This window comes from Oncorhynchus clarkii, chromosome 2 (assembly GCF_045791955.1).
Source record: "Oncorhynchus clarkii lewisi isolate Uvic-CL-2024 chromosome 2, UVic_Ocla_1.0, whole genome shotgun sequence".
In the NCBI taxonomy this organism is placed as follows: Eukaryota; Metazoa; Chordata; class Actinopteri; order Salmoniformes; family Salmonidae; genus Oncorhynchus; species Oncorhynchus clarkii.
The window spans coordinates 69,414,884-69,471,928 of record NC_092148.1 but is presented as its reverse complement, the minus strand read 5'-3'; the positions used below and the strand labels follow the sequence as shown (position 1 = coordinate 69,471,928).

The following is a 57,045-nucleotide window of genomic DNA, read 5'->3' as shown; positions in this document are numbered from 1 at the left end:
TTTACGAAGAAGACAGTGAATGTTCCTGAGTGGCCGAGTTACAGTTTTGACTTACAGTAAATGTGCTTGAAAATCTCTGGCAAGACCTGAAAATGGTTGTCTAGCAATGATCAAATACAGAGCTTGAAGAATGTTGAAAATTATAATGGGAAAATAATCCATGTATGCAAAGCTCATAGAGACTTACCTAGAAAGACTTACATCTGTAGTCGCTGCCAAAGGTTATTCTAGCATGAATTGACGCAGGGCTGTGAATACTTACGTAAATGTAATATGTCTGTATTTCATTTTCAATAAATTTGCAAACATTTCTAAAAACATGTTTTCACTGTCATTATGGGGTAGTATCTGTAGAGGAGTGAGAAAAACATATATATAGGGGTACGAATACTTTCTGAAGGTACTGCATTTAAATGGGAACCATCACTTTTTGGATTGAATGAAATGGTCATTACCAAAACATAAAGCAGTTACACAACTATTTTGAATAAATTGCTACTGAAGGGCCATTAGCCACAGTTCTAGAGTAAAAAGGAGCCATGCAGGATTCTATCCTTGCACCTTACACTTTTGAATTGTATCTGACCATTATTTTTGTTGTTGGATGAACTACCACACACTAAGATACTGACAGAACGGCAAAACCTCCAATGACATGATATGTGTCGGTCACAAAGACCTTTCTCAAGGCCATGACCAAAATGTTGGATGTTAGCAAATGTTACACAACTGTTTTGAATACTGTGCTACTAAAGGACCATTAGCCAGGGAATTCGATTGGCTAAAACCCTGACTCCTCATAAAAGGAACAGTCAAATAAGGAGGGGGCAGGTTTCCAATAAGTAAATAACTCTCCATCCATTATAAAAGCAGCCACAACTCCTTCATCCTCCTCAGAGCATCCAGTGAATATTGAGGATCACTTCTTGTCGTGAAGCCATCGCGATGAAGTGGAGTCCAGTTTGCCTCATGGCAGTGGCCATGCTTATCGGTCTATGTGACGCTCAATCCGTGAAAGGACAGAATTCACTACCGACGTGGCCTTCCCAACCGCTTCCTCCGGAGCCTGCTCAACTCCTTCCTCAGACGCCTGCCCAACCCCTTCTTCAGAAGCCTACCCAACCCCTTCCTCAGCGGACTACCCAACCCCTTCCTCAGTGGCCTGCCCAATCCCTTCCTCAGAGGCCTACCCAACCCCTTCCTCAGAGGCCTACCCAACCCATTCCTCAGAGGCCTACCCAACCCCTTCCTCTGTGGCCTGCCCAACCCATTCCTCCGTGGCCTACCCAACCCCTTCCTCAGAAGCCTGCCCAACCCCTTCCTCCGTGGCCTAACCAACCTCTTCCTCAGTGGACTACTCAACCCCTTCCTCAGCGGACTACCCAACCCCTTCCTCAGTGGCCTTCCCAACCCCTTCCTCAGAGGCCTACCCAACCCATTCCTCAGAGGCCTACCCAACCCATTCCTCCGTGGCATGCCCAACCCCTTCCTCCTTGGCCTGCCCAACCCCTTCCTCAGCGGACTACCCAACCCCTTCCTCAGCGAACTACCCAACCCCTTCCTCAGTGGCCTGCCCAACCCCTTCCTCAGAGGCCTACCCAACCCCTTCCTCCATGGCCTGCCCATCCCCTTCCTCAGCAGACTACCCAACCCCTTCCTCAGCGGCCTGCCCAACCCCTTCCTCAGTGGCCTTCCCAACCCCTTCCTCAGAGGCCTACCCAACCCCTTCCTCAGTGGACTGCCCAACCCCTTCCTCAGTGGCCTGCCCAACCCCTTCCTCCATGGCCTGCCCAACCCCTTACTCAGATGCCTGCCCAACCCCTTCCTCAGAGGCCTACCCAACCCCTTCCTCAGTGGTCTGTCCAACCCCTTCCTCAGAAGCCTACCCAACCCCTTCCTCAGAGGCCTACCCAACCCCTTCCTCAGTGGCCTGCCCAACCCCTTCCTCAGAAGCCTACCCAACCCCTTCCTCAGAGGCCTACCCAACCCCTTCCTCCGTGGCCTGCCCAACCCATTCCTCAGAGGCCTGCCCAAACCCTTCCTCCGTGGCCTGCCCAACCTCTTCCTCAGAGGCCTGCCCAAACCCTTCCTCAGAGGCCTGCCCAAACCCTTCCTCAGAGGCCTACTCAACCCCTTCCTCAGAGGCCTACCCAACCCCTTCCTCAGAGGCCTACCCAACCCCTTCCTCTGTGGCCTGCCCAACCCATTCCTCCGTGGCCTACCCAACCTCTTCCTCAGAGGCCTGCCCAAACCCTTCCTCAGATGCCTGCCCAACCCCTTCCTCAGCAGACTACCCAACCCCTTCCTCAGAGGCCTACCCAACCCCTTCCTCCGTGGCCTGCCCAACCCATTCCTCAGAGGCCTGCCCAAACCCTTTCTCCGTGGCCTGCCCAACCTCTTCCTCAGTTGTCTGTCCAACCCCTTCCTCAGTGGAATGTCCAACCCCTTCCCCAGAGGCCTGCCCAAACACTCCCCGAGAGGCCAGCACAACCCCTTTCTCAGAAGCCTGACAAACCCCTTCCTCAGAAGCCTGACCAACCCCTTCCTCAGAAACCTGACCAACCCCTTCCTCAGAGGCCCACCCAAACCCTTCCTCAGTGGCCAGACCATCCCCTTCCTCAGAGGCCCGCCCAACCCCTTCCTCACTGGTCAACCCAACCCTTTCCTCAGTGGCCCACTCAAACTCTTCCTCAGTGGCCCGCCCAGCCCCTTCCTCAGAGGCCCACCCAACCCTTTCCTCAGTGGCCTGCCCAACCCTTTCCTCAGTGGCCTGCCCAGCCTCTTCCTCAGTGGCCGGCCCAACCCCGTCCTCAGACGCCTGCCCAACTCCTTCCTCAGAAGCCTGCCCAACCACCTCAGGCGCCTAAGTTACCCACTGGCCCGATACACCAAGGCCCAAAGCAGACCTGTGATGTTGAGGGCAATGACAAGGTGCAATGTGGACTTCCTGACATCACTGGTGCCAAATGTGAGGCCATAAACTGCTGTTTCGATGGGCGTATGTGCTTCTATGGGAAAGCAGGTAGGTGTTGGACCATGCTCATTTTAATCTAGAACTCTATGTTGTAACAGTGTGATTTCAAAGTTTATAGCCAGCTGGGCACATTCCATTTGGATGCAGATGACAAATGATGTAAAAGGAATAATAACGCCATCTGCTAGCCGGTTGGGCTATACTGGTAGCAAAGAGAAGCCAGCAGCCATGTGGATGAATGGAGACCAGGCTAAAAGTGTGTTTGTCAACAGAGCAGTTTAGAACACGTTGTGACGTATTCCCAAAAAGATAATACATTGATTTTGGCTAATATGTTAGTTGCCACTAATGTAACCTCTAAGCTGAGCGCCCACCGAGAGAAGTACGAGATTGAACTTCACTAAACGTTCTAGAGCAGTGGTCACCAAATGGTCGATCTACAAGGCCTTACCTGTCAATCGGCAAACATTTCTGTAAAAACCCCAACGATAAAGCCTTGTGGCCATTTGATAATTGTTCAGCAGTCTTATGGCTTGCCGGTAGAAGATGTTAAGGAGTCTTTTGGTCCTAGACTTTGGTACCGCTTGCCGTGCAGTAGTTGAGAGAACAGTCTATGACTTGGGTGACTGGATTCTTTGACAATTTTTGGGGCCTTCCTCTGACACCGCCTAGTATATAGGTCCTGGATGGCAGGAAGTTTGGCCCCATTGATGTACTGGACCATAAGCACAACCCTCTGTCGCGCCCTACGGTCAGAAGATGCAGAGAGTTTTCATACCAGGCCGTGATGCAATTGTTATGAGTTCAACCAGGCAGAGCTACTGTTTTTATGAGTTAATGTTTAAGTTCTTACTCAGCACTGTCAGCACATTTTAATAAGCCTTAAAAGGCGCGTTCTTCCTATTTCCACTCAGCGCTACAACTAGCACAGCAGCAGTAATGAATAAGTAGGAAAGCATATCGACAGACTATTTCAGTTTCTCTGTTCATAGGAGTAACAACATGAATTTGTGCACGAGGCAGAAATAAGCGTAAGTTGATTTTGACATTCATGCGCTTCACTCCAAAATGGCCAGCATGCATCTTGGTCAGCATGGTCTCCTTCTTCTCCTTGGTAAAATACTCAAGTCTAAGTATATTTGCACTGCTGTGTTTCTCTCTCCATCTCTCTGTCTTCCACTTCCCACCTTTCTCTCCCTCTCTCACAATTTGATGGATCAGGTTTAACTGGAAAACACTCCGTTTGTAATTTTGTATTAAATTAACCGCTATTCATTATATACCAAAACAGAACTTGTTTTTGCGTGGATTCCTCAACTCGGTTAGCTTTAACAGCTAGGATCGCTATTTCTTGTCCCGGATTCGCGCTTAACAGAAAGGTTGAATTCTGCTTGACAGAGACGCTAAGCTGCTAGCCATCAAGCTAATGAAGTTAGTAACAGATTACTTTTGCAATGGAGCCCTCTTTGTCTGGAGAAATAAATTAACGGTTCCAGCGCTGTATCTATTATGCTTTGTTTCGGGACAAACTGGATAACTTGGAGTACCAATGCAATTGCCAAGGATTATAGGCTTGGCTTGAGATGGCATCCTTGATCATGCAGGTCGCCAGCCAACGTAAGAAACTGAGGAAAACGCAGAAAGGAATGTTTACATTTTCGACACCGGTGGCTGGACGGCATTTGCGCTTGTTCGATGTACTGTATCTCCACTTTGTAGTTCGTCATTAAAAAGGCAGTCAACGATGGTCGCATGTTACGAGCAGTGGAAGCCGAAGACAGCGACCTCCCCGCAAAGCCGTCAACACTCCCAACGAGAGGCCTGGAGGGGATACAAATTAATACTTTCGCTGTCCTGGAGCCTGATCTTCCTGCACCTTCATCGCTGCGGGGTGCATGTGTCTGCGGCCGCAGTGCCTACTACTACATTTTCAAAGTTGGATCGAGCAGGGCTTTTCCATCTGTCGAAGGCCTGAATCCTGTGAAGCGTGGGGGTGGGTGGATTTCCTCGTTCTTCTCGCCAGCCGTGATTTTGGGCAGCTCCATGATAATAATTGTGACCGTTCCTGATGCAAAAACAATGTCCTATCCAGGAGCGAGCGTAAATGACATTGCTAAGCTGCTCCCGAATGTACTACGCCAGGACATGGAAATCGATTCTATCATAGTCCATGTGGTTTTAATGACATTATGAAGAGCAGCTCTGAACAGTTGAAACTGGATTTTAAAGAGCTGATTGACTCACTGCTTGACACTAACAAAAGACCCATCATATCTGGCTCTGTGCCCTCTGAATCATGGCATTGAACGCTTTAGCAGAATTCTTTCTCTTCACAACTGGCTACGTGATTATTGCAGCTCAATGGAGGTAACTTTTGTTTACAATTTCGATACCTTTTGAAAAAAAAACACATTTTATAAGGATGGGATCCACAAATTTTTGTGATTCCTGGATCCTGTCACAGCATTATAAGACTGCGTTGAGACAATGACTTACCAATTACCCAAGCCCAGCTCAGCTAATCACTAGCAATGTGACGCAGAGTTGTCATAATGCTTCAGCAAATGTACATTACACCAGGGGTGTTGGTAGAAACAATATAAGTAACAATTTGTCTCTCTAACTGCTCTGAATGCCTCTGTTGATCCTACTGCAGTAATCATGTGCCTACTGTTAGGTTCTAATTATCAGAGAAAGAACTCGACAGATACTATGAAAGCTTAAACCGAGTTTATTCTTCCCAAAGGATTGAACAGCTGAATTGACAAAAACTTGTTCACAATAGTGGTGGTATATGTACCCCACTTTGGGTGGAGTCTCCTTTTCGCTAAACATCTTTACTGCTAGGCAGGAAACTAAATGATATGGGCAATAAACGGTTCCTCGTTCCTTAACGTGACCTCGGCTCTCTCCCCTTATCAGTACTGCCACATGTAATCGTTTTCCCTGCACTCAGCACATTCCAAGCTTAATTACACCCACGATAACCCTTCCTCCTACAGAACCATTAACTCCTGGTGTAGACCCTCGACTACAGCACCCCTCATATCTCTAGCGTAACTAATGATTAATATTCAAAGTTTAGAAATCTGAACTCATCAGTCCCTCTTTGAACATTTGATATCATACTGTTGGGTTCGACATTTTGAACATTGAGAAATTAAATAAATGATAGAGAAGAAGCATAGAATCAAAGGAGAAAGTTAAGGGTTCCCTTAAGGGAGTAATCAGGGTTTCTGTTGAAGTATCTGGTTACCTTCTTCCTGTTGGGCATCAACTGTACGGATTGGAGAGAGGGAGTGTCTTAAGTGGGATATAAATATCTGTATGTGATAAATGTTGGGTTGTCCGATTACAGTTGTACAGAACCTTTAGGAAGAATTCAACTTGGTTAAAACCTCTTACTTCTACCCCCTCCTTTTTTGAAAATTCTGTTAAAAATCGCGCAACTTTTCAGCGTCCTGCTACTCATGCCAGGAATATAGTATATGCATATGATTAGTATGTGTGGATAGAAAACACTCTGAAGTTTATAAAACTGGTTAAATCACGGCTGTGACTATAACAGATTGTGTGTTTCATTGAAAAACGCAAGAAAAACTGCTCTCTGAAAGCAAAAAATAATTTCCATAAGTCACTTCCACCAGTTGTTAAAAGAGAACAGAATTTAATGGGAATCTGCCTGCAATTCATACAAATTCCGCACGATGGCGCCATTGTCCTAATTTTCAATTGAATTAATTGTTGGAAAATCCATCCATCTGACCTCCATTTTCCCAGTTTTCACCCGGATGCAGTTGTGGGAGATATCAGATGGCATTGTTTTTGCAAGTGAAGACCTATTGAAGAGACATCGCCCTGTAATCATTTTGATAGATTATAAACGTTTACTAATACCTAAAGTTGGATTACAAAAGGATTTCGAAGTGTTTTGTGAAAGTTTATCGTCGACTTTTTTAATTTAAAAAAATTACGCAGCGTTTAAAAACGATGATTTTTTCTGAATTACACAACTTCCATACAAAGCTATTTTGGGTATATATGGACCGATTTAAACGAAAAAAAGACCCAATAGTGATGTTTATGGGGCATATAGGAGTGCCAAGAAAGAAGCTCGTCTAAGGTAATGAATGTTTTATATTTTATTTCTGCGTTTTGGGTAGCGCCGGCTACCGCAAAATCTGTTGTTTACGTGTCGTGCTGGCATTTTGGGGGGTGCATGCTATCAGATAATAGCTTCTGATGCTTTCGCCGAAAAGCATTTTAAAAATCTGACTTGCTGGCTAGGTTCACAACGAGTGTAGCTTTAATTCAATACCCTGCTTGTGAATTTTGATCAAAGATTGAGTTGTAACGAGTACATTTAGCATTTAGCGTAGCGCATTTGCATTTCCAGGGGCATACTTGGGACGTCTGCGTGTCAAGTATTCTCAAGAAGTTAAAGCTTCTCTAGTGTCCGTGGGTTATTTACTTTGAAAAATAAGAACCTAACAGATGGTGAGCTTGCCAGGAGTTCACCATAGAGAAAATCACTAACTATAGTTTCAATGGCCAGGATAAAATGTAGAAATGTTGCGAAAAAACATCAAAGCATAAGGAGATAGACTCACATCTAAAACAGGGAGCTATCGGGCATTGGAAGAATGAGTGTAAGGTGATACTGGAACCTAGTGCATTAGCAGGAAATGCAGCTATACAAGAGTTTGCATCTTTTTCAAAAGATCAACAAATACTCGTTTTGAGGTTAGCATGAATGGAACTTTCAACTGGCGGTGTATAGTCTCTGTTCAATCGATAGGTGGTACATAGATATTACAGTTTCTATGTGAAGGAAGACTTATGAGATAATGTTTTACTTAACTGTTTAGGAAAGATCAGTAAAGTACTGGAGTAAATCGCTAGACTCAGTGGCAAAAAGAATGACACCGTGCCTTAGGGCAGTAAAGGCGACAGAAATGGTGTTGCATCACATGGCTTCCATTATAATGGGTAAAAAACAAAATAGATGTGTATGTTCCACACGCAGTAGTAACCATAGTGGACAGCACGAGAGCACAACATGTTACTCGTGCAAGATGGACAAATATTAAATGGGGAAAATCTACAATTTCATAAGATTGGTGCTTTGAATCCTGCGTTGTTAATGCTGTTGCATGGGGAGGGTGAATCGCATACATGTGACCCAGATCAGGTTACTCCAAAACTTAGGCCTGATTTGCAATAGACAGCATTGGCATCGGGAAAAATATTGTATACAGGCTCTAGTTATATGAACAAAGAAGGGAATAGAGCAACGTGGTATGCATTTGGAGTAGTTCATGATTTCGGTACATTGTGGTCACCACCGGGCAGGTTAACCTCTCTGGGATATGTACTGTTAGGGAAAATGCACTCAGGGAAAATGCAGAGCGCCAAATAAATTACTTTAAAAATCAAACTTTCATTAAATCACACATGCAAGATAGCAAATTAAAGCTCCACTTGTTGTGAATCCAGCCACCATGTCAGATTTCAAAAAGGCTTTTCGGCAAAAGCAAACGATGCTATTATCTGAGGATAGCACCTCCGTAAACAAAGAGAGAAAAGCATATTTCAACCCTGCAGGCGCAACACAAAACGCAGAATAAAAATATAATTCATGCCTTACCTTTGACAAGCTCCTTTTGTTGGCACTCCAATATGTCCCATGAACATCACAAATGGTCCTTTTGTTCGATTAATTCCATCGATATATATCCAAAATGTCCATTTATTTGGAGCGTTTGATCCAGAAAAACACCGGTTCCAACTTGCAAAATACAAAATATCTCAAAAGTTACCTGTAAACTTTGCCAAAACATTTCAAACTACTTTTGTAATACAACATTAGGTATTTTTTTACGTAAATAGTCAATAAAATTGAAGACGGGATGATCTGTGTTCAATACAGGAGCAAAACAAACTGTAGCTAGCTTTCTGGTCACGCCCCTCTATCTAACAGTACACTTCAAGTGACCCTCATTCAAGATGACCGTACTTCTTCATTACACAAAGGAAAAACCTCAACCAATTTCTAAAGACTGTTGACATCCAGTGGAAGCGATAGAAACTACAAGAAGGTCCCTTAGAAATCTGGATTCCCAATGAATACACATTGAAAAGAGAGTGACCCCCCCCCAAAAAAAATCTGAATGGTTTGTCCTCGGTGTTTCGCCTGCTAAATAAGTTCTGTTAAACTCATAGACATGATTCAAACAGTTTTAGAACCTTCAGAGTGTTTTCTATCCAAATTTATAGAAAACACTCTGATAATATGCATATCTTATCTTCTGGGGATGTGTAGCAGGCAGTTGAATTTGGGCATGCATTTCATCCGGACGTGAAAATACTGCCCCCTGTCACCAAGAAGTTAACAGCAACAGGAACACCAATAAAAAGGGTCTGGAGGTAGAGGTAATTATTAGAATAATGTCAGTTACCCAGTAAATTAACAGTGGTGAAATGTGAAGCTCATATTAGTCGAACAGATAAAATCGTCATAGGTAATCGTAAAGCAGACGAAATGGCTAAGGCGGCTGCCTTGGTGAGAGAAAGTGTTATGGAACCACATGTATATATTGTGGATTCCTTACGATGAGACATTGGCTAAATTTGCCACAGGAAAATGTATTATGGGTTGAAGATTCTAGGCGAAATGCCAGGGAATGGATTCTAAAGACAACACCTTTACATTTTATGACCGAACACTCATTGCAAATGCAGAAGGCCTTAGGGTTTGTTTAAATAATTAGACATTTATGTGGTTTTATTTTTAAATACATTTACATTTGATTTTGATTTTGTCTTATTCTGGAATGGGATTCTAGAATGGTCGAAAGGGTGGAAGGGTCACGAGGAATTAGCATTGGGGTTACCAAACCAAAAATGAACTTTACATTTGGTGATGGTTGGTGATGGTTACAGAGAAGAGGATGATAAACCCCAGATTAAGATGGAATGGCATTTTGTTGTGTGATCATAGTTCGGAGGCCATAAGTCTCTGAATTTGTAAACTTCGCAGTGACTGTCTGTTCATTGTTTGTTCATTTGTTTGTTTGTTTAATTAATGTTTTATAATCATTTCTTAGTTTGTTTTATTCATGTTTTATTATCATTGTTCTACATTTATTAGTAATTTCCAAGTTTATATGAATTGAACATTAGGATGCTATTGTTCAAGAGGAGGGACTGTTGGGTTTGACATTTTGAACATTGAGATATTAAATAAATGATAGAGAAGAAGCATAGAATCAAAGGAGAAAGTTAAGGGTCCTCTGTAGAAAGCCAGAAGGCTTTGGAATGTGTTTGATGGAGGAGAGGAGAGCGACGTGTTGATATAGGGAAGACAGGTGGATATCTGTGGATTAGGTGAAGGTGGGGTTGAGGTCAGCAAATGAAGGGTGAGGTTAGTTCCCCTTAACCTGTCTGGGAACGGGGTTCTGCTAGTGGAACACCTCGCCAACAGCCAATGAAATTGCAGGGCGCCAAATACAAATCAACAGAAACCTCATAAATCAAATTTCTCAAACATACAAGTATTAGGCACCCTTTTAAAGATGAAATTGTCATTTTTCCAGCCACAGTGTCTGATTTAAAAAATGTTTTACAGCGAAAGCTCCACAAACGATTATGTTAGGTCACCACCAAGTCACAGGAAAACCCAGCCATTTTTCCAGCCAAAGAGAGGAGTCACAAAAAGCACAAATAGAGATAAAATTAATCACTAACCTTTGATGATCTTCATTAGATGACACTCATAGGACTTCATGTTACACAATACATGTATGTTTTGTTCGATATTTATATCCAAAAATCTCATTTTACATTGGCGTGTTATGTTCAGTAGTTCAGTAGTTCCAAAACATGTGGTGATTTTGCAGAGAGCCACCTCAATTTACAGAAATACTCATTATAAATGTTGTGAAAACACAAGTGTTATGCATGGAGCTTTAGATACACTTCTCCTTAATGCAACCGCTGTGTCAGATTTCAAAAAAACTTTACGAAAAAAGCAAACCATGCAATAATCTGAGTACGGAGCTCAGAGCCCAAACCAGCCAAAATAAATATCCGCCATGTTGCGCAGTCAACATTAGTCAGAAATAGCATTAAAAGTATTCACTTACCTTTGATGTTCGTCATCAGAATGCACTCCCAGTAATCCCAGTTCCACATTAAATGTTTGATTTGTTCAATAAAGTTAATCATTTATGTCCATTTACCTCCTTTTGTTAGGGCGTTTGGTTAACAAATCAAAACGCGCGTGCAACTTCCAGCGGAAAGGTCGGATGAAAATTCCAAAAAGTTAGATTACTGGTCGTAGAAACATATCAAACGTTGTATAGAATCAATCTTTAGGATGTTTTTATAATAAATGTTCAGTAATGTTCCAACAGGAGAATTCCATTGTCTGTAGAAAAGCCATGGAACGAGAGCTAACTCTCTCGTGGCCGTGCGTCACGAGCCTGTGACACTCTGCCAGACCACTGACTCAAAGAGCCCTCATTCCCCTCTCCTTTATAGTAGAGGCCTCAAACAAGTTTCTAAAGATGGTTGACATCTAGAGGAAGATTTAGGAAGTGCAATTTCACCCCATAGACACTGTATTCGATAGGCCAAGCTTTGAAAATCTATAAACCTCAGATTTCCCACTTCCTGGTTGGATTTTACTCAGGTTTTCGCCTGCCATATGAGTTCTGTTATACCAACAGACATCATTCAAACAGTTTTAGAAACGTTAGAGTGTTGTCTATCCAAATATACTAATAGTATGCATATATTAGCATCTGGGACTGAGTAGGAGGCAGTTTACTCTGGGCACACTTTTCAAGTGGGATATAAATATCTGGACGGGACAAATGTTGGGTTGTCTGATTACAGTTGTACAGAACCTTTGGGAAGAATTCAACTTGGTTAAGGGACGTAGACAGATCTCCCACCAGGCAAAAAAACACTATTACATGCGTGTGTCCTGTATATGTGTATTTGAGTGTGTGCATATGCATGTGCACAAACACCTGCATGGCATCAGCCTCAGGCAAACCAGCATTAGCTGTTAAAACACTGCCTCTCAGTGTCATTCAAACATACTTTTTATTGTGTTTATTTTTACTTCATTTTTTACCGTCATTCTATCTCCAGCACAGTAACTACACTCCCTCTTGTCACCAATTCCACATCCCAACCCTCAGCTTCCCTCAGCCCTTCCCACCTATCTCTGCTGGCCAACCTCTTCGGAATTCTACGCATATATCTTTCAACTATGCTGTGATCTTCAACGTAAAACTACAATCTATCTAATCGAATAGAATCCACAGATTGCGAATTGAAGATGAATAGTTTTACTAAGAGTATTAGTATATTAGTAATTGACTGACCCGGTCTTTCCATATCTCCTAACAGTACTATTTCCAGGGTCAATTTTAGATCAATGCTATGCATTTTCAGCCATTCCTGAACCTGAGACCAGAAACAGGCTAACAGAGGGCAATAACAAAATAAATGGTCTATTGATTCTGTATCCTCACAACAAAATCTGAAGAGCTTCGATGAGTTTATGCCCCAAATATTCAACATTTTGTTGGTGGCAAGCATTCTATATAATAATTTTAGCTGAAAAGCACGAAGTCTTTAATCTTGCGTCGTTTTACATATCAACTCATACACCCTGTATCATGGAATCAATGTATCATGAATCATGAATTCATGAATCATGTATCATGAATATCATGAATCAAAAATCTCAAACTATTTTGCAATCTGTGTGGCACAGTAGTCAACATCCTGGTCTTCAAATGAAACTCGTATACTTTGCTATTTATGCTCTTTTTATTCCTCCACCAGTTTTGATCCTTCATATTGGGCAGACAGACCAGTTCCCTACCTCCTCCCGCTGCCACCTGCCTCCTCCATTTTGGGGGTAATGCTGTAATCAGTTGGTTGTACTCTTGGATTGAGCAGACCTTCACGCACAATTCTGGTAACTCCATGAAGGACTTAACTCCACCATTCCAATTTACAATATAATTTATGAACAAAATACCCTTTTCAAACATCTTTCCCATAAATACAGGTATTTTATCAACCAGCACATTTGATTTCAGCCATAATAATATATATATATTTTCAGGGGGATGAAATTGTAGCCAGCTCTGCAATGCTTGTTTGAAAAAGAGAGATATGTTGAAAAAAGTATAATTTTCAATTAATCGAAAATGAGACATGGCAATCTGCACAAGAGCAAAAAGGCAATTTTTATACAATGGATGAGCTTTTCTTAGTAATCTACTTGAGAACCATTTAGAGTTCAAGGTAAGCTTTTGAATAAGTGAAGCTTTTAGAGAGAGTACTTGTATATTTAATAATCCCAACCCACCCAATTCATATTCATTATATAGATAGCTTATATAGCTTTATTTTGCCTGGTTTAGCATCCCAGATGAAGCAAAATATTTATTGCTCATATGATTTGAAAAATTAATCAACAGCAGAAGGCAGCACCATTAATGAATAAACTGAGATATGACTAAGGAGTAAAATCAGGGAAATTTTCCATAAAGAGGCAAAAAAACACTATTACATGCGTATGTCCTGTATGTGTGTATTTGAGTGTGTGTACACACAAAATCTACAATGGAATGGTTCAAAAATAAACATATCCAGGTGTTAGAATGGCCAAGTCAAAGTCCAGACCTGAATCTAATCGAGAATCTGTGGAAAGAACTGAAAACTGCTGTTCACTAATGCTCTCCATCCAACCTCACTGAGCTCGAGCTGTTTTACAAGGAGGAATGGGAAAAAATGTCAGTCTCTCGATGTGCAAAACTGATAGAGACATACCCCAAGCGACTTACAGCTGTAATCGCAGCAAAAGGTGGCGCTACAAAGTATTAACTTAAGGGGGCTGAATAATTTTGCACGCCCAATTTTTCAGTTTTTGATTTGTTAAAAAAGTTTGAAATATCCAATAAATGTCGTTCCACTTCATGATTGTGTCCCACTTGTTGTTGATTCTTCACAAAAAAATACAGTTTTATATCTTTATGTTTGAAGCCTGAAATGTGGCAAAAGGTCGCAAAGTTCAAGGGGGCCGAATACTTTCGCAAGGCACTGTATTTACCTCTCCATGGTTGCAGGATCTTGTCTATTTTTACAATCTTTCTATTGAAATTCATTGTGATATGAATACAGAGTATGTCTACTTCACCATCAGCCTGTTTTATAGGGAAACTGCAGGATAATGTAAAAGTTGTATTTTTTTAAAGATCCAATACGTAATATTGTGCACAATTAGGTTTTAGTCCAGAGAGTACAGAAAAGTTATCTAAATCTACAATGAGACATTGCAGGGATCTAGCTTGCGGACTTAATATAAAACTTGAGTCATCGGCATACATGGATTTGTTATTAAGCCTTGGATTTCTAATCCTCTAATGTTGTTATTGGATCTGATTTTAATAGCAAGTATTTCGTTGGCCCTAACGAATAGATATGGTGACAGCGGACACCCTTTTTAACTCCTCTTGACAATTCAAAACTCGGAGAAAGACGTTATTTACTATTTTACACCCGGGGTTGCTATACATTACTTTTACCCATTTTATAAAGAGACTCACCAAAATTGAATAAAATCCAGGCATTTATAAATAAAGTCCAGTCTTGTTTTATCAAATGCCTTTTCAAAATCCATTATAAATTCCAGGCCTGGCTTCTTAGATGTTTCATGATAGTTCTATTATTTCTAGTAGTGTTTGTATATTATCTTCAATATATCGCCCTAGTATTTTTGCATCACAACATTGAAGTGTAAGGGGCCTCCAGTTTTTTATATAGACTATATTTGCCATCTGGGTCTTGTTGTAAAAGATACATTATTGTTGGGGCAGGATGGCGACGGTCCGTCTGCCTTGGGCCCGGGGCCTGAGGAGGCGGCATGAATCATCTCAGGGTCTCCCAGTCCCTACGAACCTTATTGGTCTGCTCCAGAATGTCATCAACCCCTAGGCCAAGCGTCAGCCCTGGGGTGATGGGGAGAGTGGTAAATGTGCTCTGGAGATCAGCTGGCAGACGTAATTGGGCCAGCCAGAGATGGCACCGGGGGGTAACCACCTGCACCATGGCCCATTCGTTGGCTCGGGCCACATCCCTCTGGAGCATGGAAAGCAGGCGAGACACCTCCATCGCTTGCCGGATGACCTCCTCTGTACCCTCCTGCAGCCGGGGCAACAGAGTCTGCAGGAAGGCCTGCAGCAGCATGGCCACATTGGTAAAGTGGCCAAGAGAGCAGAGGGACCCATATGTGGCGTTCAAGTACGCATCAAAGACTCTTGGGGGTCCCGGGTTTAGTCGCAGATTACACCCTATAAATCAGAACTATGGCAGCTATCATGATGTCCATGGTCGGGTACTCCCGGAGGCACAGACTCTGCACCTACAACATAACTCGATGGTCTAGTCTCTTCTTTGAGTCGGAAGGGCCCCTTCGCAGAGGCCCATCTCTCCTGCAAGGCCTCGTGGAACTCAGCGGAGATGGGGACAGATGACAGGAGAGTCATCACTGTCTACCAGTATGATGTCCAGTGCAGTGGTTACCTGAGTAAGTCGGCTCCTCATAGCCTCTCGGGCCGCTGGGGGCAATGAAGCCCCGCTGCCGGTTTCTGATGGCCTGTTAGCCCCGCTCATGGTGGTGAACAGTGCCAGCATCATCCCCCAAGAACAGCCCATCACTGGCCAACAGAGAACAGCTGTCGTCGCCATCGAAGCTATCAACCTCCTGATGAAGGGCATGCGCCCTCCGTTCAAGGTGGCCCCAGCAATCCGACTCCTGCCCCTGTCCAGGACTAGCAGCAGATGGGCTCTGCTTGCGGTGGCTCCGGCCACGCTTCCAGTGTGGGGTACTGGGCCCAGTAGAGGGACTAACAGCTCACTGGCGCACCACTCCTGAAGGAGGGAGCTCATCCCAAGCCTGGCCAACCCACTCGCACAAAGCCTCCAATCGCACCAGGCGCAGGCGTTCTGAGTACACCACACAAAACAGGCATTCAGCACCGCCCTCTCTGCATGGCTCAAACCCAGATGGTGCATACACGAGGTATGCAGATCCCCAGGGGGATGCCACCATCACATCTGTCACAAAGGGAAGCCATAATCTCAGCCAAGCCAACAAGACCAAGCCCTGGGAGTGCTTATGTCGTGACCCGCTTGGAGGAATAGCAACCCTGTGAGGCATAAATGACCCAGTACCCCTGCAATAAACAGGGAAGACCCGTGTAGGAAAAGCAAGCAGACAAAAAAACAGCAACCAGGTAATGGATTTTATTTGTTTTTTGTTTTACGCCAACTGCAATCTTACCTAGCCGGTTTAATATCCAAGCAGTAAAAGCAGCACCATATGATGGAGTAACTACAAAGAAACTACAAAGTTAGTCTCAACGTAGTGGAAAGCCCACCACGATACTATTACACACTGCAGGGGAAAAAACATGAAAAAAAACCTGCAGGGTAATTAGCAGAGAATAGCATGTTAAAGCAATTCACAACACACACATCGAAAAAGCCAGTCGGCAAGAAGTGTAAGGAAAATTACAGTTTGTGGCAGCAAGAACCACCACACAAATGGATGCACACGGAGTCGTAGTGTAATGCTAACGAAACAAGTATGACAAACCACAGGCGGAAGATACAGATCAACCGCATGCAGAGAGTAGATCACTCAAGAGGGGCAGGCCATACCTTTTGCCCATGGAACGCTGAGCTCCCCCCATTGTTTTCCTATGGAGAGACATACTGGTATATTTCGCCAAATATCTCACAATGTGTATATTTAGATTTTTTCAAGTTGGACACCATTTTAATCAGGATAATATCCTCTTTCTAATTACATAAAGGTGGGCAGCGAACTCTGCTGTCATCAATCGCTAGACCAGAAATAGTCAGAAGTTGCCATTTTTTTCCTATTTCCTCATTATGCAGACATAAGCAAACTTGGCACCATCGAGGTGCGGATTTTTACTTTCTACACAAGTTGTTATTTTTTAGTTTTGTCCTAAAAACATATTGTAGTGGTAAAATGAAAGGGGATACATTTTTTGGTGCCATTTAGGAGAAATGGAATTCTAAGAGTCACTCCAATCAAAACAGGCTCTGCAAACATTCGATTCCATTCATCTGCTATGAGCTCACACTAGTGTTCCTGCTTAGCCAACGTTCTTTCGCCATTTTTTTGACAGAAAGCTGCAATAACAGTTATTCAGTAGCTTATTTTCTTCCTAAATACAACTGTCCGGCTTGCTAACTAGGCAGGCTGAGGTACAGTTGAAGTCAGAAGTTTACATACACTTAGAATGTAGTCATTAATACTCGTTTTTCAACCACTCCACAAATGTCTTGTTAACAAACTATAATGTTTGCAAGTCGGTTAGGACATCTACTTTGTGCATGACACAAGTAATTTTTCCAACAATTGTTTACAGACAGATTATTTCACTTATAACTCATTGTATCAAAATGCCAGTGGGTCAGAAGTTTACAAACACTGAGTTGACTAACTTTAAACAGCTTGGAAAATTCCTGAAAATTATGTCATGCCTTTAGAAGCTTCTGATAGGCTAATTGACATAATTTGAGTCAGTTTGAGGTGTACCTGTGGATGTATTTCAAGGTCTACCTTCAAACTCAAGGCCTCTTTGCTTGACATCATGGGAAAATCAAAAGAAATATGGCAAGACAAAATAATTGTAGGCCTCTATAAGCCTGGTTCATCCTTGGGAGCAATTTCCAAACGCCTGAAGGTACCACGTTCATCTGTACAAACAATAGTACATGTCTCCTAGAGATGAACGTACTTTGGTGCGAAAAGTGCAAATCAATTCCAGAACAACAGCAATGGACCTTGTGAAGAAGCTGGAGGAAACAGGTAGAAAAGTATCTATATCCACAGTAAAAACGAGTCCTATATCGACATAACCTGAAAAGCCGCTTGGCAAGGAAGAAGCAACTGCTCCAAAACCGCCATAAAAAAAGCCAGACTACGGGTTGCAACTGCAGATGGGGACAAATATTGTACTTTTTGGAGAAATGTCCTCTGGTCTGATGAAACAAAAATAGAACTGTTTGGCTATAATGACCATTGTTATGTTTGGAGGAAAATGGGTTAAGGCTTGCAAGCCGAAGAACACCATCCCAACCTTGAAGCACTGGGGTGGCAGCGTCATGTTGTGGGGGTGCTTTGCTGCAGGAGGGACTGGTGCACTTCACAAAATAGATGGCATCATTGGAACAAAAAATTCTGTGGATATATTGAAGCAACATCACAAAACATCAGTTAGGAAGTTAAAGCTTGGTCGCAAATGGGTCTTCCAAATGGACAATGACCACAAGCATACTTCCAAAGTTGTGGCAAAATGGCTTAAGGACAACAAGGTCAAGGTATTGGAGTGGCCATCACAAAGCCCTGACCTCAATCCTATAGAACATTTGTGGGCAGAACTGAAAAAGCATGTGCGAGCAAGGAGGCCTACAAACCTGACTCAGTTACACCAGCTCTGTCAGGAGGAATAGGCCAAAGTTCACCCAATTTACTGACCTAAGACAGCAAATTTTTACTAGGATTAAATGTCAGGAATTGTGAAACACTGAGTTTAAATGTATTTGGCTAAGGTGTATGTAAACTTCCGACTTCAACTGTACAAGTACCGTAGCTAGCAACTTCAATCTATAAAACAGCATACGTTCTTTTTTCCTATTTAACTAAGACTAATAAACTCAGCAAAAAAATAAAAAAAGAAAGGTCCAAATAACTTCACAGAACTTAATTTCAAAGTGTTTAAAAACTGTTTCCCATGCTTGTTCAATGAACCATAAACAATTAAACCTCTTAAGGATCCGCCTCTTTTTTTCAATTTTCGCCTAAAATGACATACCCAAATCTAACTGCCTGTTACTCAGGCCCTGAAGCAAGAATATGCCTAGTCTTGGTACCATTTGAAAGGAAACAATTTGAAGTTTGTGGAAATGTTAAAGGAATGTAGGAGAATATAACAACAGATCTGGTAAAAGATAATATAAAGAAAAAAACAAACGCTGTTTTTTATTTTTTTGTACCATCATTTTGAAATGCAAGAGAAAGTTCATAATGTATTATTCCAACCCAGCTGTAATTTAGATTTTGGCCACTAGATGGCAGCAGTGTATGTTCAACGTTTTAGACTGATCCAATTAACCATTGCATTTCTGTTCAAAATGTTGTACCAAGACAGCCCACATGTCTAATTTGTTTATAAATAACTTTTCATGTTCAAAACTGTGCACTCTCCTCAAACAATATGGTATTCTTTCACTGTAATAGCTACTGTAAATTGGACAGTGCCGTTAGATTAAAAATAATTTAAGCTTTCTGACAATATTAGATATGACTATGTCCTGGGAAATTTTCTTGATTACTTTCAATCTCATGCTAATCGCATTAGCCTACGTTAGCTCAACCGTCCTGTGGAAGGGACACTGATCCCAAAGAAGTTTTAATGAACATGCACCTGTGGAACGGTCGTTAAGACACTAACAGTTTAGAGACGGTAGGTAATTAAGGTCACAATTATGATCACTTAGGCTTCTTTAGTGTCCTTTCTACTGACTCTGAAAAACACCAAAAGAAAGATGCCGAGGGTCCTTGCTCATCTGCGTGAACGTGCCTTAGGCATGCTGCTAGGAGGCATGAGGACTGCAGATGTGGCCAGGGCAATAAATTGCAATGTCCGTACTGTGAGACGCCTAAGACAGCGCTACAAGGAGACAGGACAGACAGCTGATCGTCCTCGCAGTGGCAGACCACGTTTAATAACATCTGCACAGGATAAGTACATCGGCACATCACACCTGCAGGATAGGTACAGGATGGCAACAACAACTGGCCAAGTTACACCAGGAACGCACAATCCCTCCATCAGTGCTCAGACTGTCCGCAATAGGCTGAGAGAGGCTGGACAGAGGGCTTGTAACCCGTTGTAAGGCAGGTCCTCACCAGACATCACAACAACGTCGCCTATGGGCACAAACCCACTGTTGCTGGACCAGACAGGACTGGCAAAAAGTGCTCTTCACTGACGAATCGCGGTATTGTCTCACCAGTGGTGATGATCAGATTCACGTTTATCGTCAAAGGAATGAGCGTTACAACGAGCCCTGTACTCTGGAGGGGGATCGATTTGGAGGTGGAGGGTCCGTCATGGTCTGGGGCGGTGTGTCACAGCATCGGACTGAGCTTGTTGTCATTGCAGGCAATCTCAACGCTCTGAATTACAGGGAAGACATCCTCCTCCCTCATGTGGTACCCTTCCTGCAGGCGCATCTTGACAAGACCCTCCAGCATGACAATGCCACCAGCCATACTGCTCGTTCTGTGCGTGATTTCCTGCAAGACAGGAATGTCAGTGTTCTGCCATGGCCAGCAAAGGTCCTGGATCTCAGTCCCATTGAGCACATCTGGGACCTGTTGGATTGGAGGGTGAGGGCTAGGACCATTCCCCCCAGAAATGTCCAGGAACTTGCATATTCCTTGGTGGAAGAGTGGGGTAACATATCACAGTGAGAACTGGCACATCTGGTCCAGTCCATGAGGAGGAGATGCACTGCAGTACTTAATGCAACTGGTGGCCACACCAGATACTGTTACTTTTGATTTTGACCTCCCCTTTGTTCAGGGACACATTATTCCATTTATGTTAGTCACATGTCTGTGGAACTTGTTCAGGTTTTGTCTCAGTTGTTGAATCTTGTTATGTTCATACACATATTTACACGTTAAGTTTTCTGAAAATAAACGCAGTTGACAGTGAGAGGACGTTTCTTTTTTTTGCTGAGTTTACATGGTAGAGAAAGTGCTCTCTTTCCACTATTTTCAGTCCTCTAAAAACACCGTCATTGCCGAACAATTCTGAAGTAATAGTTTTGCGCGGACTTAGCGAGCATTTATGCGGTGAAACAGAACTAGAACTGCCTGTTATAATTGAGCCAAGCAACCAGCACAGCAACGGACGCTTTGGTTCATTACGTAATCTGATCAGAATGTTGCAAGTTCTAGCAACAATCCTAGCAACAGAAGCTAGAACTAATCTAATCCCATTGTGACGTAGAGGGAGACACTATTTGGCGCGACGCCTCCCCCCATCTTACATTCATAACCTTATTGGGGTTTCACACATCTTTCACCTGAGTCATCCATGCAAATGAGTTTTTCATGAAATACCATGAGCACATTTTGTTTAGTCACCAATACATCACATAATGATACGCTAGTAATTTAGTCATTTTAACTAACATTTAATACAATAGCAAAACATAGAATAAACATTTCTGAATAGAAAGAATAGCAGATGGTAAATATAATTTTCCAAACATTTGTCTTGACATGCAAAACCTTTATTTGTTTTATCCAATGGCATATTGTGAGCATGTTGAGAATCTTTTATTTTTTAAATATTTTTTTATATATATTTTTTTTATATTTATTCAAATTTTCTATTGTGAAACAAACAAGAAATAAGACAAAAAAACACAAAACTTGAGCGTGCATAACGATTCGCCCCCCAAAGTCAATACTTTGTAGAGCCACCTTTTGTAGCAATTACAGCTGCAAGTCTCTTGGGGTATGTCTCTAAAAGTTTTTGATATTTTTTTATAACCCACGCCGGATCTGTACTTCTTCACAACTTCGTCCCTGACCTGTTTGGAGAGCTCCTTGGTCTTCATGGTGCCGCTTGCTTGGTGGTGCCCCTTGCTTAGTGGATTTCCAGACTCTGGGTTCTTACAGAATAGGTGTATATATACTGAGATCATGTGACACTTAAATAAAGTCCACCTGTGTGCAATCTAACTAATTATGTGACTTCTGAAAGTAATTGGTTGCACCAGATCTTATTTAGGGGCTTCATAGCAAAAGGGTGAATATATACACTATGCACGCACCACTTTTCCGTGTTTTTTTTTAAACAAGCACATTTTTTTTTCACTTCACCAATTTGGACTATTTTGTGTATGTCCATTACATGAAATCCAAATAAAAATCCATATCAATTACAGGTTGTAATGCAACAAAATAGGAAAAACGTCAAGAGGGATGAAAACTTTTAAAAGGCACTGTATTTTTAAACACTTTCTCATGCTTGGAGTCCTCCCAGATTTGGCCAAGATTGTGTGACAAAACATTACCTTTATTTCCTTACATTTATGACACTGTTTTTTGTTGTTATACCATATACTAAGCATTTAATTATTTACTTTCACATTGACCTTGATCCTGTGAAATCCTGGATATTACTGTCAGATTATTTTGTATGGAGATCTCAGAAGTGTACTGTAACCTCATAACATTTAGTATCACCCTATGTTACATGTGAACACACATCTAAAATAATGTATGTGATTGACAAATCCAAAGCTTCAAACAGAAGGTGTAACTTTAATATGATTAATAAAACAAAAATTGATACCATCATTTAAACCTCTCTAGGGTATGTGGGACACTAGCGTCCCATCTGGAAAGAAAACAAAACATATTTTACATAGGTTTTGTGAATCCAACCACAGTGTCAAATTTAAAAAATGCTTTACGGCGAAAGCATATCTTACGATTATTTGAGAACATAGCCCAATTATTACAAACAGTAACCAGCAAAGCAGAAGCGTTACAAAACTCAAATAGCCTGTACTGAAGAGCTCAGTGACTTTCAACGTAACAACGTCATAGGAAGCCACCTTTCCAAAAAAGTCAGTTCATCAAGTCCTGCCCTCAATGTGAAGCCCCACAATCAGACTTGTCTCCGTGCGCCAAGCTGTTTGTTGCTATTTGGCAAACTTTTCGTTTTTTACTTTCGTTTTTTACGCCTTTGTTTTTTCCTGCTCAACATTTTTCATTCAACCTTTTCACCCCCGGACATGGTTATATGGACATGGTTCTACAGGACCTCCACCATCTGAAAAAGCTAAGTAGTAACGTTAACACTGCCATCTAATTGCAGTCGCTGTACTCATAATATACAGGAGCAGTATCGTCTTATGGTGAGGTAGCCGTGTTGCAAGCACAGCTTCAGATGCAATCATTAGGCAAGTGCAATTTAAGCGTAGGAAAGGATGAAACAGCATCTGTGCCACCAGTAAGTACAGATAGTAGTATAAATCCCCCCTACAGTCCCCGCAGCCGGACAATTTTCTCAAGACTTCTGAAATGAAATACTATCGCATGCTCAACCGGTGTCGCTCATTCAACTGACAAACTTTTAACCTTTTCTCCCCATTAAGCAATGAGTCTGAGTCAGAGGCGGAGCCTTCTCAGGTTAGGCTGGACTATAGAATGAGTCAAAATTCACCCAAGGCTGAAAAACAGCAAAAGAACTTTGGCTAAGCTGGAACACTAGCGCGAGCCCATAGTAAATGAATGGAATCGATGTTCGCAGAGCCTGTTTTGACTGGAGCGATGCTTAGAATTGAATTTCATCTAAACTGCACAAAAAAAATATCCCTTTTTATTTTATCACTACAATCGGTTCGTCTGACGAAACTTGAAAAAAAACAAGTTGTGTAGAAAGTCAACACCCGCACCTCGATGGTGTCAACTGTGCTTATGTCTGCGTAATGAGAAAGTTGGGAAAAATGAAAACTTCGGACTATTTCTGGTCTAGTGATCGATGACCAACGAGCTTGCTGCCCAGACTTACATAATTAGAAAGAGGAGATTCTCATGAAAAAAAATCAATATACACATTGTGAGATATTAGGCAAAATAGACAGGCATGCCTATATTTCCCTTATTGGAATCAATGGGACGACCTCAGAGTTCCATGAGTAATTTTGTTTGCATGTTAACTATAAACAAAGTGAGCAAAGCAGGCATTGTGACGTAAAACAATACGCTGGGAATATAACTTTCGGAAGGGGAGTTGTTGCCACGGAGCTCAATAGAATTAATAGGAGCTGGCAGGATGAAAAATGCCCTAAAATAAGGCCTGTTTTTTTGTGAATACTTAAACGGTGGCAAGCAGCTGAGAAATATAGTCATATTGTGACACTGGGCTCCACACAGCGGATGGAATTAACTGGTTATCAGAAAAAAGCGTTAAATTCCATGTGTCCAGCCTACATGGGTCTTGCCTCCACCGGTTACGGGGTCTGAGCCGCTGAAACCTCCTACCATTAGCTCTGACAAATTGAAAACCCTAGTCATTAGTGACTCCATTACCCATAGTATTAGATTTTAAAATAATCATCCAGCGATCAAATCAAATCCAATTTATTTATATAGCCCTTCGTACATCAGCTGATATCTCAAAGTGCTGTACAGAAACCCAGCCTAAAACCCCAAACAGCAAGCAATGCAGGTGTAGAAGCACGGTGGCTAGGAAAAACTCCCTAGAAAGGCCAAAACCTAGGAAGAAACCTAGAGAGGAACCAGGCTATGTGGGTTGGCCAGTCCTCTTCTGGCTGTGCCGGGTGGAGATTATAACAGAACATGGCCAAGATGTTCAAATGTTCATAAATGACCAGCATGGTCCAATAATAATAAGGCAGAACAGTTGAAACTGGAGCAGCAGCACGGCCAGGTGGACTGGGGACAGCAAGGAGTCATCATGTCAGGTAGTCCTGAGGCATGGTCCTAGGGCTCAGGTCCTCCGAGAGAGAGAAAGAAAGAGAGAATTAGAGAGAGCACACTTAAATTCACACAAGACACCGAATAGGACAGGAGAAGTACTCCAGATATAACAAACTGACCCTAGCCCCCCGACACATAAACTACTGCAGCATAAATACTGGAGGCTGAGACGGGAGGGGTCAGGAGACACTGTGGCCCCATCCGAGGACACCCCCAGACAGGGCCAAACAGGAAGGATATAACCCCACCCACTTTGCCAAAGCACAGCCCCCACACCACTAGAGGGATATCTTCAACCACCAACTTACCATCCTGAGACAAGGCCGAGTATAGCCCACAAAGATCTCCGCTACGGCACAACCCAAGGGGGGGCGCCAACCCAGACAGGAAGATCACATCAGTGACTCAACCCACTCAAGTGACGCACCCCTACCAGGGACAGTATGAAAGAGCCCCAGTAAGCCAGTGACTCAGCCCCTGTAATAGGGTTAGAGGCAGAGAATCCCAGTGGAAAGAGGGGAACCGGCCAGGCAGAGACAGCAAGGGCGGTTCGTTGCTCCAGAGCCTTTCCGTTCACCTTCACACTCCTGGGCCAGACTACACTCAATCATATGACCCACTGGAGAGATGAGTCTTCAGTAAAGACTTAAAGGTTGAGACCGAGTTTGCGTCTCTTACCAGGGTAGGCAGACCATTCCATAAAAATGGAGCTCTATAGGAGAAAACCCTGCCTCCAGCTGTTTGCTTAGAAATTCTAGGGACAATTAGGAGGCCTGCGTCTTTTGACCGTAGCGTACGTGTAGGTATGTACGGCAGGACAAAATCAGAGAGATAGGTAGGAGCAAGCCCATGTAATGCTTTGTAGGTTAGCAGTAAAACCTTGAAATCAGCCCTTGCCTTGACAGGAAGCCAGTATAGGGCGGCTAGCACTGGAGTAATATGATCAATTTTTGGGGTTCTAGTCAGGATTCTAGCAGCCTTATTTAGCACTAACTGAAGTTTATTTAGTGCTTTATCCGGGTAGTCTAACCTAGAAGTAACAAAAGCATGGATTAATCTTTCTGCATCATTTTTGGACAGAAAGTTTCTGATTTTTAAAATGTTATGTAGATGGAAAAAAGCTGTCCTTGAAATGGTCTTGATATGTTCTTCAAAACAGAGATCAAGGTCCAGAGTAACGCCGAGGTCCTTCACAGTTTTATTTGAGACGACTGTACAACAATTAAGATTAATTGTCAGATTCAACAGAAGATCTCTTTGTTTCTTAGGACCTAGAACAAGCATCTCTGTTTTGTCAGAGTTTAAAAGTAGAAAGTTTGCAGCCATCCACTTCCTTATGTCTGAAACACATGCTTCTATCGAGGTCAATTTTGGGGCTTCACCATGTTTCATTGAAATGTACAGCTGTGTGTCATCCGCATTGCAGTGAAAGTTAACATTATGTTTTCGAATGACATCCCCAAGAGGTAAAATATATAGTGAAAACAATAGTGGTCCTAAAACGGAACCTTGAGGAACATCGAAATGTACAGTTGATTTGTCAGAGGACAAACCATTCACAGAGACAAACTGATATCTTTCTGACAGATGAGATCTAAACCAGGCCAGAACTTGTCCGTGTAGACCAATTTGGGTTCCCAATCTCTCCAAAAGAATGTGGTGATCGATGGTATCAAAAGCAGCACTAAGGTCTAGGAGTACGAGGACAGATGCAGAGCCTCGGTCTGATGCCATTAAAAGGTAATTTACCACCTTCACAAGTGCAGTCTCAGTGCTATGATGGGGTCTAAAACCAGACTGAAGCATTTCGTATACATTGTTTGTCTTCAGGAAGGCAGTGAGTTGCTGCGCAACAGCCTTTTCTAAAAATTTTGAGAAGAATGGAAGATTCGATATAGGCCGATAGTTTTTTATATTTTCTGGGTCAAGGTTTGGCTTTTTCAAGAGAGGCTTTATTACTGCCACTTTTAGTGAGTTTGGTACACATCCAGTGGATAGAGAGCCGTTTATTATGTTCAACATAGGAGGGCCAAGCACAGGAAGCAGCTCTTTCAGTAGTTTAGAGGCCATGATTATTTTCATCATTGTGTCAAAGAGATATAGTACTAAAACACTTGAGCATCTCTCTTGATCCTAGGTCCTGGCAGAGTTGTGCAGACTCAGGACAACTGAGCTTTGAAAGAATACGCAGATTTAAAGAGGAGTCCGTAATTTGCTTTCTAATAATCATGATCTTTTCCTCAAAGAAGTTCATGAATTTATCACTGCTGAAGTGAAAGCCATCCTCTCTTGGGGAATGCTGATTTTTAGTTAGGTTTGCGACAGTATCAATAATACATTTTGGATTGTTCTTATTTTCCTCAATTAAGTTAGAAAAATAGGATGATCGAGCAGCAGTAAGGGCTCTTCAGTACTGCACGGTACTGTCTTTCCAAGCTAGTCGGAAGACTTCCAGTTTGGTGTGGCGCCATTTCCGTTCCAATTTTCTCGAAGCTTGCTTCAGAGCTCGGGTATTTTCTGTGTACCAGGGAGCTAGTTTCTTATGAGAAATGTTTTTAGTTTTTAGGGGTGCAACTGCATCTAGGGTATTGCGCAAGGTTAAATTGAGTTCCTCAGTTAGGTGGTTAACTGATTTTTGTCCTCTGGCGTCCTTGGGTAGACAGAGGGAATCTGGAAGGACATCAAGGAATCTTTGTGTTGTCTGTGAATGTATAGCATGACTTTTGATGTTCCTTGGTTGGGGTCTGAGCAGATTATTTGTTGCAATTGCAAACGTAATAAAATGGTGGTCCGATAGTCCAGGATTATGAGGAAAAACATTAAGATCCACAACATTTATTCCATGGGACAAAACTAGGTCCAGAGTATGACGGTGACAGTGAGTGAGTCCAGAGACATGTTGGACACAACCCACTGAGTCGATGATGGCTCCGAAAGCCTTTTGGAGTGGGTCTGTGGACTTTTCCATGTGAATATTAAAGTCACCAAAGATTAGAATATTATCTGCTATGACTACAAGGTCCGATAGGAATTCAGGGAACTCAATCAGGAATGCTGTATATGGCCCAGGAGGCCTGTAAACAGAAGCTATAACAAGTGATTGAGTAGGCTGCATAGATTTCATGACTAGAAATTCAAAAGACGAAAACGTATTTTTTTTTTGTAAATTGAAATTTGCTATCGTAAATGTTAGCAACACCTCCGCCTTTGCGGGATGCACGGGGGATATGGTCACTAGTGTAGCCAGGAGGTGAGGCCTCATTTAACATAGTAAATTCATCAGGCTTAAGCCATGTTTCAGTCAGGCCAATCACATCAAGATTATGATCAGTGATTAGTTCATTGACTATAATTGCCTTTGAAGTAAGGGATCTAACATTAAGTAGCCCTATTTTGAGATGTGAGGTATCATGATCTCTTTCAATAATGACAGGAATGGAGGTCGTCTTTATCCTAGTGAGATTGCTAAGGCAAACACCGCCATGTTTAGTTTTGCCCAACCTAGGTCGAGGCACAGACACGGTCTCAATGGGGATAGCTGAGCTGACTACACTGACTGTGCTAGCCAGATTTGTGCAATATACGACTGAATGTTGTCCTATGGACAGAGTCTCCCACCTCAGCTGTAGATCGCTGCAGTTCATCCAGAGGGATCATGGGCCTCTTGGCTGCATCTCTGATCAGTCTTCTCCTTGTATGAGCTGAAAGTTTAGAGGGACGGCCAGGTCTTGGTAGATTTGCAGTGGTCTGATACTCCTTCCATTTCAATATTATCGCTTGCACAGTGCTCCTTGGGATGTTTAAAGCTTGGGAAATATTTTTGTATCCAAATCCGGCTTTAAACTTCTTCACAACAGTATCTCGGACCTGCCTGGTGTGTTCCTTGTTCTTCATGTTCTTTTGCACGCCCAATTTTTCAGTTTTTGATTTGTTAAAAAAGTTTGAAATATCCAATAAATGTCGTTCCACTTCATGATTGTGTCCCACTTGTTGTTGATTCTTCACAAAAAAATACAGTTTTATATCTTTATGTTTGAAGCCTGAAATGTGGCAAAAGGTCGCAAAGTTCAAAGGGGCCGAATACTTTCGCAAGGCACTGTATGTGTATTTCTTTTAGACTTTTACTCAAGTAGTAATTTACTGGGTGACTTTCACTTGAGTCATTTTCTATTTAGGCATCTAATTTTACTCAAGTATGACCGTTGGGTACTTTTTCCACCACTGGTGCAGGCCAGGCAGCAGGCTGTTAGCCAGCCTGCCAGCTTAGTGGACTGCCACTAGCACAGTTAGTGTAGTCAGCTCAGCTATCCCCAAATGGCTAGGTATTTATTTTTAAAAGGTAACCTTTATTTAACTAGGCAAGTCCGTTAAGAACAAATTCTTACTTACAACGATGGCCTACTGGGGAACAGTGGGTTAACTGCCTTGATCAGGGGCAGAACAACATTTTCTTTACCTAGTCAGCTCAGGGATTTGATCCAGCTACCATTCGGTTCCTGGTCCAACGCTTTAATCACTAGGCTACCTGACGCCCCTGATCCTGTAACCTTGTCTGTGCCTTGATCTAGGTTGAGCAAAAGAAAACATGGCAGTGTTCGCCTTAGCATTCTCACTGGAATAAAGACCTCCATCCACCTCCATTGATGTGATTGGCCTGACTGAAACATGGCTCAAGCCTGGTGAATTTACTGTGTTAAATGGAGTGCTCTCCTCCTGGTTACACTAGTGACCATATTCCCTGCGCTTCCCGCAAAGGCGGAGGTGTGTTGATGACAGCAAATTTCAATTTACAAACAAATTACTGCGTTTGTCTTTTCAGCTTCTAGTCTGGTGTAACCGAAGTGAAATGGCTAGGTAGTTAGCGCGCGCTAATAGCGTTTCAAACGTCACTCGCTCTGAGCCTTCAAGTAGTTGTTCCCCTTGCTCTGCATGGGTAACGCTGCTTCGATGGTGGCTGTTGTCGTTGTGTTGCTGGTTTGAGCCCAGGGAGGAGCGAGGAGAGGGACACTGGCAATACTAAAGTGCCTATAAGACCATCCAATAGTCAAAGGTTAATGAAATACAAATGGTATAGAGGGAAATAGTCCTATAATTCCTATAATAACTACAACCTAAAACTTCTTAACTGGGAATATTGAAGACTCATGTTAAAAGGAACCACCAGCTTTCATATGTTCTCATGTTCTGAGCAAGGAACTTAAACGTTAGCTTTCTTACATAGCACATATTGCACTTTTACTTTCTTCTCCAACACTTTGTTTTTGCATTATTTAAACCAAATTTAACGTTTCATTATTTACTTGAGGCTAAATTTATTTTATTGATGTATTATATTAAGTTAAAATTAGTGTTAATTCAGTATTATTGTAGTTGTCATTATTGGTCCTCCAATAATCGGTATCGGTATCAGAGTTGAAAAACCAACTATCGGCCTGTATCGACTCTCCCATTCCTCTCATTTTGAAAAGCCTGTTAGGCAGCAACTCACTGCCTCCCTGAATACATAATGTATAGGAAATGCTTTAGTCTGGTTTTAAACCCCATCATAGCACTGAGACTGCGCTCGCAAAGAAGGAAAATTATCTTTTTAAATGGCTCTGCATCTGTACTTGTGCTCCTAAACCTTAGTGCTGGTTTTGATACCATCGATCACCACATTCTTTTGGAGAGATTGGAAACCCAAATTGGTCTACACCGACAAGTTCTGGCCTGGTTGATATCTTATCTGTCGGAAAGATGTCAGTTTGTCTCTGTGGATGGTTTGTCTTCTGACAAATCAACTGTAAATGTCAGTGTTTCTCAAGGTTGTGTATTAGGATCACTATTGTTTTCACTATATATTTTACCTCTTGGTGATTCCATTCAGAAACATAATGTTCACTTTCACTGCTATGCGGACGATACACAGCTGTACATTTCGATGAAACATGGTGAAGCCCCAAAATTGCCTTCCCAGGAAGCCTGTGTTTCAGACATAAGGAAGTGGATGCCTGCATATTTTTTACTTTTAAACTCTGACAAAATGGATGCTAGTTCAAGAAACAAAGATCTGCTGTTGGATCTGAAAATTAATCTTGGTTGTACAGTTACTTCAAATAAAACTCAGAAGGAGTGAACGTCAAGGCACTGGAGCAACGAACTGCCATTTGTTTTCTCTGCCTGGCCGGCTCCCCAATCCACTGGGATTCTCTGCCTCTGACTCTATTATGGGGGCTGAGTCACTGGCTTACTGGTGCTCTTCCATGTCGTTTCTAGGAGGGGTGCGTCGACTTGAGTGGGTTGAGTCAGATGTGATCTTTCTGTCTGGTTTTGCGCCCCCTCGGGCTCGTGCATTGGAGGAGATCTTCTTTGGCTATACTCAAGCTTGTCTCAGGATAGTAAGTTGATGGTCTGTTGCTATACCTCTAGTGGTGTGGGGGCTGTGCTTTGGCAAAGTGGGTGGGGTTATATCCTGCCTGGTTGGCCCTGTCCAGGGGCCAGTGTCCCCCAACCCTTTCTCCCACAATGTCCCCCAACCCACCGCTGGTGGTGTCCTGTGTGAATTTAAGTATGCTCCCTCTAATTCTCTCTCTCTCTCCTTCTCCTCCTGGAGGACCTGAGCCCTAGGATGATGCCTCAGGACTATCTGGCATGATGACTCCTGACTGTCCCCAGTCCACCTGGTCGTGCTGCTGCTCCAGTTTCAACAGTTCTGCCTGCGGCTAGGGAACCCTGACCTGTTCACCAGATGTGCTACCTTGTCCCCTACCTGCTGTTTTTGACTCGCTCTCTACCGCACCTGCTGTCTCGACCGCTGAATGCTCGGCTATGAAAAGCCAACTGACATTTACTCCTGAGATACTGACCATGCTTACCCTTTACAACCACTGTGATCATCTTGAAGAATAATCTGGCCTTAAATGTCCATGTACTCTTATAATCTCCACCCGGCACAGCCAGAAGAGGACTGGCCAACCCTCAGAGCCTGGTTTCTTCCTAGGTTCTGGCCTTTCTAGGGAGTTTTTCCTATCTACCATGCTTTTACATCTGCATTGCTTGCTGTTTTTGCTTTTAGGCTGGGTTTCTTTATAGCACTTTGACATCTGCTGATGTAAAAAGGGCTTTATAAATACATTTGATTAAAAATTGTAGGTGCTGTGATTTTAAAGTGGAAACGTCTAGGAGCAACAACGGCTCAGCCGCAAAGTGGTAGGCCACATAAGCTCACAAAATGGGACCGCCAAGTGCAGATTCATGTAAAAAATAATCTGTCCTCAGTTGCAATACTCACTACAGAGTTCCAAACTGCCTCTGGAAGGAAAATCAGCACAATAACTGTTTGTCGGGAGCTAAATAAAATGGGTTTCTATGGCCGAGCAGGCACTCACAAGCCTAAGATCACCATGCACAATACCAAGCATCGGCTGAAGTGGTGTAAAGCTCATCGCCATTGGACTCTGGAGCAGGTGAAACACATTCTCTGGAGTGATTAATTACACTTCACCACTTTTCAGTCTGATGAACGAATCTGGGTTTTGACGGATGCCAGGAGAACACTACCTGCCACAATACAGTGGCAACTGTAAAGTTTGGTGGAGGAGGAATAATGTATGGGGCTGTTTTTCATAGTTCGGGCTAGGACACTTAGTTCCAGTGATGGGAAATCGTAACGCTACAGCATACAATGACATTCTAGACAATTCTGTAATTCCAACTTTGTGGCAAAAGTTTGGGGAAGGCCCTTTCCTGTTTCAGCATGACAATGCCCCAGTGCACAAAGGAAGGTCCATACAAAAATGGCTTGCGAGATCGCTGTAAGAACTTGATTGGCCTGCACAGAGCCCTGCCCTCAAACCCGTTGAACACCTTTGAGATGAATTGGAATGGCTACTAGGCTATTAAGCGAGCCAGGCCTAATCGCCCAACATCAGTGCCCAACCTCACTAATACTCGTGCCTGAATGGAAGCAAGTCCCCGCAGCAATGTTCCAACATCTAGTGGAAAGCCTTTCCAGAAGAGTGGAGGCTGTAATAGGACCAACTCCATTTTAATGCCCATGATTTTGAAATTAGATGTTCAATGAGCAGGTGCCCACATCATTTTGGTCATGTCATGTATATCCTAGCTAACCATTGGTAATCTTTTAAATGATGCTATACATCCAAAACAACAGTATCTATTGCTAGACTAGAGATATGACTTAGCTATAGATAATCAGGGGTTGCACATCTAACTAGCTGAAATGAAGCATGGGTATGATGACATGTAAATCTATCCTTTCACTGTTTACAACAGGTTTCCAGCTACCCAGTCCGGTCTGATCAGCTTGATAGGGTGCCGTGGTTGTCCAGCTTACACCTGTGCAAATCTGTGTATAGCAATGGAATTAAATATCCAACCAATACCTCAAGCGTCAAGCTGTAGGTCCACCACACATCCAAGGGGTTGTGTGGTCGTGTCCAGAAATAACCTTTGTGAAGATCTGAGAGAATTGGGCAGCGTAAGCAATAGTGCCAAAATTCCACCAAGCATATCAGAGGGTAAGGTGGAGCTCTCATGTCACGACCCATCAATCCCTTTTAGATCTCCACAAATGTCTAGACTCTGGCCAGTAGGGGTTGTTTCTGGACAGACCATGGGTATCATGGTACCTCAGTCAGCCAGGCACTGTCAAAATATTAATAGCTGTCAAATACTTGCGTCCTCTGTCTTTGGGAGAATCTCAATTTCATTCCTTGATTCGTTGCATCCTTTCATCTCCTTCTCAAAACGTACATTCCCCAGCAAGAAAACCAAAGTGTCGCTCAAACAGGACTAACAGGGTCACTGACCAACAACCAAAACAACAACAGATTGGGTTTTAGTAGGGATTCTGAAAGAATCATGGGGGTGTTCACTGGAAGTTGATTAGCAACAACAACTGGAAACTAAAAGATACCCATCATGAGCTCCCACTAAACAAAAGAAAACCCACACCAATCTTAAAGACAGGGAGCAAAACTAAATGAGGGAAATCAGACAAAGGGATCTTTTCCTAGAACTCAAAATAAGGAGCGCCAAATAAATGTGTTAACTCTCCACATCAATCAAGGCAACAGGCGCACTGGGCCAGCCACTCTTAAATAGCACCTGGGCCAGCACAGCTGAAATACCTTCCCACTAACGAGACGGCAACCAGCACAGGTGTAACACATACTGCTGTCAGGGGTTCACCTAAGGGTCATGATATGGGCTGTATCAAATGTTTGATGTATTATAATAATAGATTATGTTATGTTGTATTAATAGAAGACCCCGCCCTCCTTACATGTATAGGGTCCTAGACTACAGATTAACAATATATATATTCATTATAGAGGTTTAATATTGTTCCACAGTTGTTTTCTAGTTTCTCTGCCTCTTATGAAGAAACGGTCTGAGAAATGTGTGACTGAGACAGAACTCTGTAGGGGAGTGTATGAGATAGGACACTAGTCAGACATTCCACAATAAATCAACTTGGGGAGTGGACATTTATGGCCTAGGCCTTAGAAAATACTGGAACTATTGTATCTCTCTTGCAAATTTATATAGCTGTGTATACATGGGATTGGTCTGATGAGTAGAAGGTAATGACGTATGCAGTGACATCACAAGGGTTGGACTTTGGGTTTAATAAAAGAACTTGGGACCTTTTATATTTTGCAGAACTTACTCAGAAACATGCGTTATGTTCCTGTTATCAACTTCTGTCTGGAATTTCATTAATAAAGGTTTTTGAATGATTTAAATGAAATATATTGTCAATGAAAATTTCACCAATGAGCCAATGATTGGCAAGGAACAAGGAAACTAACCCCAGCATTGTCTAATGAGGTGATGCCAACCAGTGTGCCCTATGTGCTAACAAGCTATATGTGCTGAAGTCCAACCTCAAAACATAAATGTAAAAACCTAAGCCTGTAGCACTTTGCCTCTTAAGACAACAAATATAACCTACAGTGCCTTGCGAAAGTATTCGGCCCCCTTGAACTTTGTGACCTTTTGCCACATTTCAGGCTTCAAACATAAAGATATAAAACTGTATTTTTTTGTGAAGAATCAACAACAAGTGGGACACAATCATGAAGTGGAACGACATTTATTGGATATTTCAAACTTTTTTAACAAATCAAAAACTGAAAAATTGGGCGTGCAAAATTATTCAGCCCCCTTAAGTTAATACTTTGTAGCGCCACCTTTTGCTGCGATTACAGCTGTAAGTCGCTTGGGGTATGTCTCTATCAGTTTTGCACATCGAGAGACTGACATTTTTTCCCATTCCTCCTTGCAAAACAGCTCGAGCTCAGTGAGGTTGGATGGAGAGCATTTGTGAACAGCAGTTTTCAGTTCTTTCCACAGATTCTCGATTGGATTCAGGTCTGGACTTTGACTTGGCCATTCTAACACCTGGATATGTTTATTATTGAACCATTCCATTGTAGATTTTGCTTTATGTTTTGGATCATTGTCTTGTTGGAAGACAAATCTCCGTCCCAGTCTCAGGTCTTTTGCAGACTCCATCAGGTTTTCTTCCAGAATGGTCCTGTATTTGGCTCCATCCATCTTCCCATCAATTTGAACCATCTTCCCTGTCCCTGCTGAAGAAAAGCAGGCCCAAACCATGATGCTGCCACCACCATGTTTGACAGTGGGGATGGTGTGAGCTGTGTTGCTTTTACGCCAAACATAACGTTTTGCATTGTTGCCAAAAAGTTCAATTTTGGTTTCATCTGACCAGAGCACCTTCTTCCACATGTTTGGTGTGTCTCCCAGGTGGCTTGTGGCAAACTTTAAACAACACTTTTTATGGATATCTTTAAGAAATGGCTTTCTTCTTGCCACTCTTCCATAAAGGCCAGATTTGTGCAATATACGACTGATTGTTGTCCTATGGACAGAGTCTCCCACCTCAGCTGTAGATCTCTGCAGTTCATCCAGAGTGATCATGGGCCTCTTGGCTGCATCTCTGATCAGTCTTCTCCTTGTATGAGCTGAAAGTTTAGAGGGACGGCCAGGTCTTGGTAGATTTGCAGTGGTCTGATACTCCTTCCATTTCAATAGTATCGCTTGCACAGTGCTCCTTGGGATGTTTAAAGCTTGGGAAATCTTTTTGTATCCAAATCCGGCTTTAAACTTCTTCACAACAGTATCTCGGACCTGCCTGGTGTGTTCCTTGTTCTTCATGATGCTCTCTGCGCTTTTAACGGACCTCTGAGACTATCACAGTGCAGGTGCATTTATACGGAGACTTGATTACACACAGGTGGATTGTATTTATCATCATTCGTCATTTAGGTCAACATTGGATCATTCAGAGATCCTCACTGAACTTCTGGAGAGAGTTTGCTGCACTGAAAGTAAAGGGGCTGAATAATTTTGCACGCCCAATTTTTCAGTTTTTGATTTGTTAAAAAAGTTTGAAATATCCAATAAATGTCGTTCCACTTCATGATTGTGTCCCACTTGCTGTTGATTCTTCACAAAAAAATACAGTTTTATATCTTTATGTTTGAAGTCTGAAATGTGGCAAAAGGTCGCAAAGTTCAAGGGGGCCGAATACTTTCGCGAGGCACTGTATATATCCTATCCTAAGGTTGCTCACCACCAACAGAAAACAACTTCCATCTCACAACATAATCAACTTAAATGTGTCGCCTTCTCCAATGTAAACATGGCATCTACTGGCTGTCAGCAATTAAATAGAAGACAAAACATCAACCTTAAAAATAAAAAAAAATACAATATTTTTATTATAATTTTTTCCCTTTTTAAAAATAATTTCTATAGTTGCCTAAAAGTTTTTGAAAAACTTTTTTGCTTCTATAACACTCATCTTCAGAGGAAAAAGGCAACATTGGTTGCACTGCTTTTAGAATATCAGAGTTTATTCTCAGATGTTTCAACCCAGACAATGTACTAGAGCATGACATTGACATTGGGGACTCTCCCCCAATCTAACAAATTCTACTGAGGCAAATCACGAAAAGAAAGTAACTACGGATACTGCAAGAGTTTCACCTGGAAATTAAACATGTCCGTGGTAAGGACAACTTGGTTGTCTCAGGGGGGGTGCAGTCAATACGTTTTGCATTTAGTTAGGTGTTGCCCTGCTCACAATTTATTTTGACTATACATTTTGGAGATGAATTTTGTTTTGGTTGGACTCGATCCAATGGGGTATTGGATCGAGTCCAACCAAAACAAAATTCATCTCCAAAATGTATAGTCAAAATAAATTGTGAGCAGGGCAACACCTAACTAAATGTGCAACCAATGTTGCCTTTTTCCTCTGGAGACAAGTGTGCCACAAAGACAAAGGTTTTACAGAATCTCTGAATTACTCAACCGTCCAACCGGCACAGTGTGTATTGGACTTTCCTCATACCCTTGGAAGACTATAGTCAACAGTGACAGCAGTGGCCATAGGCAGAACATCCCTAACAGTTTCCACTGACTTCGCTGCCAATTGTAGTGGGTGAAGTATGGTTTCAACATGTTGACATGACACAGCCTGTTTATTTTCCTGTGCTCCAGTGTGGCAATGATGTAATGCAGATCACCATTTTTTTTACTATGGGGTAAGGTCCTGAAAAGGAAGCCTGCAGCAGTGACACCAGAACGGGCAACAAAGCCAGGACTTGGTCACCCACATCGAAAGTGTGGTTTCGGGCATTTCATTTTAGTTTGCGCCCTCTCAAGATTCTCACTGGCAAACTCAAGGCAATCTCTATCGAAAAGCGCTTACATGCGCCAACAGATTATTTTTGTTTTTAAAGTGTCGCCCTGCAACAACCTGTCTCTCAGCAAATTCAAGGGACCTTCGACATGATGTCCAAACATGAGTTAATTTGGACTAAAACCAAGAGATTCCTGAACAACCTCCCACGCTGCAAAGAGCACAAGAGGGATCACTTCATCCCAATATTTTCCAAACTCAAAGCAGTAGGCTCTCAACATAGACTTTAAAGTCTGATAATCTCTCAAGAGCACCTTGAGACAGTTTCACATGAAATTCAAATTGCACAAGTCCATACGTTGAAAATTATTTCACAAGGGCCGGGAGCCATTTCACAATACTGGGAGCCATGATTTTCTTCAGTGGAATAGCCTCAGGGAAACGAGTGGCAGCACACATTATGGTTAACAGAAACTCGTTACTACTCTTGGCTTTGGTCAAAGGACCAACACAGTCCACCAGAACCCTGCTGAAAGGTTTGTCAAAAACAGAAATAGTCTGCAAAAGTGCAATCGGTACAACGTTGTTCCGTTTACCCATCCACTGCCAAACATAACAGGATTTACAGTAAGACACAACATCCTGTTTCAGACCAGACCTGAAGAAGTTACCTAACATAGTCATACGTCTTGTCGACCACCAGATGGCCTGCCATACTACCATTGTGAGCCAACCTCAGTATCTATTGTCAAAGCGTAACTGGAACAACAATTTGAGATACACTGGTCCAATCGTCTTGCCCAGAAGTGGAGCAAGAATGCCATTGCCTCATTAGAACGCCATCTCTGTCAAAGTAACCCACACAAACTTCCTCAAACGCCTAAAGAAACATCTTTACTCTGTTCCGAAATCAGCTGCTTCCTAGACATCAATGTGTCAACTGTAGGGACCCTCTCTTCCTTCAGAGGTCCTACAAACTAACTCACCTTTAGAGTTTAATGGATAGGTCAACTCAGGATGTTTAGCGAAATCAGGATCACCCATAAACATCTTGGACAGATCGACCATGGTGGGATTGAATACATCCTCCTCAACTTTTCTGATAACCCATCAGGTTCCTCTACTCAGGGTTCCTTACAAACCACAAGATTTGGCACAACCTTCCCTCCAGCCAAATTGTTTCCCAAAATGAATGAGACTCCCTTCACCGTTAGGCTAGGACTCACTCCGATGACAATGGAATCAGAAATAAGATCAGACTCGAGTTCCACATTATACAAAGGAACTTCCATGCAACCCATTTCCACGCCTTGTACAAACACTCTGTAACCAGTTGCTGAAGTGTCAGACAAAGGCAAAACACCCTCCAAAATGATGGATTGGGCCGCCCCAGTGTCTACTGGTATCTTCACCAGCTGCTTAAAAGCATTTCCACTCTGCAGAAACACAAACCTGTCTGAAACAAAGGATTCATACACATCTGATCCAAAATCTTGTTTAGGAGATACACCAATCGCAACCAGAGACTTAATGGGCTGGAGTGCTCCCACAAGAAGAAACGTAATTTTTCTGTTTCAACTTGGGACACAGACACAAACTGGCAGATATGAAAAGATCTGCAGAAAACTGGATTTATCTTTGGGAACTGTAGAAAAATACTCTAACCTCACAGTAGGAGGTAACTTCTCTGGATTGATTTTTGTTAAGGTAACTTTATGTGTCAAAACAAACTCATCTGCAAGAACTACAGCTTTCTCAAGAGTGAGATCCTTGTGCACCTAAATGTAGGTTGCAACCTTTTTGTGAAGGCAATTCTTGAACTGTTCTATAAGTATGAGTCTTTAAATCCTCATGGTCCTTGGCCTCTTGAGAACCACACCACTGATAAAAAATACATGCTTGTTGCCTTGCGAATTCAACATGGCTTTGTGATTCTGTCTTTTGTCATTTCCAGAACTGTTGTCTCTGTGCCTCTGGGACCAACTTGTAAGCCTGAAGAATAACGGCTTTAACAGTGTACATAATCTGAACTCTGGTCAAGAGATAAAGCAGAGTACACTTTGAGCCTTTCCCACAAGAACACTTTGGAGGAGCAGTGACCAAATATCTCCCGGCCATTTTAGGTGTGGCAATCTGCTCAAACCGAGTAAAATATACATCCACCTCTTTTTCGTTGAAAGGCGGTACAAGCCAGCTGTTCCAACCAAGATCAAACTCTGAGTGTCACGTTCTAACCTTAGTTCCTTTGTTTTAGTATGGTCAGGGCGTGAGTTGGGGTGGGCAGTCTGTTTGTTTTTCTATGTGGGTTTTTGAGTTCGGCCTAGTATGGTTCTCAATCAGAGGCAGCTGTCAATTGTTGTCCCTGATTGAGAATCATACTTAGTACTGTTTCGGTATTGGTAAATTCACGTTGTTATTTCTTGTTTAGTGTTCTGAGTTTTAATTAAACATCATCATGAACACTTACCACGCTGCACCTTGGTCCTCCTCTCTATCTCCAGATGACATCCGTTACACTGAGGGTGTAGGATGGCCTGACTGGATTTGGAGTACTTCCAGATCTCCCTTTGTCGCACTTCCATCTCCATCTCTTTCAATCGAATGGCATGTGCATGTTCTTCTTGTTCTAGTGTGTTGTTCTATTGTGTTGTATGTTCTTGTCTTTCCCTGTGCTCTAACTCTAACTTCTGTTGTTCCCATTTTGCCTTTAGTTCTAACTCTCGCAGTTGCACGTATATGGGGTGTACTCTACCAGCCGTAGGACCCTTTTCATCATCCTCACTCTCTGGAAGGATTTCCTCCTCCACTTAAACTCTTTGACTTCTGTTTTTGGATCGCCAGATGCCACCTTGATGTTATAATGCTTTGAAATGATACGCAGATTCGCCTTTGTACATTTATCTAGCATCTCCCATGTAGGGTTTTCCACAAATGCTTCCAACTTAGTCCATGTATTTTTTTGTTATTAGCCTGTGTTTATGCAAATTTCAAAATGATTCCACCAATCTAATAACCCCTCAAGGTGGATGTCAGTGACAAACTCTACCACAAAATTGTATTTTGAACATTCCAATATCTGAGCACAGCAGAGCTTCAGAGTAGGGGACGAGAGCAACTACCATACTCATGGGAAACAATATCCCGGACGAGCCCCCATTTTATGTTAACCAAATAGTGTCACTCAAACAGGACTGGGAACTAACAAATGACCAACAACCAGAACTAAACCGGTGGGGTTTTAGGAGGGGTTCTGAAAGACACTCATGGGGGTGTCCACTGAAAGTAGACTGGCAACAACAAATGTAACCTAAAAGACACCCACCATGAGCGCCCACTAAATTTACCTAATAAGAGGCAAGCAAAATAAAAACTTACACCAAACTTAGATAGGATGCTAACCAAAAAAGTGGAGCAAAATGAAATCAGACAAAGGAATATTTTTTTTCTAGCTATCAAAATAGGGAGTGCCAACTAAAGGGGTTTACCCTCCGCATCTATCAAGACAACTGGAGCACTGGGCCAACCACTCTTCAAAAGCACCTGTGCCAGCATTAACGAAATGGCAACCAGCACAGGTGTAACATATACTAACTAAAGAGGTCACACCAATTGGTGTGCCCTACATGCTCATGATCTATTTGCACTAAAATCCAACCTCAAACCATAAATGGAAAAACCAATGCCTGTAACAAAACCGATTGGATGAGAAGGTCCCTCTCACCTTATCCAATGGGTTTTGAGAAGGAGGTGAGGATGTGAGGAATGAAGGAAATGGAATTGAGATTCTCCCCTTGTTTCCTCCATTCCTCACCTCCCTCTCAAAGCACATTGGGGGAGAGGAGGGAATGTTCCTCCCCTCAGGCTCCAATACACTTTCAAGGAGAAGCAAGGAGTGGAGGAAACAAGGACAGAGGAAGCAAGAATGTGATGTCTGGTGTTCAGGCAGGCAGAGAGACAGATGGATAGACAGACAGGCAGGCACGCAAGCACACATTGCTTGAAGAGTTGACTGATTATAATTATTTAATTCTTATTCATATTGTCAATGATTTTTTTGACCGAACCCATTGTATTATATTATTGTATTAAATGATTAAATAAACTATTAAAAAAATATATTGAAATGCAGTTTTTTAGGTTTAGCATGGCTATAAATTATAGAGAAGTTGACTAAAGCACAAACAGACCTCGCTACTAGCCATGACAAAGAAACATGCAGTGTCCACATTTCATGTGATATTTTGAATGACATGTAGATATTTTATTGTTGCTAGGAGTTATGGTCTCAGTGTGAAAATCTTGCCTGTTATTCCTGCATCTACAAATGTGAAGCTGCAAGAAAATCATATTTGAATGTATTTCAAACAATTTTGAAATGTTGACCCTTGTGTCACACATTGGCCCCTTTACTTATAGAAAGACTAACATACACAGGACAAATCATAAGAAATAGGGGTATTGTAAAGATTTGGATATTGTAAAAACATAGCAATGTGTTGTATGCCATTTCTGCCCCATGCAGCATTGTACTAGATCACCTTTCTACATGACTTGTCAACTGATACCGTACTGCAATTCATCAGCTTAGTGTATCAATGAAATTCAGATAATGAGTGGAATGTATTGTTATATATGTACCCGACACTATAATTACAAATGGTAGCACATAAAGTGACTCTTCCACTCTCTTCTATTGAAGCACACTGGCTGATGGAGAATGATGACATAATATTTACAGCCACTCCCATACAGAATCTTAATTTGAACATTCTGTTGTTGTAGTATTTTCCTTTATTGCAGGAAATGCAAACTAGTAGTGTATTCAAGATTTAAAAAGGCTACGAAAGTTTGTAATTTCCTCTTTAAAATGTCAGACGTGATTAGCCCTGAAGAGAAATGTATCAACCCCTACAAGAAATGTCCATGAATAAAAATCCACATAATAGTTCACATTTCCTATTGCTGCAGGATTATTTGAAAGAGTGATTTGGTGCAGTGAACAAGTGAATTTTTGAATTTGTTTGTTGTACCCAGTCAATTCTAAATGTTGTTAGAGTTTTGAAAATGTACCAAAGATGTAATAAAGGTTAAGCTTGTACACTTGCAGTTCTGCAGTCTTGTTATATATTGACATAAGTGCAAGTGATACTAAAGAGCCATTAACAAGGTTAAGTTAGTCACAATTTTGATGCATTATAATATCACATCTGAAATGTCGCAAATAGTCATGGAAATTCTTAGTCTTTTCGGTGAGCTTAATGGTTTTTATCATTAACTTAATATTATTCCTATGCTCTGTAACTAGTGACTGTCCAGTGTACCAGGGATGGCCAGTTTGTGGTGGTGGTTGCCAGGGATGCCACTCTGCCCAACCTGGAGCTAGATTCTATCAGCCTGCTGGGGGGGAACGAAGCCCACTGCACCCCTGTCGGCATCACTTCTGCTTTTGCCATCTACCAATTCAAAGTCACTGAATGTGGAACTGTCATGACGGTACGTATCAGCTGTATTTGGCTTCAGTCTAAGTACAGGGAGGTAGTTCCTCTCTCCTTCAAAGAATTGGATCACATCATCCATATTAGTTGCAACAATGATCATATCATTGATTGTTTATTCAGGTTTAAAGATGTTGTCGCATTGTGGCAAAAGCGCTTGGTCTAACCTATGATGATTTTGCCTCTTGAAGATGAGCTGTATAAGAGTTGTGTTTATTGCAGGAGGAACCTGGTACTATTTTCTATGAGAACAGGATGTCCTCCTCATATATAGTGGAGATGGGACGCCTCGGCACCATCACCAGGGGCAGCCAATTTAAGTAGGTGATTTAAAATAATAATGATAATAATAACAACAATATCCTAGGGAAGTCTAAAATAAGCTAAAAACTGTCATGTTTTTTTCTGTATATTGGGCCAGTTTGGGAATTTTGACAAGACACTGGAGTTAACATCATTTATCTTCTTAAATGTGTAATGGGATCTTTAGTCAAAATAAAATACAATTGTATTTGTCATATACACAGATTACAGCAGGTGTGCTAGCTCCCTCAACATTGCAGTACAATAATAAATATCAATAATACAGAGTCAAATGGTCGGAGTGGATGGGTGGGAAGATACCAGTAACGTCTAGCAACCAAAAGGTTGTGTGTTCGAATATAATTAGTACCCAAATTTAGCATTTTAGCTAATTAGCAACTACTTATTACTTTTTAGCTACTTTGCAACTACTTAATATGTTAGCTAACTATTTTCCTAACCATTACCTGAACTCTTTAACCTAACCCCTAACCTTCTTAACCCCAACACGTAACCACTAGCCTAGTGAATGATGGCCACCTAGCTAATGGTAGTTTTAGCCACCTAGATAGCAAAAACATCAAATGAAATCAAATTTTATTGGTCACATACAGATGCTATTGCGGGTGTAGCAAAATGCTCTTAGCTCCAACAGTGCAGTATTATCTAACAATTCACAACAATACACATCTAAAAGTAAAATAATGGAATTAAAAAATATATAAATATTAGGATGAGCAATGTCGGAGTGGCATTGACTAAAATACAGTAGAATAGAATACAGTATATACATATGAGATGAGTAACGCAGTATGTAAACATTATTAAAATGACTAGTGTTCCATTATTAAAGTGGCCAGTGATTCCATGTCTATGTGTATAGGGCAGCTGCCTCTAAGGTGCAGGGTTAAGTAACCGGATGGTAGCCGGCTAGTGATGGCTATTTAACAGTCTGATGGCCTTGAGATAGAAGCTGTTTTCAGTCTCTCGGTCCCAGCTTTGATGCACCTATACTAACCTCGCCTTCTGGGTGATAGTGGGGTGAACAGGCTGTGACTCGGGTGGTTGATGCCCTTGATGATAATTTTGGCGTTCCTGTGACATCGGGTGCTTTGGTGTCTTGGAGGGCAGGCAGTGTGCCCCCGGTGATGTGTTGGGCAGACTGGACAGTAGTCAAGGTGCAACAAAACTAGGGCCTGTAGGACCTACCTTGTTGATAGTGTTGTTAATAAGGCGGAGCATCGCTTTATTATAGACAGACTTCTCCCCATTTTAGATACTACTGCATAAATATGTTTTGACCATGACAGTTTACAATCTAGGGTTACTCCAAGCAGTTTAGTCATCTCAACTTGCTCAATTTACACATTATTTATTACAAGATTTATTTGAGGTTTAGGGTTTAGTGAATGTTTTGTTCCAAATACAATGCTTCTGGTTTTAGAAATATTTAGGGCTAACTTATTCCTTGCCACCCACTCTGAAACTAACTGCAGCTCTTTGTTGAGTGTTGCAGTAATTTCAGTCGCTGTAGTAGCTGACGTGTATAGTGTTGAGTAATTCACATAAATAGATACTCTGGCTTTACTCAAAGTTAGTGCATAGGGCCTAAACAGCTACCCTGGGGAATTCCTGATTTTAACTGGATTATATCTGAGAGGCTTCCATTAAAGAACACCCTCTGTGTTCTGTTAGACAAGTAACTCTTTATCCACGTTATAGCAGGGGGTGTAAAGCCATAACACAAGTTTTTCCAGCAGCAGACTATGATCGCTAAAGTCAAAAGCTGTCTAATAAGACAGCCCCCACAATAATTGAATCAATCAATTTCTCTCAGCCAATCATCAGTCATTTGTGTAAGTGCTGTGCTTGTTGAGTGTCCTTCCCTATAAGCATGCTGAAATCATGTTGTCAGTTTGTTTACTGTGAAATAGCATTGTACCTGGTCAAACATAATTTTTTCCAGAAGTTTACCAAGGGTTGGTAACAGGCTGATTGGTCGGCTATTTGAGCCAGTAAAAGGGGCTTTACTATTCTTGGGTAGCGAAATGACTTTAGCTTCCCTCCAGGCCCGAGGGCACACGCTCTCTAGTAGGCTTAAATTGAAGATGTGGCAAATAGGAGTGGCAATATCATCTGCTATTATCCTCAGTAATTTTCCGTCCAGACTGTCAGACCCCAGTGGCTTGTCGTTGTTGATAGACAACAATAATTTTTTCGCCTCTTCCACACGGACTTTACGGAATTAAATTATTGTCTTTCATAATATGGTCTGATATACAGTACTTGGATGTGTAGTGTCAGCGTTTGTTGCTGGCATGTCATCCTTAAGTTTGCTTATCTTGTCAATGAAAGTCATTAAAGTAGTTGGCAACATCAGTGGGCTTTGTGATGAATGAGCCATCTGATTCAATGAATGAAGGAGCTGAGTTCGCTTTTTTCCCCAAAAGTTAAGGTGCCCCAAAGCTTTTTGCTATCATTCTTTATATAATTGATATTTGTTTCATAGTGTAGTTTATTTTTTATTTAGTTTAATCACATGATTTCTTAATTTGCAGTATGTTTGCCAATTAGTTGGGCTGCCACACTTAATTGCCATAACTTTTGTCTCATCCCTCTCAACCATACAATTTTTAAATTCACATTTTAAAATTCAAATTAACAGTTTTAGTAATTTTCTTAATGGTTGTGTGCTTATTAGTAACTGGAATAAGTAGTTTCATAAATGTGTCAAGTGCAGTGTCTGATTGCTCCTCATTACACACCACAGACCAGCAAATATTCTTTATATCATCAACATATGAATCACTACAAAAGTTATTGTATGACATCTTGCACACTATATTAGGCCCATCCTTTGGAACTTTGGTTTTCCTGGATATGGCTATTATATTGTGATCATTACATCCTATGGATTTGGATACTGCTTTAAAACAAATATCTGCAGCATTATTAAAGATGTGATCAACACATGTTGATGATTTAATTCCTGTGCTGTTTGTAACTACCCTGGTAGGTTGACTGACAACCTGATCCAGGTTGCAGGCACTGGTTACAGTTTGACGTTTGTCCTGAGTGGCCAGTTGGATAATAGCCAGTCAATATTGCAATCACCAAGAAAGCATTTCATACATATTATCCAGATAGTGACTGTTAACACTTGGTGGTCTATAGTAGCTTCCCACAAGAATGGGCACGCACCCTTGTGTTGAGGATCAGCAAAGTGGAGGTGTTGTTTCCTACCTTCACCACCTGGTGGCGGCCCGTAAGGAAGTCCAGGACCCAGTTGCACAGGGCAGGGTTCAAATCTAGGGCACTGAGCTTAATTATGAGCTTGGAGGTTACTATGGTGTTGAAGGCTGCGCTATAGTCAATGAACACCATTTTGACGTAGGTATTCCAATTGTCCGGATGGGATAGGGCAGTGTGCAGTGCGGTAATGATTGCATCGTCTGTGGATCTATTGCGGCGGTAGGCAAATTGAAGTGGGCCTAGGGTGTCAGGTAAAGTAGAGGTGATATGATCCTTAACTAGCCTCTCAAGGCACTGCATGATGACAGAAGTGTGTGCTACAGGGCGATAGCAATTTAGTTCAGTTACCTTTGCTTTCTTGGGTACAGGAACAATGGTGGACATCTTGTTGCAAGTGGGGACAGCAGACTGGGATAGGGAGAGATTGAATATGCCCATAAAAGATTCCAGCCAGCTGGTTTGTGCATGCTCTGAGGATGCGCCTAGGGATGCCGTCTGGGCCGGCAGCCTTGCGAGGGTTAACACGCTTAAATGTCTTACTCGTATCGACCACGGAGAACAAGAGCCCACTGTCCCTGGGAGCGGGCAGGGGCGGTGGCACTGTGTTATCCTCAAAGTGGCTGAAGAAAGTGTTTAGCTTGTCTGGGAGAAAGACGTCGGTATCCGCGATGTGGTTGGTTTTCCCTGGACGGGTACAGTACAGTGGGGCAAAAAAGTATTTAGTCAGCCACCAATTATGCAAGTTCTCCCACTTAAAAAGATGAGAGAGGCCTGTAATTGTCATCATAGGTACACTTCAACTATGACAGACAAAATGAGAGAAAAAAATGTAGGATTTTTAATGAATTTATTTGCAAATTATGGTAGAAAATAAGTATTTGGTCACCTACAAACAAGCAAGATTTCTGGCTCTCACAGACCTGTAACTTCTTTCAGAGGCTCCTCTGTACTCCACTCGTTACCTGTATTAATGGCACCTGTTTGAACTTCTTTACCTGTATTAATGGCACCTGTTTGAACTTGTTATCAGTATAAAAGACACCTGCCCACAACCTCAAACAGTTACACTCCAAACTCCACTATGGCCAAGACCAAAGAGCTGTCAAAGGACACCAAAAACAAAATTGTAGACCTGCACCAGGCTGGGAAGACTGAATCTGCAATAGGTAAGCTGCTTGGTTTGAAGAAATCAACTGTGGGAGCAATTATTAGGAAATGGAAGACATACAAGACCACTGATAATCTCCCTCGATCTGGGGCAAGATCTCACCCCGTGGGGTCAAAATGATCACAAGAACGGTGAGCAAAAATCCCAGAACCAAACGGGGGACCTAGTGAATGACCTGCAGAGAGCTGGGACCAAAGTAACAAAGCCTACCATCAGTAACACACTACGCCGCCAGGGACTCAAATCCTGCAGTGCCAGACGTGTCCCCCTGCTTATGTCCAGGCCCGTCTGAAGTTTGCTAGAGAGCATTTGGATGATCCAGAAGAAGATTGGGAGAATGTCATATGGTCAGATGAAACCAAAATATAACTTTTTGGTAAAAACTCAAATCGTTGTGTTTGGAGGACAAAGAATGCTGAGTTGCATGCAAAGAACACCATACCTACTGTGAAGCATGGGGTGGAAACATCATGCTATGGGGCTGTTTTTCTGCAAAGGGACCAGGACGACTGATCCGTGTAAAGGAAAGAATGAATGGGGCCATGTATCGTGAGATTTTGAGTGATAACCTCCTTCCATCAGCAAGGGCATTGAAGATGAAATGTGGCTGGGTCTTTCAGCTGACAATGATCCCAAACACACCACCCGGGCAACGAAGGAGTGGCTTCGTAAGAAGCATTTCAAGGTCCTGGAGTGGCCTAGCCAGTCTCCAGATCTCAACCCCATAGAAAATCTTTGGAGGGAGTTGAAAGTCCGTGTTGCCCAGCAACAGCCCCAAAACATCACTGCTCTAGAGGATATCTGCATGGAGGAATGGGCCAAAATACCAGCAACAGTGTGTGAAAACCTTGTGAAGACTTACAGAAAACGTTTGACCTCTGTCATTGCCAACAAAGGGTATATAACAAGTATCGAGATAAACTTTTGTTATTGACCAAATACTTATTTTCCACCATAATTTGCAAATAAATTCATTAAAAATCCTACAATGTGATTTTCTGGATTTTTTCTTCTCATTTTGTCTGTCATAGTTGAAGTGTACCTATGATGAAAATTACTCAATCATCTTTTTCAGTCGGAGAACTTGCACAATTGGTGGCTGACTAAATACTTTTTTGCCCCACTGTATATGCCTAGAGAGCAATGATTATGTGAAACAGAGTATGTTACAGTCCCTGATGTCTCTCTGGAAGGAGATCCTCGCCTTGAGCTTTACTGTCCAGAGACTGAACATTAGCGAGTAATATACTCGTAAGCGGTGGATGGTGTTCACGCCTCCTTAGTCGGACTAGAAGTCCACTCCGAATAGCTCTTCTCCGCTGGTGGCGTCTTGGAGCAGCCTCTGGGATAAGTTCAATTGCCTTGGGGTGATGAACAAAGGATCCAATTCGGGAAAGTCGTATTCCTGGCTGCTCTGAAATCCAAAAGTTACTTCCATGTAATATGTTCTCGGCTGATAATGTAAAAAATAACACACACAAAAACAAAATACTGCAAAGTTGCTTTGGAACTAGAAGCACTAGAAGCAGAGCTGCCATGTCTGTCGGCGCCATCTTGGAATTTGTAGCAAATCATACAAATTATAATTCAGAGCATATCTTATGAAACGGATGATGGACATCCACAAACTAATACCAAACACAAAACATATACTAATTTGAGTGTCCCGGATATTTGTTTACTATGTTACGTCTACCCCTGATTCAAGGTTGGTGAGTGAGTGAGTGTCTCTGTCTGTCTAAAATGGATGGTAGACATGGTGTATCACGTTTAACAAACCAAACATTAAAATACCATTATAGAAGGTAAAGTAAAAACCCAAACTGGTCTGTGCATAAATACCGGTGTACGGTATACCACCCAGCCATAGGCTACCTTGTACTTCATGTTTGAGTTTTTGCTTGTAAGCAGGAATCAGGAGGATATCGATATGGTCCGATTTGCTAAATGGAGGGTGGGGGAAAGCTTTGTATGCATCTCTGTGTGTGGAGTAAAGCTGATTTATCCCTCTAGTTGCACAGGTGACATGCTGGTATAAATTAGGTAAAACAAATTTAAGTTTTCCTGTATTAACCTTTTACTGCAGTCGGCTAAATCAGGGTCTGTGATAAGGTGCGTCTCGGTGAGAGGTGTAGGAGTCAGGCGCAGGAGAGCAGGGATTTCTGAGAAGCGTGTTTAATATATATATATATAGTCCACCAATACAAAAATGGCACAGACAAAAATCCAAAACTAGCTCTCGAATGATCAGAAACTCGTGCCAACACACGGAGGAACAACCACAGTTCCAACACTTACATACACGTGCCTAAATAGTGAAAGCAATACAGAAACTCGTGCAAAACACACGGAGGAACAAACTCAGTTCCGAAACTTAACTACACGTGCGTGATAGTGAAAACAATAAACATCAAAGATAACTGTTTGACATTTCGGAAGATTTTTTTCATGTTTTTTAAATGTTTATCCAATATGAAATTATGAAAAGTATTTATAACATTCCACCCATGAGGCCACTAGAACATTTGACTGCAGGAAAGGACAACAATCACCGGCCACTAAGAGCACCGCCTCTGGATTAGCATTTTCTTGTTTACTTATGGCCTTATAGAGCTCGTTGAGTGCTGTCTTAGTGCCAGCATCGGTTTGTTGTGGTAAATAGACAGCAACGAAAAATACAGATGAAAACTCTCTTATTAAATAGTATGGTCTCATGCTTATCATGAGGTATTCTAACTCAGGTGAGCAGAAACTCGAGACTTCCTTAATGTTAGAGATCACGCACCTGCTTTTTTCAATGAAGAGACAAACATCACCCCAGCTACCCCTCCTCAAACTTACTAGGTTCAGTCCTGCCGATGCATAGACAGATGTATTGTATATTATCCATGTCCTTCTTCACCCTTGAATCTGAGAAACATTGTATATTACAGTTCTTAAATGTTCCGTTGATAGGATAATCTCGAACGGAGCTCGTCCAGCTTATTCTCCAGCGATTGCACATTCGCCAATAGAACAGAGTGTAGAGGCGATTTACCATTCACCGCCGTAGTCTCACCAGGGTGCCCATATGCTGGCGTCTACAGTGCCATCTTTGCCTCCTTCGAGTGTTGGGGATTAGGGCCTGGTCCGGGATAATCAATATGTATTTTGCCTCTGACGTCCAAATCGAGGTTAGTGATAGATGTTCTGATGTCCAGAAGCTTTTTTTCAGTCATTGGAAACTATGGTCAAAACATGCTATACCAAAAAGGTTAAGATCAGTGCAAAAAAATACACATACACAAAATAGCACAATTTGTCAGGAGCCTGGAATACGGCCGCCATTCCCTCCAGCGCCATTCCATTAAATGACATATAGGCAAGCCAAAACGCCTCCTAAACCTTAAACAGCCAGGTCACCTGTGATACAAGTCAGCATTCATGTCCATCCATGTCTGAGGACATCGGGAGATGACGTGGAAACCGTCCACTAGGGGCTACAGTTAGAGCTGTTACCTTCAACTAGATTTCAGTTTTGTTAGGGTGTTATGGATGGGGATGGTGAATAGGCATAAGCATCTGCCTCTGTTTCGCTTTTTAGATTTTTGTTTTTTTAGCCTATACCAAACCTTAACCCTTAACCATTTGGAGTTAATGCCTAGCCTTAAGATTTCGATGTTAATGCCTAAACTTTACATTAAACACTTCAAAATTTGATGTTTGCAACAACTTTGAAATGTGATGTTTGAGAAACATGGATTAATGTCTATTTCTGACGTGAGACTGTGAGAGCTAGTTTCCTTATATGGCCGGATTTGAAGTTGAGATGTCAAGATGTCTGACCACACTCCCTTTATTCCCAGTCTAATATTCCAGTGCAGATATAGGGGCACCGTGATTGAGGCTCTTGTGATTGAGGTGAAGCAGGTGCCTCCCCCAATTCTTCTACCAGCTCCTGGACCCCTCAGAGTTGAGCTCAGACTGGCCAATGGAATATGCCTCACCAAGGGATGTACGGAAGGCAAGTGGCACTATATTCATTGATTAGTTTGTTGGATTAATAAATGGGCGAATTAATGAATCTTTCCTCTTTTGAAACAGAGGAGGCGGCCTACACCTCTTACTACACGGAGGCAGACTACCCTGTCACCAAGTTCCTCAGGGATCCCGTGTACGCTGAGGTTCGCATCCTGGAGAGGACAGATCCCAACATTGTGCTGACCCTGGGTCGCTGCTGGGCCACCACAAACCCCGACCCTCTCAGCCTACCCCAGTGGAACCTTATCATTTCTGGGTAAATATCTGAATAAGTAGAAGTTGTAAAAATGTTTTAACTACGTCCAATTTCTTTTATACCATTTATTGTAAAGATGAGGAAAACGTTCAGCAGCTCTAGGAGAACTTCACTTCAACGCAGACAGACACTTGAATGACCATGGCGTTGTCTGTCTGTCTACTGTATGTCTCTCTCTCTCGCTCGCTCTCTCTGTGTCTGTCTCTCTTTCTTTCTTTGTATCTTTAGATGTCCGTACAAGGATGACCGTTACCTGACCATGCCCATCCCTGTGGAAGCCTCCTCTGGTCTGTCCTTCCCAACCCACTACAGGCGCTTCGTCCTCAAGATGTTCACCTTTGTGGATTCGACATCTATGTCCCCCCTGAGGGAGAGGGTATGACCATAGAAATACATATATAGTACCAGTCAAAAGTTTGGACACACCTACTCATTCAAGGGTTTTTCTTAATTCTTTACTATTTTCTACATTGTAGAATAATAGTGAAGACATCAAAACTATGGAATAACACATATGGAATCATGTAGTAACCAAAAAAGTGTTTAGATTCTTCAAAGTAGCCACCCTTTGCCTTGATGACAGCTTTCCACACTCTTGGCATTCTCTTAACCAGCTTCACCTGGAATTCTTTTCCAACAGTCTTGAATGAGTTCCCACATATGTTGAGCACCTGTTGGCTGCTTTTCCTTCACTCCGTGGTCCAACTAATCCCAAACCATCTCAATTGGGTTGAGGTTGGGTGATTGTGGAGGCCAGGTCATCTGATGCAGCACTCCATCACTCTCCTTCTTGGTCAAATTTCCCTTACACAGCCTGGAGGTGTGTTGAAAAACAAATGGTAGTCTGACTAAGCTCAAACCAGATAGAATGGCTTATCGCTGCAGAATGCTGTGGTAACCATGCTGGTTAAGTGTGCCTTAAATTCTAAATAAATCACTGACAGTGTCACCAGCAAATCACCCCCACACCATCACACCTCCTCCTCCATGCTTCATGGTGGGAACCCCACATGCGGAGATCATCCGTTCACCTACTCTGTGTCTCAAGACACTGCAGTTGAAACCAAAAATCTAAAATTTGAACTCTTGAATTTGAACTTTTAACAAGGCACACCTGTTAATTGAAAAGCATTCCACACATACCTCATGAAGCTGGATGAGAGAATGCCAAGTGTGTGCAAAGCTGTCAAGGCAAAGGGTGTCTACTTTGAAGAATCTTAAATATATTTGGATTTGTTTAACATTTTTGGGGTGAATACATTATTCGATATGGGATTCACCTGACAGACACTCTAAATGTGACCACCACACGCAGAAGATGATGCCCCCATTCCGCCCACTAATTTGGGCTTCTTTTGCACATTTTGTGTTGTTTATGTGGGGGGGATGCTGTAAATCAAAATTACTCTATGTGTTCTGAAAGATGAGACATTGAGAATTATAATAAATCCTGCTTTAATCCATCAGCAAAATTGTCACGGGGGAAAGGGGGACATGAACAGGTTGATTCATCCGCTCATTTTTATTTACATTTAGGGACATTTGGGTCCAACTCGAAGTCAAGCCACTCCCTCTCATCCTAATGGCAAAATTTTGAAGAATACCCTGCATGAGAGGAGCTATAAAACAGCACATTTCTTATCTTTGCCCCATGGCAAAATGTGTAGAATTGTAGGAAATTAGCTTTAAACTGCATCATTTTTTCTCAGACTCATGACAAAGTCTAGAATAGCATTATAAACTCAACATTTTCTCTCCGCCCCATTGCAAAATGTGTTGAAATGCAGGAATCTAGCTTTCCTAAAGAAAACATGTTTGGGGGGACTTCCATTTCTCCTTCCACTTAAGCCGTGTTTTCAAATTATCTCTCCCTATAACCCACAACAGAGGCATAATAATGTCAAACTGTGTAGAATTGCAGGTAATATGTTTTAAAATGTCAAAAACATTTCCGGGGGAGGACCCGCCCTTTACATTTCCATATTATAAAAATCATGTTACAGTATCAATGTTTATGATCGCTATGTGTATCATACCCAGGGCTGTTCTGAACAGAATTAGCCTATTTTTGTGGCATTGTCCAGAAGACTCATCTGAATGCACTCATGACTCCATTCTATGTGCACCAAAATGACTTTCTGTTTCTTTGAAGTTCTTTGTGAAAAACTAACACTGTAAAATCATATTTTATTACTTAGCTAGTTATTTTGACAACAGAATAAGCTTTTAAATGATGTACTCCCGCCCCTGAATGAGATTTATAATGGACCATTTTTTAATTGCGTAAACAACAAAGAGTAGTTGTTTTATGGTTGGGATGCAGGGCTGTTTTCCAAATAGAACTACAAGTGTGCTTGCTTCAGTTCCTCAATGGCAGCGCTTGGAGAGCAAAACAAGCTCCAAATAGTTAAAAGCTCTTTCCTTCATAAAAGTGCATTGAAATGACTGGTACCACTTGAAGACACCAGTTAGACCCCTCACTAAAACGCTTCAATTTTTTTGTCTTATGTTGTACTTAAGAATTTTCCTGGAAAAATTGGACTATGTTATTGAATGTATACAGAGTATTTCCAGATTTCGTTATCAACATATGCTGCGAAAAGTACAGTTAATGTAAAATGCAAATGAGATCAACAGTGTAATGTTTGGATTGAGGCTTGTCTTGTGTCAGGTGAACTGTTGTGTCCTCAACTTTGTTGGATCATTTCCCCCTAATCCCCATAAGTGATCGACTTCAATTGCTACCATTGTTATGCATATTCTTCTCATATTTCTTAGGCCAATTTCCACGAGTGTAAATGGTTGATTCTGTGGGTATGACTGTGTTTTAATTCTGCTGAATAAGATAGTTGGAACAACTCCATTGATGTTCTTGATTACCATGCTAACACTGCATTCAATTAAAATGCACAAAATAGAAAAAGTTATTTATGAAAACATATTTTTCAGTGCCGCTTTTTTAGCTGTCCTATTACATTTGGTATTACTTTCTGGTAATTACTCAATGATTTAACATTATTATTTTGGCTTGCTTCTTGGTCACAATTGGTACTTTCTAGCAGTATAGTTTGTATAAATATGAAACTATTATACATTGTTCTTGGGTAATAATTATCTAAATACATAAGTATTACCTCCTTAAAAAACATTTTAATGTAATATCTCTTGCAGATGTTCATCCATTGTAATACAGATTTGTGCCAGCCATACCAGGAAAACTGGTACTGTGTACCAAGATGCTTCAGAACGAGTGAGTTACGTTTTCTCAGTTAGGCTGCATTCCATTACAGAAAATGGTTTCCTTCCCCTCTACCCTTCCCTACAGTTTAAGTCTCGTTCCTCTCTGCAACTGACCACATACAATTTCCTTTCCAGGGAGACACATTGCCGATGCAGTTCAGAAGACCACCAGAAGCGAGTCTACTTTGGTTTCCAGTGGCGAACTGATCCTGACTCAAGCAAGCCCACCAACTAGAATATTGGTTGACTGAATACCAGCACTTTGCAGGCCATTGGCCAGTGGAGAAATTGGTCCACTTTGGGGTTGATTTAATGGAATTAAATTGTTCCCCAAAAGCCCCTGACCAAATTGATATCTGGTGAGGCTGTTTTTCACACCTTTAGCGAAATATCTTGTATGGAAGTCTATGCAATATAATGTTTACAGGATGATAAAGGAATGTTGAGACAAGTTGGAATGTTCACATGCTCATTGAAAATGACTGTATCAAACAACAATGGAACATTCTATTGGATGGGTTTCAGTTAATGTTACAAGTAACATAACTACATATTTGTTTTGCGGAAATTGGTCATACTGGGAAATAATACAAGTCCAAGAGATCCAAATCTGGTAGCATATTGATTTATTTGCCACCTGTAATAGTCTGTTGTATAGCGGTGCTCAGCATGCTAAAATTAAAGGTGTGCTCTGTCATTTGTTGAGCAAGTTAACACAAAGACATACAGATGAAGGATATTAATTTGAATACCTTATTGTTGAAGGAAGTTTTCTGCACAGCAGTAAATGCAAACTTGTAGTGTATTCAAGGTTTAAAAAGATTTGGCCTTACTAAAAATGCATCAACTCCAACAAAAATATTAATTAATTATAATCCACACAATAATTGACATGTTCTGTTGCAGGATTATTTTCTTGCTGTGGGAAACTGGGCAAATGATCTCTAAAAAGGAAGATTGGTGATTTTAATCTATTCGATCCCTGACCATCAAGATGAAAGTTATGCTCTCTAACCTTACAAGTTATTTAATGAAATATGTTCCCTAATAATTTCATAGACATTAGTTAAGTGGCTGGTTGACACATTTTATAGAATCTATGCCATTGTTAATTAGGAAAAAATCCAGCCTTTTAGCAATTGGGCCATTGCTGATGCCCTCGACGACAACCCTCAGCAGCCACAACTAATACATATTTTACATTAACAGTGTAACTAGAGCGTGATCACAATCTACCGGTACAGCTGGTGCTCTAATGCATGTTTCAGTGTTATTTACCTCGAAGCGAGCATAGAAGTAGTTTATCTCATCTGGTAGGCTTGTGTCACTGGGCAGCTCTCGGCTGTGCTTCCCTTTGTAGTCTGTAATGGTTTGCAAGCCCTGCCACATCCAACGAGCGTCAGAGCCAGTGTAGGTCAACTCAATCTTCGTATTGACGCTTTGCCTGTTTGATGGTTCGTCGGACGGTATAGCAGGATTTCTTATAAGCTTCCGGGTTAGAGTCCCGCCCCTTAAAAGCTGCAGCTCTAGCCTTTAGCTCAGTGCAGATGCTGCCTGCAACCCATGACTTCTGGTTGGAGTATGTACTGTACGTATGGTCACTATGGGGACGACGTCATCGATGCACTTATTGATGAGGCCAATGACTGATGTCGTGTACTCCTCAATGCCATCGGAGGAATCCCAGAACTTATTCCAGTCTGTGCTAGCAAAAACAGTCCTGTAGCTTAGCATCTGCTTCATCTGACCACTTTTTTATTGATCTAGTCACTGGTCCTACCTGCTTTAATTTTTGCTTGTAAGCAGGAATCAGGAGGATAGAATTATGGTCAGATTTGCCAAATGGCGGGCGAGGGAGAGCTTTGTATGCATCTCTGTGTGTTGAGTATAGGTGGTCCAGAGTTCTTTTTCCTCTGGTTGCACATTTAACATCCTGATGGAAATTTGGCAAAACATTTTTAAGTTTCCCTGCATTAAAGTCCCCGGCTACAAGGAGCGCCGCC

At 41.9% G+C, this 57,045-nt stretch overlaps 2 protein-coding genes across 2 annotated transcripts; both read left to right on the top strand.

The window, feature by feature from the left end:
* The first annotated feature begins 779 nt into the window (after window positions 1-779).
* LOC139373021 (uncharacterized) lies at window positions 780-31,469 on the top strand. The gene is made up of 2 exons (XM_071112997.1): window positions 780-3,022; window positions 31,225-31,469. Exon 1 carries the CDS (start codon window positions 1,475-1,477, stop codon window positions 2,978-2,980), a length of 1,506 nt encoding a protein of 501 aa, XP_070969098.1. The 5' UTR covers window positions 780-1,474; the 3' UTR covers window positions 2,981-3,022; window positions 31,225-31,469.
* Window positions 31,470-37,457: 5,988 nt separating this feature from the next.
* Window positions 37,458-56,261, top strand: LOC139378052 (zona pellucida sperm-binding protein 4-like). Its single transcript, XM_071120554.1, has 9 exons — window positions 37,458-37,574; window positions 39,837-39,912; window positions 42,614-42,801; window positions 43,026-43,123; window positions 51,372-51,529; window positions 51,610-51,802; window positions 52,031-52,178; window positions 54,974-55,052; window positions 55,178-56,261. The coding sequence occupies exons 1-9, from the start codon at window positions 37,458-37,460 to the stop codon at window positions 55,291-55,293; spliced, it is 1,173 nt and encodes a 390-aa protein (XP_070976655.1). The 3' UTR covers window positions 55,294-56,261.
* Window positions 56,262-57,045: the final 784 nt, after the last annotated feature.

What these genes read in the sequence shown, in the direction of transcription:
- LOC139373021 (XM_071112997.1), top strand. Translation starts at nt 1,475, where the DNA reads ATGCCCAACCCCTTCCTCCTTGGCCTGCCCAACCCCTTCCTCAGCGGA.
- LOC139378052 (XM_071120554.1), top strand. Translation starts at nt 37,458, where the DNA reads ATGATGTCCAAACATGAGTTAATTTGGACTAAAACCAAGAGATTCCTG. An exon ending in TGTCCCCCCTGAGGGAGAGG is followed by an intron (nt 52,179 to 54,973) that starts GTATGACCATAG and finishes TATCTCTTGCAG; the next exon opens with ATGTTCATCCATTGTAATAC. An exon ending in ACCAAGATGCTTCAGAACGA is followed by an intron (nt 55,053 to 55,177) that starts GTGAGTTACGTT and finishes TTTCCTTTCCAG; the next exon opens with GGAGACACATTGCCGATGCA.